The sequence below is a fragment of the Adelges cooleyi genome, unplaced genomic scaffold (assembly GCF_023614345.1).
Source record: "Adelges cooleyi isolate 19-005CV unplaced genomic scaffold, UGA_ACOO_1.1 ACOO_flye_CR_arks_rails_tigmint_CR_PRNA_574, whole genome shotgun sequence".
NCBI classification, from domain to species: domain Eukaryota; kingdom Metazoa; phylum Arthropoda; class Insecta; order Hemiptera; family Adelgidae; genus Adelges; species Adelges cooleyi.
This window is the reverse complement of record NW_026096268.1, coordinates 33,935-103,588: the sequence shown is the minus strand read 5'-3', so window position 1 is coordinate 103,588 and position 69,654 is coordinate 33,935. Positions and strand designations below refer to the sequence as shown.

The 69,654-nt window shown below is 32.3% G+C and overlaps 9 protein-coding genes and 2 non-coding genes across 26 annotated transcripts; 3 read left to right on the top strand and 8 right to left on the bottom strand.

Annotated features, from left to right (window-relative positions):
* Positions 1-19,551: 19,551 nt before the first annotated feature.
* Positions 19,552-27,293, bottom strand: LOC126843482 (NFX1-type zinc finger-containing protein 1-like). The gene is made up of 13 exons (XM_050581039.1): positions 26,941-27,293; positions 26,756-26,873; positions 23,834-25,772; positions 23,683-23,766; positions 23,342-23,613; positions 23,128-23,271; positions 22,787-23,060; positions 22,534-22,729; positions 22,076-22,220; positions 21,549-21,896; positions 21,245-21,368; positions 20,925-21,054; positions 19,552-19,821 (listed from the first exon to the last, which is right to left on the bottom strand). Exons 3-13 carry the CDS (start codon positions 25,752-25,754, stop codon positions 19,710-19,712), a joined length of 3,750 nt encoding a protein of 1,249 aa, XP_050436996.1. The 5' UTR covers positions 25,755-25,772; positions 26,756-26,873; positions 26,941-27,293; the 3' UTR covers positions 19,552-19,709.
* Positions 27,294-30,399: 3,106 nt separating this feature from the next.
* Positions 30,400-37,920, top strand: LOC126843234 (slowpoke-binding protein-like). Of its 5 annotated transcripts, none has more exons than XM_050580616.1 (13): positions 30,400-30,627; positions 30,782-31,011; positions 32,209-32,282; positions 35,378-35,545; positions 35,630-35,900; positions 35,981-36,162; positions 36,256-36,368; positions 36,430-36,521; positions 36,607-36,732; positions 37,094-37,173; positions 37,231-37,299; positions 37,371-37,446; positions 37,511-37,918. In XM_050580616.1, exons 2-13 carry the CDS (start codon positions 30,934-30,936, stop codon positions 37,571-37,573), a joined length of 1,392 nt encoding a protein of 463 aa, XP_050436573.1. In that variant the 5' UTR covers positions 30,400-30,627; positions 30,782-30,933; the 3' UTR covers positions 37,574-37,918. The 5 variants fall into 5 exon arrangements, with proteins under 5 accessions (XP_050436573.1, XP_050436574.1, XP_050436575.1 ...); XM_050580617.1 differs by lacking the exons at positions 30,400-30,627; positions 30,782-31,011 and adding exons at positions 31,684-31,798; positions 31,853-32,023; XM_050580618.1 differs by lacking the exons at positions 30,400-30,627; positions 30,782-31,011 and adding an exon at positions 31,761-32,023.
* LOC126843235 (sodium channel modifier 1-like) lies at positions 36,164-40,389 on the bottom strand. 3 transcript variants are annotated; one of them, XM_050580621.1, is made up of 10 exons: positions 40,221-40,388; positions 39,580-39,704; positions 39,387-39,506; positions 39,241-39,328; positions 38,993-39,171; positions 38,677-38,836; positions 38,245-38,391; positions 37,957-38,161; positions 37,693-37,767; positions 36,164-36,404 (listed from the first exon to the last, which is right to left on the bottom strand). In XM_050580621.1, coding segments are annotated over exons 5-10 (645 nt in total). In that variant the 5' UTR covers positions 39,050-39,171; positions 39,241-39,328; positions 39,387-39,506; positions 39,580-39,704; positions 40,221-40,388; the 3' UTR covers positions 36,164-36,403. The 3 variants fall into 3 exon arrangements, with proteins under 3 accessions (XP_050436578.1, XP_050436576.1, XP_050436577.1); XM_050580619.1 differs by lacking the exon at positions 36,164-36,404 and having other exon boundaries at positions 37,689-37,767; positions 40,221-40,389; XM_050580620.1 differs by lacking the exon at positions 36,164-36,404 and having other exon boundaries at positions 37,689-37,767; positions 39,387-39,502; positions 40,221-40,389.
* A 659-nt stretch (positions 40,390-41,048) lies between these two features.
* On the bottom strand, positions 41,049-43,011 carry LOC126842708 (LIM and senescent cell antigen-like-containing domain protein 1). The gene is made up of 7 exons (XM_050579819.1): positions 42,786-43,011; positions 42,670-42,703; positions 42,493-42,603; positions 42,115-42,420; positions 41,900-42,041; positions 41,560-41,818; positions 41,049-41,485 (listed from the first exon to the last, which is right to left on the bottom strand). The coding sequence occupies exons 2-7, from the start codon at positions 42,675-42,677 to the stop codon at positions 41,283-41,285; spliced, it is 1,029 nt and encodes a 342-aa protein (XP_050435776.1). The 5' UTR covers positions 42,678-42,703; positions 42,786-43,011; the 3' UTR covers positions 41,049-41,282.
* Positions 43,012-43,330: 319 nt separating this feature from the next.
* LOC126842709 (nucleoporin NUP35-like) lies at positions 43,331-46,875 on the top strand. The gene is made up of 5 exons (XM_050579820.1): positions 43,331-43,849; positions 43,919-44,020; positions 44,116-44,404; positions 44,480-44,659; positions 44,730-46,875. The coding sequence occupies exons 1-5, from the start codon at positions 43,638-43,640 to the stop codon at positions 44,796-44,798; spliced, it is 852 nt and encodes a 283-aa protein (XP_050435777.1). The 5' UTR covers positions 43,331-43,637; the 3' UTR covers positions 44,799-46,875.
* LOC126842707 (aminoacylase-1-like) lies at positions 44,848-47,199 on the bottom strand. Of its 6 annotated transcripts, none has more exons than XM_050579818.1 (8): positions 47,104-47,199; positions 46,539-46,641; positions 46,287-46,456; positions 46,041-46,212; positions 45,751-45,897; positions 45,260-45,674; positions 45,142-45,202; positions 44,848-45,076 (listed from the first exon to the last, which is right to left on the bottom strand). In XM_050579818.1, the coding sequence occupies exons 2-8, from the start codon at positions 46,624-46,626 to the stop codon at positions 44,933-44,935; spliced, it is 1,197 nt and encodes a 398-aa protein (XP_050435775.1). In that variant the 5' UTR covers positions 46,627-46,641; positions 47,104-47,199; the 3' UTR covers positions 44,848-44,932. The 6 variants fall into 6 exon arrangements, with proteins under 6 accessions (XP_050435775.1, XP_050435771.1, XP_050435774.1 ...); XM_050579814.1 differs by having other exon boundaries at positions 47,017-47,145; XM_050579817.1 differs by lacking the exon at positions 47,104-47,199 and adding an exon at positions 46,826-46,942.
* A 1,324-nt stretch (positions 47,200-48,523) lies between these two features.
* LOC126843825 (aminoacylase-1-like) lies at positions 48,524-52,269 on the bottom strand. Of its 2 annotated transcripts, none has more exons than XM_050581634.1 (9): positions 51,852-52,269; positions 50,801-50,898; positions 50,549-50,666; positions 50,301-50,470; positions 50,064-50,235; positions 49,844-49,990; positions 49,355-49,769; positions 49,219-49,279; positions 48,524-48,826 (listed from the first exon to the last, which is right to left on the bottom strand). In XM_050581634.1, exons 3-9 carry the CDS (start codon positions 50,640-50,642, stop codon positions 48,683-48,685), a joined length of 1,203 nt encoding a protein of 400 aa, XP_050437591.1. In that variant the 5' UTR covers positions 50,643-50,666; positions 50,801-50,898; positions 51,852-52,269; the 3' UTR covers positions 48,524-48,682. The 2 variants fall into 2 exon arrangements, with proteins under 2 accessions (XP_050437591.1, XP_050437592.1); XM_050581635.1 differs by having other exon boundaries at positions 48,690-48,822; positions 51,852-52,268.
* A 1,187-nt stretch (positions 52,270-53,456) lies between these two features.
* Positions 53,457-57,928, bottom strand: LOC126843826 (aminoacylase-1A-like). Its single transcript, XM_050581636.1, has 7 exons — positions 57,712-57,928; positions 56,713-56,882; positions 56,298-56,469; positions 55,903-56,049; positions 55,051-55,462; positions 53,909-53,969; positions 53,457-53,807 (listed from the first exon to the last, which is right to left on the bottom strand). The coding sequence occupies exons 1-7, from the start codon at positions 57,797-57,799 to the stop codon at positions 53,664-53,666; spliced, it is 1,194 nt and encodes a 397-aa protein (XP_050437593.1). The 5' UTR covers positions 57,800-57,928; the 3' UTR covers positions 53,457-53,663.
* Positions 57,929-59,275: 1,347 nt separating this feature from the next.
* Positions 59,276-65,682, top strand: LOC126843824 (transcription factor RFX3-like). Of its 4 annotated transcripts, XM_050581629.1 has the most exons (14): positions 59,284-59,637; positions 59,872-59,966; positions 61,820-61,986; positions 62,200-62,359; positions 62,568-62,618; positions 63,348-63,450; positions 63,594-63,687; positions 63,843-63,983; positions 64,148-64,285; positions 64,354-64,535; positions 64,595-64,961; positions 65,026-65,266; positions 65,341-65,438; positions 65,503-65,682. In XM_050581629.1, exons 3-14 carry the CDS (start codon positions 61,828-61,830, stop codon positions 65,665-65,667), a joined length of 1,899 nt encoding a protein of 632 aa, XP_050437586.1. In that variant the 5' UTR covers positions 59,284-59,637; positions 59,872-59,966; positions 61,820-61,827; the 3' UTR covers positions 65,668-65,682. The 4 variants fall into 4 exon arrangements, with proteins under 4 accessions (XP_050437588.1, XP_050437589.1, XP_050437586.1 ...); XM_050581631.1 differs by lacking the exon at positions 63,843-63,983 and having other exon boundaries at positions 59,276-59,637; XM_050581630.1 differs by lacking the exon at positions 62,568-62,618 and having other exon boundaries at positions 59,288-59,637.
* Positions 65,683-67,621: 1,939 nt separating this feature from the next.
* Trnak-uuu (transfer RNA lysine (anticodon UUU)) lies at positions 67,622-67,694 on the bottom strand. Its single transcript has one exon. It is a non-coding gene; the product is annotated as a tRNA-Lys (tRNA).
* A 1,391-nt stretch (positions 67,695-69,085) lies between these two features.
* On the bottom strand, positions 69,086-69,158 carry Trnak-uuu (transfer RNA lysine (anticodon UUU)). The gene has a single exon. It is a non-coding gene; the product is annotated as a tRNA-Lys (tRNA).
* Positions 69,159-69,654: the final 496 nt, after the last annotated feature.

Below are 69,654 nucleotides of genomic sequence, written 5' to 3'. Positions count from 1 at the left end.
ACTTTGAACTCATTTATGAACTTATCCTTGGTTGTGGTAACCTAGGTTACCGTGGTTGTGGTTACCTAGGTTACCGTGGTTGTGGTTACCAAGGTTACCGTGGTTGTGGTTACATAGGTTACTATGGTTGTGGTTACCTAGGTTACCATGGTTGTGGTTATCTAGGTTACCATGGTTGGGTTAACCTAGGTAACCATGCTTGTGGTTATCTAGGTTACCATGGTTGATATTACCTAGGTTACCATGGTTGTAGTAACCTAGGTTACCGTGGTTGTGGTTATTTAGGTTACCATGGTTGTGGTTATCTAGGTTACCATGAATTTTGTCAGCTTTCAGAATATATGGTCAAATTGCCGATTTGAGTGATTTAAATGGTCGAAATGATGAAAAAACCAAAATTTCGACCTAGGTCAAAATTTTCAAAAAACTGAATTTTTTTCCAAAAATACATATCCAATATGGCTCTACTGTGGCTTAAAAGATTCACAAATGACTCAGCTTGCCTTTTAACCTATACATATGTGTTGATTGTACATATATTTGTGTATAGGAAGAAAAACCTAGGTTTACCCAAGGTATGAACAACACAAAAACACACTAAAACCTACATAAATTCTACAATTCTTCACCAAATTCGATCAAACCTAGTCTAAACTCAAGAGAATTTTGTCAGCTTTCAGAATATATGGTCAAATTGCCGATTTGAGTGATTAAAATGGTCGAAATGATGAAAAAACCAAAATTTCGACCTAGGTCAAAATTTTCAAAAAACTGAATTTTTTTCCAAAAATACATATCCAATATGGGTCTACTGTGGCTTAAAAGATTCACAAATGACTCAGCTTGCCTTTTAACCTATACATATGTGTTGATTGTACATATATTTGTGTATAGGAAGAAAAACCTAGGTTTACCCAAGGTATGAACAACACAAAAACACACTAAAACCTACATAAATTCTACAATTCTTCACCAAATTCGATCAAACCTAGACTAAACTCAAGAGAATTTTGTCAGCTTTCAGAATATATGGTCAAATTGCCGATTTGAGTGATTAAAATGGTCGAAATGATGAAAAAACCAAAATTTCGACCTAGGTCAAAATTTTCAAAAAACTGAATTTTTTTCCAAAAATACATATCCAAAATGGGTCTACTGTGGCTTAAAAGATTCACAAATGACTCAGCTTGCCTTTTAACCTATACATATGTGTTAATTGTACATATATTTGTGTATAGGAAGAAAAACCTAGGTTTACCCAAGGTATGAACAACACAAAAACACACTAAAACCTACATAAATTCTACAATTCTTCACCAAATTCGATCAAACCTAGACTAAACTCAAGAGAATTTTGTCAGCTTTCAGAATATATGGTCAAATTGCCGATTTGAGTGATTAAAATGGTCGAAATGATGAAAAAACCAAAATTTCGACCTAGGTCAAAATTTTCAAAAAACTGAATTTTTTTCCAAAAATACATATCCAAAATGGGTCTACTGTGGCTTAAAAGATTCACAAATGACTCAGCTTGCCTTTTAACCTATACATATGTGTTAATTGTACATATATTTGTGTATAGGAAGAAAAACCTAGGTTTACCCAAGGTATGAACAACTTTGACCTCTATCCCGACTTTGACCTCTAACATGACCTTGGCTTTGACCTCTGACCCGACTTTGACCTCGTTCTTGACCTTGACCTCTAACTTGACCTTGACTTTGACCTCTACCCCAACATTCACCTCTATCTTGACTTTGACCTCTAATTCGACCTTGACTTTGACCTCTATCCCGACTTTGACCTCATTCATGACCTTGACCTCTAACTTGACCTTGACTTTGACCTCTACCCGACTTTGACCTCTTCATGACCTTGACCTCTAACTTGACCTTGACTTTGACCTCTAACTTGACCTTGACTTTGACCTCTACCCCGACTTTGACCTCATTCTTGACCTTGACCTCTAATTCGACCTTTACTTTGACCTCTATCACGACTTTGACCTCTAACATGACCTTGGCTTTGACCTCTGACCCGACTTTGACCTCTAATTGACCTTGACTTTGCTTACCGACATTGACCTCTAACATGACCTTGGCTTTGACCTCTGACCCGACTTTGACCTCTAACTTGACCTTGACTTTGACCTCTACCCCGACATTGACCTCATTCTTGACCTTGACCTCTAACTTGACCTTGACTTTGACCTCTATCCCGACTTTGACCTCATTCTGACCTTGACCACTAACTCGACCTTACTTGACCTCTAACATGACCTTGGCTTTGACCTCTGACCCGACTTTGACCTCATTCTTGACCTTGACCTCTAACTTGACCTTGACTTTGACCTCTATCCCGACTTTGACCTCTTCTTGACCTTGACACCTAACTTGACCTTGACTTTGACCTCTATCTCGACTTTGGCCTCCTTCTGACCTTGACCTCTAACTTGACCTTGACTTTGACCTCTGACCCGACTTTGACCTCATTCTTGACCTTGACCTCTAACTCGACCTTGACTTTGACCTCTATCCCGACTTTGACCTCTAACTTGACCTTGACTTTGACCTCTGACCCGACTTTGACCTCATTCTTGACCTTGACCTCTAACTTGACCTTGACTTTGACCTCTATCCCGACTTTGACCTCATTCTGACCTTGACCTCTAACTGACCTTGACTTTGACCTCTATCCCGACTTTGACCTCTTCATGACCTTGACCTCTAACTTGACCTTGACTTTGACCTCTATCCGACTTTGACCTCATTCTTGACCTTGACCTCTAACTTGACCTTGACTTTGACCTCTATCCCGACTTTGACCTCATTCTTGACCTTGACCTCTAACTCGACCTTTACTTTGACCTCTATCACGACTTTGACCTCTAACATGACCTTGGCTTTGACCTCTGACCCGACTTTGACCTCATTCTTGACCTTGACCTCTAACTTGACCTTGACTTTGACCTCTATCCCGACTTTGACCTCATTCTTGACCTTGACCTCTAACTTGACCTTGACTTTGACCTCTATCCCGACTTTGACCTCATTCATGACCTTGACCTCTAACTGACCTTGACTTTGACCTCTGACCCGACTTTGACCTCTTACTGACCTTGACCTCTAACTTGACCTTGACTTTGACCTCTAACTTGACCTTGACTTTGACCTCTACCCGACTTTGACCTCATTCTTGACCTTGACCTCTAACTTGACCTCTACTGACCTTGGCTTTGACCTCTACCCGACTTTGACCTCTATGACTTTGACCTCTACTTGACCTTGACTTTGACCTCGAACTTCACCTTGACTTTGACCTCTATCTCGACTTTGGCCTCCTTCTAGACCTTGACCTCTAACTTGACCTTGACTTTGACCTCTACCCCGACTTTGACCTCATTCTTGACCTTGACCTCTAACTCGACCTTGACTTTGACCTCTATCCCGACTTTGACCTCTAACATGACCTTGGCTTTGACCTCTGACCCGACTTTGACCTTAACTTGACCTTGACTTTGACCTCTACCCCGACTTTGACCTCATTCTTGACCTTGACCTCTAACTTGACCTTGACTTTGACCTCTATCCCGACTTTGACCTCATTCTTGACCTTGACCTCTAACTCGACCTTTACTTTGACCTCTATCACGACTTTGACCTCTAACATGACCTTGGCTTTGACCTCTGACCCGACTTTGACCTCATTCTTGACCTTGACCTCTAACTTGACCTTGACTTTGACCTCTATCCCGACTTTGACCTCTACTTGACCTTGACTTTGACCTCTACCCGACTTTGACCTCTTCTTGACCTTGACCTTTGACCTCGACCATTCTTGACTTTGACCTCTATCTCGACTTTGACCTCCTTCTTGACCTTGACCTCTAACTTGACCTTGACTTTGACCTCTACCCCGACTTTGACCTCATTCTTGACCTTGACCTCTAACTTCGACCTTGACTTTGACCTCTATCCCGACTTTGACCTCTTCATGACCTTGGCTTTGACCTCTGACCCTACTTTGACCTTACTTGACCTTGACTTTGACCTCTACCCCGACTTTGACCTCATTCTTGACCTTGACCTCTAACTTGACCTTGACTTTGACCTCTATCCCGACTTTGACCTCATTCTTGACCTTGACCTCTAACTCGACCTTTACTTTGACCTCTATCACGACTTTGACCTCTAACATGACCTTGGCTTTGACCTCTGACCCGACTTTGACCTCATTCTTGACCTTGACCTCTAACTTGACCTTGGCTTTGACCTCTATCTCGAACTTTGACCTCTTACTTGACCTTGACTTTGACCTCTACCCTGACTTTGACCTCATTCTTGACCTTGACCTCTTACTTGACCTTGACTTTGACCTCTATCCCGACTTTGACCTCATTCTTGACCTTGACCTCTAACTTGACCTTGACTTTGACCTCTATCCCGACTTTGACCTCATTCTTGACCTTGACCTCTAACTCGACCTTTACTTTGACCTCTATCACGACTTTGACCTCTAACATGACCTTGGCTTTGACCTCTGACCCGACTTTGACCTCATTCTTGACCTTGACCTCTAACTTGACCTTGACTTTGACCTCTACCCCGACATTGACCTCATTCTTGACCTTGACCTCTAACCTCTACCTCGACTTTGACCTCTTACTTGACCTTGACTTTGACCTCGACCCACCTTCACCTTGACTTTGACCTCTATCTCGACTTTGGCCTCCTTCTAGACCTTGACCTCTAACTTGACCTTGACTTTGACCTCTACCCCGACTTTGACCTCATTCTTGACCTTGACCTCTAACTCGACCTTGACTTTGACCTCTATCCCGACTTTGACCTCTAACATGACCTTGGCTTTGACCTCTGACCCGACTTTGACCTTAACTTGACCTTGACTTTGACCTCTACCCGACTTTGACCTCATTCTTGACCTTGACCTCTAACTTGACCTTGACTTTGACCTCTATCCCGACTTTGACCTCATTCTTGACCTTGACCTCTAACTCGACCTTTACTTTGACCTCTATCACGACTTTGACCTCTAACATGACCTTGGCTTTGACCTCTGACCCGACTTTGACCTCATTCTTGACCTTGACCTCTAACTTGACCTTGACTTTGACCTCTATCCGACTTTGACCTCATTCTTGACCTTGACCTCTAACTTGACCTTGACTTTGACCTCTACCCCGACTTTGACCTCATTCTTGACCTTGACCTCTAACTTGACCTTGACTTTGACCTCTATCCCGACTTTGACCTCATTCTTGACCTTGACCTCTAACTCGACCTTGACTTTGACCTCTATCCCGACTTTGACCTCTAACATGACCTTGGCTTTGACCTCTGACCCGACTTTGACCTCTATTCTTGACCTTGACCTCTAACTCGACCTTTACTTTGACCTCTATCCCGACTTTGACCTCTAACTTGACCTTGACTTTGACCTCTACCCCGACTTTGACCTCATTCTTGACCTTGACCTCTAACTTGACCTTGACTTTGACCTCTATCTCGACTTTGACCTCATTCTAGACCTTGACCTCTAACTTGACCTTGACTTTGACCTCTACCCCGACATTGACCTCATTCTTGACCTTGACCTCTAACTCGACCTTGACTTTGACCTCTATCCCGACTTTGACCTCTAACATGACCTTGGCTTTGACCTCTGACCCGACTTTGACCTCTAACTTGACCTTGACTTTGACCTTGACCCGACTTTGACCTCATTCTTGACCTTGACCTCTAACTTGACCTTGACTTTGACCTCTATCACGACTTTGACCTCTAACATGACCTTGGCTTTGACCTCTGACCCGACTTTGACCTCATTCTTGACCTTGACCTCTATTGACCTTGACTTTGACCTCTACCCCGACTTTGACCTCATTCTTGACCTTGACCTCTAACTCGACCTTGACTTTGACCTCTATCTCGACTTTGACCTCTAACTTGACCTTGACTTTGACCTCTACCCCGACTTTGACCTCATTCTTGACCTTGACCTCTAACTCGACCTTGACTTTGACCTCTATCACGACTTTGACCTCTAACATGACCTTGGCTTTGACCTCTGACCCGACTTTGACCTTAACTTGACCTTGACTTTGACCTCTACCCCGACTTTGACCTCATTCTTGACCTTGACCTCTAACTTGACCTTGACTTTGACCTCTATCCCGACTTTGACCTCATTCTTGACCTTGACCTCTAACTCGACCTTTACTTTGACCTCTATCACGACTTTGACCTCTAACATGACCTTGGCTTTGACCTCTACCCGACTTTGACCTCATTCTTGACCTTGACCTCTAACTTGACCTTGACTTTGACCTCTATCCCGACTTTGACCTCATCTTACCTTGACCTTGACTTTGACCTCTATCCCGACTTTGACCTCATTCTTGACCTTGACCTCTAACTTGACCTTGACTTTGACCTCTATCCCGACTTTGACCTCTAACTTGACCTTGACTTTGACCTCTACCCGACTTTGACCTCATTCTTGACCTTGACCTCTAACTTGACCTTGACTTTGACCTCTATCCCGACTTGACCTCTAACTTGACCTTGACTTTGACCTCTACCCGACTTTGACCTCATTCTTGACCTTGACCTCTAACTTGACCTTGACTTTGACCTCTACCCGACTTTGACCTCATTCTTGACCTTGACCTCTTACTTGACCTTGACCTTGACCTCTAACTTGACCTTGACTTTGACCTCTACCCCGACTTTGACCTCATTCTTGACCTTGACCTCTAACTCGACCTTGACTTTGACCTCTATCCCGACTTTGACCTCTAACTTGACCTTGACTTTGACCTCTATCCCGACTTTGACCTCATTCTTGACCTTGACCTCTAACTTGACCTTGACTTTGACCTCTATCCCGACTTTGACCTCATTCTTGACCTTGACCTCTAACTTGACCTTGACTTTGACCTCTATCACGACTTTGACCTCTACTGACTCTTGACCTCTCGACTTTGACCTCTAACTTGACCTTTGACCTCTATCTCGACTTTGGCCTCCTTCTAGACCTTGACCTCTAACTTGACCTTGACTTTGACCTCTACCCGACATTGACCTCATTCTTGACCTTGACCTCTAACTCGACCTTGACTTTGACCTCTATCCCGACTTTGACCTCTAACATGACCTTGGCTTTGACCTCTGACCCGACTTTGACCTCTAACTTGACCTTGACTTTGACCTCTACCCGACTTTGACCTCTTCTTGACCTTGACCTCTAACTTGACCTTGACTTTGACCTCTACCCGACTTTGACCTCATTCTTGACCTTGACCTCTAACTTGACCTTGACTTTGACCTCTATCCCGACTTTGACCTCTTGACCTTGACTTTGACCTCTGACCTTGACTTTGACCTCGACCCACCTTCACCTTGACTTTGACCTCTATCTCGACTTTGGCCTCCTTCTAGACCTTGACCTCTAACTTGACCTTGACTTTGACCTCTACCCCGACTTTGACCTCATTCTTGACCTTGACCTCTAACTTCGACCTTGACTTTGACCTCTATCACGACTTTGACCTCTAACATGACCTTGGCTTTGACCTCTGACCCGACTTTGACCTCTAACTTGACCTTGACTTTGACCTCTACCCCGACTTTGACCTCATTCTTGACCTTGACCTCTAACTTCGACCTTGACTTTGACCTCTACCCCGACATTGACCTCATTCTTGACCTTGACCTCTAACTCGACCTTGACTTTGACCTCTATCACGACTTTGACCTCTAACTTGACCTTGGCTTTGACCTCTGACCCGACTTTGACCTCATTCTTGACCTTGACCTCTAACTTGACCTTGACTTTGACCTCTATCTCGACTTTGACCTCTTCTTGACCTTGACCTCTAACTTGACCTTGACTTTGACCTCTATCCCGACTTTGACCTCATTCTTGACCTTGACCTCTAACTTGACCTTGACTTTGACCTCTATCCCGACTTTGACCTCTTACTTGACCTTGACTTTGACCTCGAACCCAGCCTTCACCTTGACTTTGACCTCTGTCTCGACTTTGGCCTCCTTCTAGACCTTGACCTCTAACTTGACCTTGACTTTGACCTCTACCCCGACATTGACCTCATTCTTGACCTTGACCTCGACTTTGACCTCTACGACTTTGACCTCTAACTTGACCTTGACTTTGACCTCTACCCCGACTTTGACCTCATTCTTGACCTTGACCTCTAACTCGACCTTTACTTTGACCTCTATCACGACTTTGACCTCTAACATGACCTTGGCTTTGACCTCTACCCCGACATTGACCTCATTCTTGACCTTGACCTCTAATTCGACCTTGACTTTGACCTCTATCACGACCTTGACCTCTAACATGACCTTGGCTTTGACCTCTGACCCGACTTTGACCTCTTATGACCTTGACTCTCTGACTTTGACCTCTTCTGACTTTGACCTCTAACTTGACCTTGACTTTGACCTCTACCCCGACATTGACCTCATTCTTGACCTTGACCTCTTACTTCGACCTTGACTTTGACCTCGAACCCAGCCTTCACCTTGACTTTGACCTCTATCTCGACTTTGGCCTCCTTCTAGACCTTGACCTCTAACTTGACCTTGACTTTGACCTCTACCCCGACATTGACCTCATTCTTGACCTTGACCTCTAACTCGACCTTTACTTTGACCTCTATCACGACTTTGACCTCTAACATGACCTTGGCTTTGACCTCTGACCCGACTTTGACCTCTAACTTGACCTTGACTTTGACCTCTATCCCGACTTTGACCTCATTCTTGACCTTGACCTCTAACTTGACCTTGACTTTGACCTCTATCCCGACTTTGACCTCATTCTTGACCTTGACCTCTAACTTGACCTTGACTTTGACCTCTAACTTGACCTTGACTTTGACCTCTACCCGACTTTGACCTCTAACTTGACCTTGACTTTGACCTCTAACCCAGTTCACCTTGACTTTGACCTCTATCTCGACTTTGGCCTCCTTCTAGACCTTGACCTCTAACTTGACCTTGACTTTGACCTCTACCCCGACATTGACCTCATTCTTGACCTTGACCTCTAATTCGACCTTGACTTTGACCTCTATCACGACTTTGACCTCTAACATGACCTTGGCTTTGACCTCTGACCCGACTTTGACCTCTAACTTGACCTTGACTTTGACCTCTACCCCGACATTGACCTCATTCTTGACCTTGACCTCTAATTCGACCTTGACTTTGACCTCTATCCCGACTTTGACCTCATTCTTGACCTTGACCTCTAACTCGACCTTGACTTTGACCTCTATCCCGACTTTGACCTCTAACTTGACCTTGACTTTGACCTCTACCTCGACTTTGACCTCTTCTGACCTTGACCTCTAACTTGACCTTGACTTTGACCTCTACCCCGACTTTGACCTCATTCTTGACCTTGACCTCTAACTCGACCTTGACTTTGACCTCTATCACGACTTTGACCTCTAACATGACCTTGGCTTTGACCTCTGACCCGACTTTGACCTCATTCTTGACCTTGACCTCTAACTCGACCTTGACTTTGACCTCTATCCGACCTTGACCTCTAACTTGACCTTGACTTTGACCTCTACCCGACTTTGACCTCATTCTTGACCTTGACCTCTTACCCGACTTTGACCTCTTACTTGACCTTGACTTTGACCTCGAACCCAGCCTTCACCTTGACTTTGACCTCTATCTCGACTTTGGCCTCCTTCTAGACCTTGACCTCTAACTTGACCTTGACTTTGACCTCTACCCCGACATTGACCTCATTCTTGACCTTGACCTCTAACTTGACCTTGACTTTGACCTCGAACCCAGCCTTCACCTTGACTTTGACCTCTATCTCGACTTTGACCTCATTCTTGACCTTGACCTCTAACTTGACCTTGACTTTGACCTCTATCCCGACTTTGACCTCATTCTTGACCTTGACCTCTAACTCGACCTTTACTTTGACCTCTATCACGACTTTGACCTCTAACATGACCTTGGCTTTGACCTCTGACCCGACTTTGACCTCTAACTTGACCTTGACTTTGACCTCTATCTCGACTTTGGCCTCCTTCTAGACCTTGACCTCTAACTTGACCTTGACTTTGACCTCTACCCCGACATTGACCTCATTCTTGACCTTGACCTCTAACTTGACCTTGACTTTGACCTCTAACATGACCTTGACTTTGACCTCTACCCGACTTTGACCTCTAACTTGACCTTGACTTTGACCTCGAACCCAGCCTTCACCTTGACTTTGACCTCTATCTCGACTTTGGCCTCCTTCTAGACCTTGACCTCTAACTTGACCTTGACTTTGACCTCTACCCCGACATTGACCTCATTCTTGACCTTGACCTCTAATTCGACCTTGACTTTGACCTCTATCACGACTTTGACCTCTAACATGACCTTGGCTTTGACCTCTGACCGACTTTGACCTATTCTTGACTTTGACCTCTACCCCGACATTGACCTCATTCTTGACCTTGACCTCTAATTCGACCTTGACTTTGACCTCTACCCCGACATTGACCTCATTCTTGACCTTGACCTCTAACTCGACCTTGACTTTGACCTCTAACTGACTCTTGACCTCTACCCGACTTTGACCTCTAACTTGACCTTGACTTTGACCTCGAACCTCTACCTTGACCTTGACTTTGACCTCTATCCCGACTTTGACCTCATTCTTGACCTTGACCTCTAACTTGACCTTGACTTTGACCTCTACCCCGACATTGACCTCATTCTTGACCTTGACCTCTAATTCGACCTTGACTTTGACCTCTATCACGACTTTGACCTCTAACATGACCTTGGCTTTGACCTCTGACCCGACTTTGACCTCTAACTTGACCTTGACTTTGACCTCTACCCCGACTTTGACCTCATTCTTGACCTTGACCTCTAACTTGACCTTGACTTTGACCTCTACCCCGACATTGACCTCATTCTTGACCTTGACCTCTAACTCGACCTTGACTTTGACCTCTATCTACTTTGACCTCTATCCCGACTTTGACCTCTAACTTGACCTTGACTTTGACCTCTATCTCGACTTTGGCCTCCTTCTAGACCTTGACCTCTAACTCGACTTTGACTTTGACCTCATTTATCCCCTTGACTTCATCTTTAATATTGACCTCGACCTTGTTTTTGACCTATTTGCATCGAAGCGTTTTTTCGAAAGTGATTTTATCACTTTCAGATTTAAAAATTCCTGTAAACCTGTGACCTCCCCGTCACCACTATGCCCCGACCCAACTATGCTCCGTCCCCACTATGCACCATCCCCACTGTACTGGTTTTTTTTTTTTTTGCAAAAACTTAGTGGACCAAATAACACATATACAATGTCTTGTTATATTTTGTTGGAATGGTCGACGATTCATGTTTCAATCGTTTGTACTCCATAGTTTAAATTATAATCGCTTATTCTCAATAAAATTAATATTTATGTATTATATACTTCCATTAAAGCAATCTCACACAAACTATTTATACTTCACAGATTATATTATTTCAAAGCTATATTATACTTCTATTTTACTAGATTGACAATGTACAAAATTAAATGCAACTAAAAAAACCTTTTCATAGATCCTTAAAATGTAAAGGGTGGGATAGTGAAACGGGTTTTACCATTTAAATACATTAGAAAATCGCCGTTTTACTGCCTCATCCTGTATATTAATTTCTTGTTATTTTCTAAAGAAAAATCGATTTTCTTACATTTAAATTAAAATAAATCGTATACGGGTACTGTGATGGAGAAAACAACAAATTTTACCTACATATATTACTTATTAGTTAAATATTACTAACGTGTATAACCACTAGCAATCGGCTGTTGCCTGTTATTTGACAATAACCTTTTATGGAGATTTTAAAAATTGTGTTTTTTTAATAATAGCATAGGAGCAGTATCATGATGTTAAATGTTCACGAGATTTGATCTAGTCATAAAATAAAGTATTATCATTTATGACTTAATTATTATTAAAATTTATCTTAATAGTAATAGTACATAGTAATAAAATAATGAAATATTTTATACAAAATTAGAGCTACAAGTTGATAAACTAAAAAATTAAAATTAGCACGAAGCAGATTATCTAATATTAAACAATTTTAACAATCAAGCGTGAATCTCTTTAAATGAATAACAGTATAACAATATACAAAACATTAGTTTTCCTTTAAAAAAATTGTATAATAAACAAAACATTTTGAGGCGGTATACTGCATAAAAACCAACACTTAATCTGAATCCAAAAAACAACAGTCCTCTTCATTATTTGCAGGTAGTTGGATATTATATACTCATAGTTACACTTCAGTAAGGTTATATAACGCAGGCTATAAAATAACGAGATAACGACAGTGGTTTTGTCGTATCAGAATCATTAAGTGTCTTAATAAGTACACGGATAGGTTTTTTTCCCAATAAATCGAGTTTCTACTAAAATCAGTTACACGATTTAGTCGCCTGTGATATCATGTAATAAACACAATATTATGATACCGATCATTGGGCCCTAAACTAATCTAACACGGATAGACGTTACCAACTGATAAATTTTAGTGTCTGTTCGTTTCTCACATCTGGTACACCGGGTTTTGAGTTCAAAAAAAAAAAAAAAAAATTGAATTTGTGTAAACTATAAGTCAAAAGTGGTACTTGAGCACAAAACCTAATAGTATCATTCTGCATAGATATAAATAAAATTGTTTTAATGATTTGATCAATTTTTTTTAAAGATTTTAGGTGTTTTTGTTAAAATATACGAAATCTGCGAAAACACAGTTTCCCGGCAATTAAAAAAAAACTGTAGTGCCGAATTTTTTTCCCGTTTAATATGTTATGGGAACATATGAGTTCCAACTACTGGCAAATTTTCAACCCAAAAGTTTTAAAATTACGGCTAAAAACCCCGAAAAACAAAAAAACTTGTACCCCCCCTAGGGGGGCGGGAAATGGGTATATTTTGAATTTGACTAAACTGACGTGCGCGGGCATACCAAATAAATATTTCTTATACATTTCAACTCGATCCGACTCTTTTTCTCGATACTATAGCCAGTAAAATTTCTAACTTAAAAACTCGTACGGTTTTTTTTTTGTTTTTTCAACTTTCGTCTGTGAAGACTTAAACTTTTTCAACTTTTACCCCCCCCCAAAGTACAAACTAGACAAAATTTGTGATTTATAGAGTTGCTATTCGAAGAAATTGGTCTAGTATTAAAAAAGTTACAGTGTATACAGCGAAAAAAAAAGCCCACATCAGAGTAAAACCAATACCTTCTCGCTTTGCATCGAAGCTAAAAATTAACACAAGTCACAACATTAAACAATACCCAATTATAAAGCAAGACGAATTTGTAAAGTAAAACCTTTTTTTACTCTCGCACAAACATTACTCCCAATAAGTTGTTCCTATTTATTTTTTTAATTAGCGTTTTAAATTTTATTTAGATCTCCAAAAATAAGTTCAATTAAACTTTTGGATAATTTTCTAAATAATTCACGCTAATCAATTTCCACGCAATAGAAGTTTCGAGAAAAAACATTGGCTTATTTTCATTTGCAGCTATTGTAATTAATTATAACAATGAATATAATATTATATAATGTTCATTAATCTTAGTTAATATTTGTATATTGAAAACTAAGAAATTAAAAAAAACTGGTACTATTCCGCTATCTTGTTTTTTTCAAATACCAATAAAAGTATTTTTGGTATAGGCGTTTTTATAATATTTTTAAAGTTTAAACTTAATACTTAAATTTTTATATTTTAGAATACAAAACTTTGTAACAGCCAATATTTTTATATGATTTATTTGAACATAAATAGTGTTTAGTATGGTAATTGTAAATGAATAGTGCTAGTTTTATTTGCTCCTAAAATAACTAAATCGCTTCATGCAAAAAGAGCCTAAGTCACCATTTTATTAAAAACGTGATTATTACAGATTCGTTATCACTTTCCTTAGACGCATCGATTCATGTAAAAAAAAAATTAGTCCAATTACCAGAAATTACTAAGAAAATTATTGATTTTTGTAAAAAGGGTCTAAGTCCACTCTACTTAAGTGCTAATAATATAGATTGAATTTGAAAATAATAATATTGTTTTACAGAATGTAATTTTACTGTTTAATATCTATTAACTTTGATAAAGCCCTTATATGTTTATTGTATTTTGAAACATATCAAAGGTTTTTTTCATTTTTCCAAAAGTTTAAAGTTAAGGACTAAGGCCCTTTTTGTGTAAAGCGATTCAACTATCATACTATCTATTTACGACTCAAAACATTAAAACCAAGTTTTTTTAGAGAATTTTTTTTTTCATGTATCTTATGACATTTTAACAAATAATTATAGTTTCTAGAACTATAATATGCGAGCCTTAGTCACGATACTTGACAAATTGAAACTACCTATTCGTTTTACCAGTGTAACCGCGTTAAACAATTTCTATTTTAGCACACATGATTAATTTGTGGCGTGGAAACTATCTGTCAAGAAATAACACGTCATACGCCAACTCTATTATATATTATAATACTGTGTACTCACGGTCGCCACCTTGTAATTGCTGTACTGGATAATATTGTAGGTACAAAGTGTTTACGCAAATGAATTGACACGAGATCCTGCACGAACAAAAGGTCATTAATTATGTTTGCTGACGACACGTTTATAAATTTCTACAGACAGTGTGGGAGATATGTTTTGCTCGGGATGAGTATACAGTGACTAGATATAGTGACTTAAGTAATAACTAAATATAGTTAAGGGCACACTCGAGACGAGTCGAGTAATAAAAAAAGTTTCTCGCGTTACTGTACAATTAATGTTTCATACGCAGACATCTTAGGTTCAAAAACAATGACCCACACGTTTTCGGTTTTTGAGTGAATGCAAAACTGCAAGTTCATTGCTTACTTCTGCATTTGTTCCACATTGTTAGTAAACACGTAAAATCCCTAGCTATTGCCTAGTAAAACCAACAGATTTAATGCAATATAAGCGCAGTTGGAAAGGTCCAACTTGTTTTAATTTCAATATATTTTAGAACCGAGCTTGTTGTACTTTGAAATTTATATTACCTTACCCTGGTGATGGTCGTTTGACAAAATAAAAATCATCTTTAATCGATTTTCAGACATGCGATGATTAATTGAAGACTTACTGTAAAAACCCACTTTAAACGTTAAACTTTCGGAAAACACTATATCGCATCTCCTTTATTTTATTTGTTTACCACCGACTATCGCACGGCCATAAAGCCCCCGTCTGAACGTTACCTGAGGCTAAACGAAATCCGTTGCTGCTGGAGACGTTAAACCACCCTCATTCACCCGGTGTATTCAATGTACCGTAACACGAGGTAATACGGGGACTAGCGGGAAAAAAAAATAAGAAAAAAATCCGTTGACAACTGAACGCTCTAATTGGTTAAAGTTTCCAGGGAAATCCGTAAGCATATTATACACCCGGTGGCCCGTGAAACTCTTCGCCGTGTCAAATGAAGCGACTAGGCTCCCAGATGTCTACTTAGTATTTTCTACTACTCATGTCTTTTACTATATACCTGATGTACGCCGAGATTTTAATAAAGATCATTGATATCTGTACTACTGCATCTATATTGTTTCAAGAAAATTAAAAAAAGTACCAAGTATGCGACCTACCAAGAAAATAATGACAAAAATGGTTCAAACGTTTTGTCCGTTTAAAAATAAAATAATTTCTTTCACAGGCGTTATCTAGGGGTACCAAGAAGGTGCACTATATACACTATATAGTATACTGACATTTTATGACTCCTAAAAATTGACCATAACATTATAGTGTGTAGAGTTTAATCTCTAATCTAATCATTGGAGAACACTACAGTAAACCACTTTTGGAGCGAAATGGTACCTATTAGGGCTCTTACCCAAACGTGGGTATTATTTATATATATTTTGTATAAAATAAAAAATGTAAAAACTAAAATAATAAGTATAATTTTGTTTTTATTAAAACAAATACCCGAATAATAATTTCAAATACATTTTTTGTTTAAATTAATGTATAACAATAATATACATGCATAAATAAAAGTTTACTTGATAAAAATCGAAAAATATTTTTAAATCCTTGTGTTATTTAAATAAATAAACGCCTAAGTTTGATCATAAGGATAAAATAATTTGATTCCTACTTCGTGCAATGGTTAGAACATTTCACAAATAGTCACTGAGGTCGGCGTGGCATTAAAAAAATTATTTAAAATTAAATTCAAAATAGAAAATTAAATAAATATTTATTTAAACAATTATTCAAAATACAGGTTATTTAAAACAGTCAAATAAAAATATATTTACATAAGATAATATTTAAAACAGTAAAATATAAATTTATTTTAAATAAAAAATGTTTATTGAAAAATATGTTACCAAATGTTGTTGAATGGACTTACTTTTAAAGTTATATCAAAATTAATTAACTTTTTTATGTTTTTCTTGATTTTGATGGGAAAGGGGTGATTTATAAAATTATAGACCCAATAGAATTACTTTCATATACGATTTCTGATCTATAAGCTTGTTACATGAAAAAATCAGTTTAATGATGTAAGTAGAATATCATAAAATATATTTTGTAAAACATTGTGCATACCGGTGAGAAGCCATTTAAATGTATGCTCTATATTATTTACTACATTTATATGGTTTTTCACCAGTAAGCACAAGTTCTTGTTTCTTGAGGTAAGGCTTTTGTTAAATTAATTTTTCGCAGTTATTGCAGTTGTATAGTTTCTCATCAGTATGTACGCGCTCATGCTTCTTGAGGTTTTCGTTGTGGGATATAGATTTTTCGCAGATATTGTACTTGTATGGTTTCTTGTCAGTATACAAAAGTTCACGATTCTTCAGGTGAGAGACTTAGTTAAAAGATTATTCTCATACACTGCAAATTGTATTCAAACCAACACACACAAAGACTATTATATCAACAACTGAATCTATACTAAACGGTACGGAGTTTGGTAGCTCTTATGTTTTTTCTTTCTAAAATTCTTAAAATGTTGATAAAATATTGCACTTACAGGTGAAAAGCCATACAAATATATGCTCTAATATACACTATATTTGGATGATTTCTGACCAGTAAGTACAAGCTCATGCTTCTTGAGGTGAGATCTTTGGTTAACATTTTTTTTCGCAAACAGCAACTGTATACAAAGCAAAGCATGCAGAGACAGAAGACTATTATAACAACAACTGACTTTATACTAAACATTAAGAAGTTTGGTAGCTCTTATGTTTTTTCTTTCTAAAACTCTAAAAATGTCAATAAAATATTGTACTTACAGGTGAAAAGCTATTCAAATGTATGCTCTAATATATACTACATTTATATGGTTTCTCACCAGTAAGCACAAATCCGTGCTTCTTGAGTGTTCATTTCAAGTAAGATTTTTACGTCGAATTTTACCATCATAAATAATAAATAAAATTGAATTCTAAGTAATAGAAATATACCAAACTTCCAGTTTAACTGAAATAATAAATTAACTGTATCCACTCTAAACTAAATCCACTCTAATACATACGTAAATATTATATAAGTGTATATATAAACATAGGTACTTTATGAAGCCGTAGGTAGGTTTGTTGGCGAAACAAACAGCTTGAGAATTATCGATTACAAGTAGAAACCGTGTGTGATTATATACTTCAGTTGTCGTTTATTTAGAATCCTTTTTGTCCCGCCGAAGAAATACGTACATCTATGCTAACTTGAAAGAAAAAAAAAATTACTGTCGTTTTAAAAACAACTTGTTGGTGGATTGATTGCTTAGACTAGACGGTGACAGCGACGGCGGGTCGTGTGTGTATATTTTGTAATTTGCATGCGCAAAATGGAAGTAACACGTAGGTCTACAAATATATATATATATTATACACAGTTTGACATATAAAAATTCTCTTTCCTATTCTTTTCTACCGCTACGCATTATTTTCCCGAACTTAGCCAATAGCCATCTTCTCTCTCCCTCCCTCCCTTTTTTTACACTTTTTCTATCCGCTTGGCTCGTTTAATGTGATTCGTGTTTGTATTTCTCTTACGGGGCTGCGCTCTCGTCCTACCCCTCTCTCTCTAACCCTGATCACGAGTGTCACCCTCTCCTGATCATCCGCCGACATGACGTCGAATCAAATATTTGCATGGTCTAACGAAGCGTGTAGGTACGACAAACCGTTGGCCGTGCGCGTTGACGTTTCATATGCGTTTTCCCCAATACCGCAGAGACCATTTTACACGCGACCTAAGCAAATGCCCACAGACAAATCGACAACGGACCCATTGAAAACGATTCTTTACAACTAAGGCCAATACCCAATATAAGGTCCAGATTTCTTACAACCGAGGGCGGAATGGCCGGCGTTAAAATAAAAATGATTCAAATCATCTGGACTGTATTCAGAGTTGGGCATTATTCGAATACGACTTCATAATTAATTGAAAAAAAGGTTACCGTATATTTATTAGGTATTCATATTTTCTCTATAAGAATTTTACTATTAATTATGGCTTAACTCAAAACCAAATAGCTGTCGGAAAGCATTTTTAATATGAATAAAATTAGAAATAAATTTGTTATTAATTGTCGAGTACAAATTTATTCGAACAATTTTATTTAAAGATGTGTAATATGACCTTTTACAACACGTAAAAGGCCATATTAGAAGATAAAGACTAAAGTTGGAGTACATGAAAAAAAAAACTATAAAAGGCACGAGATAATAGTCTAAAAATTAAATTAATGATATAAAAAAAACGTATTATTTTAGAACTAGGGAGAACAATTTTTTTTTTCTTTTAGATTAAGTTATTAAATTATTTGTACTTAAATAAATTAAACTAAATCACACAGATAGCACACAAAGTGTTAAATGTTGTTGTAAATTTTAAGACTGTACTGAGACAAAAACTCTACACTACAATCTAAATGAATTTGAAAATTACTCCAGAATTTACTTAAATTTATACAGTGCATTATCATAAAGCAAACTGTTACTTTTGACGTTTCTTAATAATTTATCGGTTTTGTTTTTCTGAAGAGACGTGTGTTTAAAATGAGGATGACGATTAAAGGTTGATTTTAATTTTTCACTATATGAACAAAAATACGTATGGTAGTGCACTGGATTAGTAAAATATTCTTGACTTATAATTTTGTGAATTTTACGCTAATAACCCCAAACCTGTGGTTGCGTCATCCATTTTCTCATGCACATACTATGAATATGGGCAGAATGGTTTTGTTAATTAATAATTGCCATGTAATGTAAAAGGTTTAAAATTCTAAGCTTATAACCCCAACCAACATTTAGAATAACTTAAAATCAATGTTTATTTCAACAAAACACTAATCAAACAAAAATGATAATAACTTCTCAACTATATTCTACTGAGATACAAAACATAAATTATATTATTAATTATTATAAGGAAACTTTCAATCGAAAAACATTAGTATATAATTTAGTAGTCAACAAAAAAATAATAAGGTAATAACATAAAATAATAACTTAAATAAAATTGTATTCCATCACTCGTTATCACATCAAAAATAGAGCAACATAATATACTCATACTAATACTTAGTAATTACTCACTTCATCGACAATCATCTTCTTAGACTGTTTTTTGTCTTTAACATGAAACTTTATAGAGGAAACAGTATTTAAACTAAAAACTTTTTTCCTTTTGCAACTAAAAGTATAAAAAAAACACATTTATTAATACGAGTATTATACATTGTAATTTATGCATAATGTAACACTGAAAGACGTAATATTAATACACAAACTAACACGAAATAGCGGAACTGAAAGTGTTTTTTGTTACTTAGAGCGTGTTAAAATTTAAATTTAAAAACTCGATTGTTTTACTGACATTAAAGAGTGAAAAATGTGCTCTTTCATCGATCAACAAAATGCTGATCAAAGATTTTGGTGCAGCAGTTTACTAAGTTAACTCTAATCCAATGTGTAAAAAAAAACCTATTGTAAAAATATCAACAGTTTCATTTTATTCCGCGAAAAAATGTCTTAAGATAAAAAAAAAATGATTAACAAACAAAAAAAGTCAGTACAGTGGGGTCGGGGCGTAATGGGAGCGGGATGGTCACAGGTCTACAGGAATTTTATAACAAAAAGTGATTAAACCACTTTTAAACAAATACTTCGATGCATATCTATAGTAGGTTCTAACCTGTACAGTTCAAACCAAGCACAGTACAAACCAGCACAGTAAAAAATATAATATGCAAGTGAGTAGTAGTAGTAAAAGTAAATGAGTAAGCGTTTCCGTATAAAAATATAAATACCGATAAAAGCATTGTTTGTACCTATTGACAATCATGTGCTTAAAAACTAATTTTTAGTATTATGGTAGGCATGATTAGGGTTGATCTTCTGTCTATAAAAATGTATTGCCATACGTAGTCCATATATCATAGTTCACAATCCGATGAAAATATTTTCTTTACCTGTTACTGTCCATTCACTCACACATATCAATATGGAAATTGAATACGGTCAATGTGTAATTTAAATATTTTGTATGGCAATTCACCAAACAAATTTATAAATTTTAAGTGCAATAACATCCTAGCCCTAGACTAACCATATTGAAACAGATATGGTTTTCATACAAAAAAAAAACTCTTTTGATTTTGTTATAGTTATTTTGCTCTAAGCCTAATTTATTAGTTAAGGTATTGTTAAAGAAAAATTACTTCACCTTATTTACATTTTTTTTTTTACATCTGATAAACAAATTGATAATATACGTGGTATAATTATTGATCTTACCTATGACAAGCGTTATGCTGTTTTTTTGAAGGACAATCTTTACACATAGCTTTGCAGTAATGTCCACATTCTCGTTTCTTAGAACATATTTTGTCACAATATTTAGCCAATATTTCTGGATTGGAATTTTCTGTACATGAAAAATAAAAATAAATACATAGAATTTGTACAAATGATAATAAAACAGGGTTGCAAAGGGAAACTTAAATAAGAAGCCAAAATATTTGTTTTTAAAGTATTTGAAAATTATAAGAAATAGATTGAACATATTTAGACCACACTCTATTTACTTTATTGACTTCATGCTCATACATACTTACCATTAATACTTGAACCGTTGGGAACATTCAAATGGCCTTTATGTCCACATGGAAAAATAATTTTGTTTTTTACAATCTCTTCAGTTTGTACGTTTGTACGGTCCACCAGAACAACAGCTTTAGGCTGTAATAGTAAAAATTAATAATTTAAATTTCAAAGCTATCGCCACCATTATATTGTTTTTTTTTTTTAATTAATTAAACCTTAACTCCGAGGTGAGCTAAACAAAATATTATATTAAATTAATATTATTCAGCCTTGTATTTATTTAGTTAATACATATATGTATTGTTATTTCCTCACTGTTTTCATAACATTATCATTTTTATGGCTTTTATCTTGACATTTTAAATTCAATACGTCTTCAGTGCAAGAAACCATCGTTTGGTGTCCACACGGCAGTTGACGTCTCACTTGCGTCTTGCATACAGCAGAATTTGTTTCTTGCGAGCACAAAATTTGTGAAGTGTGCCCGCAGTACATTATTATCGGAATAGGAGCTGTACATGGACCACAAACTTGGCCACATTTGTTTTTACACGCATGTCGGAACAAACAACCGGGAGCCAGGTTCTCGCAGGCTTTGTCACAAACTGAAGGCTTATGACACAATTTTTCAATTTCGTGACCACACTCCAACATTACCTTGACCTATTTGAAAAAATGTCTTTAATAAAAAGTATAATCAGGGCCGGCTTGAAGACTGTAAAAGCTGTGCCTTAACCATGTACTCTATCGATGCGACTATGATTTCTCTAATTATAGAAAAAGGCTCATCGTACTAGCTGGCCCTGCATATATTATTTACTTGTAAAATAAATTAAATATACTTTGACGTTGCACTTGATTTGATTGAAAATATGGCATTGACCTTCAATTAAGTGCCCACACTCTCCAAGTTCTCTTGTGAACACTGTACAGTTGTTACATTCCACATAGCACATATGTTTGCACTTGTGATTTCTTGAACACCTCCTTAAAATAGTATTGAAACAAATTTGATATAGAAATATTAAACATGCCTGAGCTTTCTTTAAATAAGAATTCAAATAATAAATACAATTTTGTTTTTATTTGAACAAATACCCAAATAATAAATTCAAATACATTTTGTATTGAAAAGAATATAAAAACAATAAAGAAATTAATTTAAACACATAGAATTTTAACTCGTGAATAAGTTTTTATTAAAATAAATATGCAACTATATTTTCAAATTATTTATTGTTATTAAAATAAAGAAACGTCAAGTTTTGTTAGCAAGGATAATATAATAATATATAATTACCTCGTGCAAGGGTGTGGACATTTCACTTGCAAATGGTCACTATCGTCGGCATGGCATTTTTTTGTACATCTGTGACCACAAGATAGGACGACGTTACAAATTGATTTACAACTACCAACTTTCATAAAATTAGCAGCACTAGACACTTCTCCCAACACTTTGTTATGACTTGTACATCTTAACTTTAATTTTGAGCCTGATACAAAAAAAATTGAATTAAATTTCACATATTAACACAAACACAAGTGCTTACCGATAGCTTGTGTTTTGCATAAATATTTCTTAATGCTTTCCCATAATTTACTGGCCCTAGAAAGTAGATCTAGATTTCCTGCAATATAAAAGCCTAACCTGGCTCTTGACAGTGCTACGCATACCCTGTTATTTGTTTTCAGGAACCCGACGCTATTATAACTATTACTGCGCACTAATGATAGCAAAACGATTTCATTCTCTTCGCCTTGATATCCGTCTACAGATGAAACTCTAATTTCTTTTAAATGTTCATAAGGTGGATTATTTATTAACTAAAAAACATTAACAACATACATAATAATCATTTGACATAAAAAATGTTACACGTTATATTAATACCTTGGTTATATATACAACTTGAGCGTTATACATGGCCATTATGGTGATGTCTTCAGGATAATATCCTTGTTTTAATAAATAATCTGCTAAAGCGACTAAAAAGTCACCTTCAAGACTATTTTTAAAACTGGATAGTTCTACATCCTAAATAAAATGAAATAACATTTATAATCAAATACAAGTTTGTTAGTACAAATAATACAAGTTCAATCACTTTTTCTTCAAATGCTTTGTGTGTTATACAAAATACGTCAGAGGCAACACCACGAACGTGAGGTCGGTTTAATACAGACGGGTGATTTCTTAAATGTGGATATATAGCCGGTGCTACCAAACCGGCGATTTCAGGTCTCATACGATGTTGTTCTGCTAATATGTATGAAGGAATATCATTATGAACCATTCGTTCAAAAAGTGAGACATCCAATTTGTACTTTTGACCCATAATATGATTAGCTGTTTGGGGACGTAACTGTTTGTGATCACCTAATTTTAAAAAAATAATACATTTAAAAATATATTTTTCAAAATTACTTCTAGTTTGTATTATCTTACCAATCAGAATTAGTTGTTTACAATGTTCAGACAATGAAGCTACTATGTGAGGTTCAAGGACCTCTGCTGCTTCTTCAATGATAACTGTAAATAATATAATATAATAAATAATAGTTATCTCACTTTTAAAACCATTTCAAAATAATTTTACCAATTGGACACTTGAGATTCTTTAATAAGTATCTATTTCTTGCGGCTGCAGTTGTTGTCATGCCGATAACAAATTTATTTTTCACAGGCTTCAAAAAGCCAATCGACTTAAATTTATTTACTTCTCGTCTCATTTGACGTGCATCATCTTTGATATTCGCTATATGATTGTTTTCCAACATCAAATAAAGATGAACCCAATTATAGTACAGCAACCAGCGATGTCGCCCATCAATTGCATTACAGTTGATATTTTGAGTATACTCAACAATAGTGTCGGATTGCACTAATTTCAAGTGTTTATTCATATGTTTTTCAATAGTCTTTATGGTATTTAAAGTATATTCCAAATCACGTTTTCTCAAAACGTGTTCGTTGTTATCAGGATTGAATATACGATGCAAACCGTCCAATTTACACTGTGTTTGTGAATAGTATTCTTTAATATTTGTTAATGTCATGCAATACAACTGATCTCCGGCATGGTCACTTTTTGACTTAACCAACCAAGAAGATAACAATTTATTTTTTTTCATAAAATCTACTGGATTAATACCGTTATCATCGGTGACATTATAGAACAACCAAGACAATAGGTCATAGGAATCATTAAACCAAGAATCGAAGCCTCTTGTTATTAGTACTTCCATGAGTGTGGACAAACTAAGAATACCAATATTACGAGTTACTTGTTTGATATTTTTTTGATACACATTTTCTTGCTGTAATGTTGTAGCAACACTTCGTTTAGCACCTACATATATGTCTGCACACGTATCATTGCGAGCAATGCTCATGCGAGGTACGTAGTTGACCAAAATGTCGCTCTTGGTACCACAACCGAATCTAGCAATATTCTTGGTCGTTCTCCATATGCCTTCAAGGAACTGATCCAAAGCGTGATTTGTCATACACACTACCAAGATGGGACTGGTCAGTTTTTTAGTTTTATACATGTTCTCAATTATAATTTTAACAATTTCCAAACCAATGTAGGTTTTGCCTGTTCCTGGGGGCCCTTGAATCATAGTGAACTCTTTAGTCAATGCACCTTTTAGAGCTTCGTATTGATTTATATCCATTTGTAAAGAATTAGCAGAAGGCCATTTGTTGTTATCTAGAATATCAAACACAATGCCATTTATATTATATGTTGAATTGTTGACCAAATATGTAGGGGGTGAGATTTGTTTCCATCCATATATAATATAGTTTTTCATTGGGAAATTAATTTCGGACATATCTTGAAAGACTGCCAGCACATATCTATAAGGTTCATAGAAAGCCGATGGTTCTAAAATGTCAATGCGAGTCCATTTATTGACTTCCTTAAAGTCAACGACATCAACACCCACTATACCTCTATTTAAATTAAAAGTGTCTGTTATTATTCCTAAACTAAATGTTTCATAGTTGTCTTTAGTTAGTACAAGCAAAGCGCCATTTTTAAAACGTTTACTACTTTCATAATCAAATTGCAATGCTCTAGTGGCAGTTTCAAAACGAAAAATCATAGTTTTTAACGAAGTAGCATTAGTTTTTTGTATTTGAACATTTTCATAATGCCACAGCCTTTGCATTTCGAAACGTTCGTGTTCACTTTTGTTAGGTTTTTTCAAAAAACATATTGCATCTCTGACGGACGATGTGAAATCTTCACGCATTAAACGAAAAAATCTGTCTAGATATTCTTCACAATTTGCGTAAGGCCGTTTTACCTTGTTTGCAAATAACGTTGGTGGTTTGCTTTTTATATCTTCAAACGTAGGATACAACGGAATATCTCTAAAATTGATTAAACTGTTTACAGGTGTAGTTAATGTCATTGATTGAGACAAGTCATTTTCTAACCAACTTTGGTTAGTCCATTCAGACTTCTGAACTCGTTTAGGATAATTGGCTACCTTCTTTTTTCTAGTCATTGTGCACTATTAAAAAGACTGAAAAATATAAATTTATTAACTGTGTAAAATTAAAAAAATAAATTATCAACTAACACTGACAAGAAATGGTCAAATTATCTATTTTTAAAATGAAAGATTATTTAAATAGTCAATAAATTAAGTTAGATAATAACCAACTTAACCAGATTTGAGAACTATCAAATACTTAATTAACAAGTGAGAAACCAAAATCTCAAAATTTAAAGCAACACAAATTACATTATTAAAATATTTTGTATATTTGAAAGTTATTTTCAGTGGGGTCATTGTACTTAAAAAATACAAGTTTTTTTCAAATAATGCATTACTAATGTTTTTCAACTCAATCTTAATGGATATTTTGAGAAAACGTAATACTCAGGTTTAAACTATCTGGGCCAAATTTTAAAATTTCTAATGTTTGAAGGGACCCAACGAAAAATAAAATAAATTAAATTTTATTGATTTGGGCATGGCTGTTTTCCGCCAAAACTATACCTTTCCTTTTTCCGTTAAATTAGATAACACTTGATTCCCTCTTCTACCAGACTTTACCTTTTTCAGCAAAAATAAAATCTAATTCAAATTAGTCGACGGATTAAATATAAGTAGCCCATTTCCAAAACTAATTAACAAAACTTTTTGAAGTTTTGGAAAAATAAGAAAAAAATGTTTAAACATTTCTTAAACACCTACAGGTATAACACAAAAAAAATTAAATTGTACACTTTTATACTTAAATGTTATTAATTCCACTTGGCCTAGTTCTTAAATTTTGGTCATAAGACTTTTTGGGCAAAAAAGTAAATCGACAGAAAAGGGAAAGGTACAGTTTTGTTGGAAGGCAACTCGTGTTTAGAATAACTCAATGTTATTTGTCATATCTTTATATGTTTATTGTGTTTCCTATTTATTTATTTTTTACTTTTTCACTTTTTTTTAAGTCGTTATTTTGTTTAATTATCATAAGTCATAATATGCAAGATAAAAAATTTAATTACCTCTCTGTATTATTATTTTACGTTGAAAATATGTACTGACTTCTTTAAAAAATATTATATTCTAACAGCAACAACGGTCCGCTAGTGAATTTGCAATCAATAAGTTTTCACCGTATTCCTGTAATATAATAATCTCGAAATAAATATATTTTCAAAAGATAATATTAGCAACAAGACCAACGTACCGATTGTAAACTATATAATTGAGATAATTACAAAATTGGGCTTTACAAAAAAGAAAATAATGAAACAATAAAGATAAACGTTATAATAATATGTGCAAACTGGCATATTCTAAACTCCAAAAGAGACATTAATATGAAATTATAAATGCCGGTGACGGTTTCAAGAGGGGATAACTGAATTTACTACCATTGTTAACAGTCAACCACTGAAAATGCCATGTGAGCAGCTACTTAACACCAGCTGTTTGATAACTGATAACACTATCAACAGTTGTTCATGGGCCGGCACCCCGCACCGGGCTGCGGGCACAGATATATCTATATATGCCCGGCGTCGGTGTGTACCTATTACCTTCATTATAATTATTTGTATTGGGCATGGCACTTTTTTATTATTTCTATTCCAATATCCAACAATTTAAAAAAAACCTACTGATTTACATAGGTAATCAAGTAAAGTATAATAACGTAATACATTAGTGATATCTATCACTGGTTTATTATGCATTTTTATAATTTAAAATTTATATTTTAAACATCCAATGGGGACATAGGCGCAAATACGGGGGGGCTAGGGTGGGCTTAGCCCCCCCAATGCTAGACATAGCACCACCAAAAAAAATTGGTTATGCATACAATTTTAAAATACAAAAATATATTTACTTATATATATTTTTTTTAAAAATGTCCAGCTCCCCCAAGTTAAAAATTGAAATTACGCCTATGAATGGGGATTTCTATAGGAAAATGTGTGTGAATCATAGGCATAACTTGAGTAGGGCCAGGAGAAGAGGCTAGCACATCAAAAATGTAATTTTAACCCCTTAGTTTGCAAAAAACGGGATAAAGTTACTTTTACTAGTAAAGTAAACAAAATTAAAACGATTTAAAAAAATTACTTAACTTAAAATTTATAGAAAAAAAATAAGTTAAGTTTATTCTAATTGTTTGTGCTAATCTTCATGTACATATAAAAAAGAAGTCCTGACTGACTGATTCATAATCAATGCACAGCTTAAACTATGATAGCTAGCGACTTAAAATTTTCAGGTTATGTTTGTATTAGGGTCTAGGTGTGCAATAAGAAAGTATTTTGAATTATTTTAATTTGAAGAGTTTGAAATTGGCAAAAAACAAAATTTAGTAAAAGTAAAAGTAGCTAATTTTTTCAGCTTTTTTTTTCTCTAGCGGCTTTATTATGTCGTGTGACGTGTGGGCTGTGGCTATATAGCTTTGTAGTTAATTACTATTATTTTTAATTTCATGTTGTTACATTTAAAGAAACACAACAGACCTCTAAGGGCTCGAAGAAAAAAATTGAATATAAATATAGATATTTTTTTTATTTTCAAGGGTATTATATTATGTTAGACAACGCTTTATTTTAAACGTTATTTTGGGTGATTTACACTTAAAAAGATATTGCTTCCACAGCGAGTTACACCCAAAAGGAGTTGAACAATCACAATTTATTTTCTGGGCAACGCCGGGTAATTCAGCTAGTTACATATATATTTATTAGACTGGGCCAAAAAAACGAACAATTTTTTTTTTTTGAACGGTACTATGAAAATATTGTTTATGAATCATGGTGATAAAAAAAAGTTATGGTGAAAGTTAGAGCACTTAATATTAAAATTAAAATACCTATCATGACGACTGACGGTTTTTTTACACTAATGGCATTTTTTATCCAAAACTCGTAAATTATTGGCCTGAAATTCTTTTGATACATATTCTTGAAGAAAATTGAATTCCCTACAAAAAAGCTCTCTTTGTAAATTTTTGTCAAACAAGCCGTTTAAAAATTAAATATTGATACTTGTGGTAGTTACAAAAATCCAAACTCAAAAAACAAAATTGAAAAAACAGTTAAATGTTCAAAGTACGATTTCCATAAAAACGGCTTGTTTGACGAAAATTAAACGCTTATTTGACGCTTATTAACTTTCACCATAATTTTTTTTATGATCATGATTCATGAACAATATTTTCATAGTACCGTTCAAAAAAAAATTGTTTGTTTTTTTGGCCCAGTCTAATATTTATTATGTCTTGGGTACATTTTATTAATTTATAAAAGACTTAGGTATTATAATTGTATCTAAAAGCCTAATTTGCACATTAAAACGCTGGTTATTATCTAAGAAACATTCGATTTTCATAGATTAAACCTGTATAAATAAATAATAATAGTTCCACGATTATCGCTAAATTATTACAAAAATACTATTGTATCAAAAGCTGTCTCTATTCAATACATTAAGAAGTTTAGTAGGTCTTATATTTATTCTTACTAAAATTCTTAAAATATCTGTAAAATATTGTACTTACGTCTTACAGGTGAAAAGCCATACAAATATATGCTTAAATATATACTATATTTGTATAATTTTTCACTAGTATGCACAATGCACATGCTCATTCTTCTTTTTTTTATTAATTGTTGAGCTAAGTTTAATCTACTGAACATTTATACTAGATATAATATGGGAAATTGATAATCCATGTAAAAATTACTTGACATCATACAAATTTGGTTGAATATGTATTGGGTTGATTGTCTACCATTGTCTACCGACTACCTTTCCTAATAAGTCGTCGCCACTGTTACCAATAATCAAATGTCGACTAATTTTAAGACGAAAAAAAATGTGGTTTTTCTATTTATAATACTAATAAAAAGTTATTTGTCTCCGAGTTATGGCGAAATTTTGGTAAACAATGACTTTCATCGGAAGTTATTTTCTGGCGTATCTATAGGACGGATTTAATTTTTTTTTTTATGTGAAGCTTACTATTTTTTCTATGGAGACTAAAAGGCCGATTTTTGATTCAACAACTAGAAATTAGTTTGATTTTAAAACAAAAATAAAAACCTCGACTTTAAGCTCTCATAGAGTAAGATTTCACTCTTTGTAAATAATAATAATCAATTTTGTTCACCATCTGAAAATTCGTATCACAGCGTTTTTTTTTAAAGTGCTTATACTTTTATCACATTCATCTATAAATTATAATAATTTCCGAAGACTTTTGGTCATGATTTTAACTTTACAGGTATAGAATCAATTATATACTTTTACAAAAATCTCTTTTATCAGATATGCCACCTTCAACCGACAACGCCCCATAACTACTCCGCTGGCCGAGGCCTTAATAAAACCGTAATAATTACGACTTACAGAACTTTGTTTTTCTCCGATATGCCAATTGGTTATGACTAATGATATTCGTATATTATGATAAGTGTATAAATATATATCACCATGTTGGCGTGCGTTTTGACTTTTTTTTAGTTTAAATTATGCAAACCAGCCTAGGGGATGAAAAACGCCAGTACATGGGTAACAGCTGTGGGAGCCAAACAATCGTTTATAGGGCACGGGACTGGCGCAGTGCTGGTGCCGACGGTCTTGCGCCCTGGCACAGCGCAGCACGCGCGGTTCGTTTCTCCAAAACGGCTCGCGCCCGTTCGATAACAATATTTACACGATAATAATATATGTATGCAACGTCAAAACGTATCGTTCGTACCCAAATCAGTGTTATAGAATAACAATAATACCTAAGCCGACCCTATACGGCGGGCCGCATCTCAAAAACCAAAGAAACCAGCGTCCTCTTGAAATATTTCATGATAAGTGCCAGACGCGTAGTAGTCACAGACGATGACGACCGCTAAGGGTGAGTTTATCGACTGCTTACGGTAATAATACAATACTGGCCGGAAAACTATAATTAATTTAGTATCTCGCGTATATACCTCTATATCTGAATGTCTCCATTGATCCCGTGAGCACGATCGTCTCTTTTGTAATAATAGTGTCTACTTGTACAGGAAGTGTTGACGGCTTACGGTACTGCTGTTCTTGTTCCCGACGATCGCGGCCGGCGTCGCGAGGACTTCCGGTTTGGACGAGTGACGACAACGGACACCGAGGAAAGTAATACCGGAAGAGCAGACGACGGTGTGGCGGACGTCGCTGTAGAATGACGGTCCATGTGGCTGTGCCTGGAAAAAGAGTCGACCAGTCTTTTGGAATCGATTTGGCAGTTTCTTATTACTTGGTACGATCTCTATCGAAATCTTATTCTGCTCTTACCTATGTAGAAATAGCAAAAAGTAAAACTGCGTCGCATTTATTATTTAATAAAATCTCTAAATACATTATGGACCCGAATACCATTCTGCCCCTTCCCCTACTCACTTATTAAAAATGTCTTTACCCCCATAAACCGGCATTAAGCTTAAGGAACATTTTGGCAAAATCACACACGCGAGTGTGGCTATTAAAAGGTTGTTGTTTAAATCCGTTAGTTATGTTTATTATCCGTAATAATGAAACGGGGGTTGCGTGATGAATTTGATGTCGGGAAAATTTACTTCCGGTACACAAAAATAAATCATGGAAAGCGGTCACGCGAAAATAATAATAATAATTAATGTCAAGGTCAACTCGAGCAAATGTACGTGTACGTCATACACATACATAAATTATAATATAGTCTCTAGATGTTAACAGTTCAACCGACACATTTGAACTGTAAAAGTACTTACCTTATCGTAGCCCGCTCATTAGTTTTGAACAAAAAAAAACCACTACATATTAATCAACATATTACACTACAATTTCACCACGCATAATAATTACATAATATATCCATACATGCTTGCAATTTTTATTTTAGTCTACAAACACAGAAGTAATTTTATAGGTAACGTTTTTGGTAATGTTTAATATACTTATATATTATTTTCTACCATTTTTAGTACTATAGTCTATAACGCATGAACAAATGAACGGTCTCTTATACATCAAAACTTATAATCCCCAAAATCATTACAAAACTGGTTGTGAGTACAGCAGTAAAAAATATTTTAAACATCAATACTTTAAACAAACTTTAGATTATAGACCAAATTTGGACTCGGCAAGGAAAAGACATTTTGGTTTTCGTTACAAAACAAAAAAATAATAATGTACATGAAATATAATAAACATGCGTTTGATTCTGGTTGTTTTTATGTTTAAATAAAATAAAATTCGATGTGGCAAGAAATAAGAAGCAACTTACCTCGGTAATTACAATTACAGACATTGGTATAAGTACCGAACATAATAAAACAAGTTTCTAAATAAGTGGAGACTCGACTCTCACATAGCGTATCTAAGTTGCCTATGCTTAATGAATACGATTCATGTGATTTAATGAAAACAACCAATATTGCATATAAAACGTTTTGTTGATTGTTTTTTTTTATAGGTGATGACTGTGGCACTCGTCAGTGGTTTTGGCCTTCTGGGTTTCCTAGCCTATTGGATCAGAAAAGCATGCTCGTAAGTACTTGTGCAAGCTCGCTAAGGTACATAAAAAATACTTTCCTAAGTAATTAAGGCGGATGTTTATACACTTATAGGCAATTTTGAAACAAGTTCCAAAGGAATGTTATTGCATAATTAATCCCTTCATTAAGAAACGAAATCTAATTTGTTTTTCAGAACATTAATAGCAATTTTCCCAGAATGTGTTACTTGATGTAGTAAAAACTATTAAAAATATTAATTTTTGATTATTTTATTTTACGTCGTTTTGTAATGAAATCGTATCACCTTAATGTTGGGCGTCATTCCAACAGTTATAAATTACTAATAATAATAAATATTAGAGTTAGAATTTTGATTTGTACATAAATTATATGTACCTGTAATAAATCTTAATTACTATATTTAATTTACTGATAAAAAAAATTAGTAGATAGGTAAACTTCCAGTTGAATGACAAATTTACAACATACATAAAGTACTGTCGTGTATACGATTATTGCATTTATAGCATTCGACAGGCTTATATTTACACTAATAAAAAATCGAACTACTTGTGTGATTGGACTTGATAAGATAATAAACACTGCTGAACATTACATATTATACATTGCTGAACTGGGTAACATTTGGATTTTCAGGAGTTCGCAAACACAAAAATCGATATTTTATTTTTACAATAAGTCGTTGAAAATTTACCGTTTTTTTTAACTTTAAAATTATAGTTTTTTACATTGTAAAAATGTCTAAATATAATCTTCTTACAACTAAACATGATGTTGGCATTAATAGAAATATCAAGACTTAAACTATGACCCCACCTGCCAAAGATTTTTTTTTTTATTTCTTGATTATTTTTTGGTTATACTAGGTTAAAAAAAACTATTTTTTAAATCTAAAATAATTACTTCATTTTTTAAATAATTATGAAAATTCTTTTAGAGGCGTTAAAGAGAATAGAGTAAAGAAAGGGAATAAAAAGAAAATATTTCAGTTGTATGGTCTCTTATCAGTATGCACGTGTTCGAGGTTGTATGTTAAGAAAAATTCGAAGACAGTAATAAATTGTATCCCAAATCAAGACACGTAGATAGAAAATTATTATAAAAAGACTATTATAACAAAAGATGTCTCTATTCAATACATTAAGAAGTTTAGTAGGTCTTATATTTATTCTTGATAAAATTCTTAAAATATCGGTAAAAAATTGTACTTACAGGTGAAAAGCCATACAAATATATGCTCTAATATATACTACATTTGTATGATTTTTCACCAGTACGCACAATCTCGTGCTTCTTGAGGTGAGATCTTCGGTTAACTTTTTTTTCACAAACAGCAACTGTATACAAAACAAACCAATTAAGTAATTTATCAACAACTGACTTTATACTAAACATTAAGAATTTGGGTAGCTCTTATATTTATTCTTGTTAAAAATTCTTAAAATATTGTGCTTACTGGTGAAAAACCATACAAATATATGCTCTAATATATACTACATTTGTATGATTTTTCACCAGTACGCACAATCTCGTGCTTCTTGAGGTGAGATCTTCGGTTAACTTTTTTTTCACAAACAGCAACTGTATACAAAACAAACCAATTAAGTAATTTATCAACAACTGACTTTATACTAAACATTAAGAATTTGGGTAGCTCTTATATTTATTCTTGTTAAAAATTCTTAAAATATTGTGCTTACTGGTGAAAAACCATACAAATATATGATCTAATATACACTATATTTGTATAGTTTCTCACTAGTACGCACAACCTCGTGTTTTTTGAGGTGAACAATTGGGTGAAGATTTCTTGCAGACATTTCATTTGCAGTTAGCACGCGTTCGTGCTTCTTGATGGTTTCGTTGAGGGCTAAATGTTTTTCGCACACAGATTAATGTGTTTTATTAGAAAATATAACACGGTTGTTGGGTACTCACACAACTGAATAACTGGTAGTGAGGGGAATACGGCTTAAGCCGTCTAATTAGTGCAAAAACCCTAAGTCTGCTAATTCTTTTCGATCTTTCTTATTTAAACAGTAAATTATTAACACATTAAAAAAAAATTAACAATAATATTCTGTCAAGGGTTGCATCAAATATATTTAAAAAAAAATAATTTTAGTAAATCAATTTCTTGCAAAAGATCGCCTGTATCGAAGGTTTTTAATAAGGCGTCTTCTTAAAGCATTGAAACTTTGTTCAGTTCTGATTATGATAATCGTATAAAATGGAAATATGGTAAACTGGAGGATTCCATTAAAAAAAAAAATAATAATGATAACAAAATTAATAGCGAGTAGGTTACAACGTTACGGTTTGGTAATAACGACTACATATTGTAATACCAATTAGGCAGTAATACACGGTTTCACCCTAAATAAAAATAGCTTTATTTAAATGATAACTAATAATGATGTATGTGTGTGGTCCAAAGTCGAGCATTAAGCGTTCATTTCACGGAGCTTGTGAAATTATGTGATATTTTTGGGTTATTGTTCACATAAGCACAGTTAAAAACCATGGTTAATTCTCACAGTACAAAGTGGTACAAACGCTCCTGTTAATTTATTTGTATAAAATAAACGTACAGTACTGTTTTGCCAGTGATATTTAAAAAAAAACACTAAAGTTAAGAGCAGAAGCAAGTGTGACAAGTGTTACCGTATCTTCGCAGCCATCCATAGTGTCTACAAGAAGAAAAAATGGCTTTTTCAAAATCTAGCACATATAATACGCGCACAATTATATCCGTGGTATCGTCTTCACATCGGACCGAAAACTACAATGTATCGTCATCGGATACGCAAATCAACAGACCCGTGTATCGAGTGAACGGTCGTTTAATGACACGTAAACCCGACCGTAGTGCTAGGCCGAGGCAGTCCATATGTCCGTTCAAGTTCCGCCTTGCTTGGTGGTTCGGCAATGGACCCCAAGAAAATTATTTTGAGATGTGCGACTACTGTACTTTGAAACACGCAAAAAAGTTAGAATACCCACAACAGAGTCTTAATTAACCAAACTTTACCGTTAGATATATTAAAACGCCGCTAGTGTTTATATTAATTTATTGGATAAAATTTGTTTGTTTTTTTTTCACAGAAGAAGTAGCCGGTACCAGTATACAGCACTGGAACCTGATTCAATAGGACAAGAGCGAATGGAGCTGGAACGCAAAGCTCGACAACACGCTCAAAATGCATGTCAACATTACTTAAGGTTTTGCCCTCGCTATGTTCTTCTACAACACCTCAATGATATTGGTTCTAGGTATAAGTTGGAATTTTATTATAATTATAATAACATTATTGCTACCGCACTGAACTCGATTAATTGTACTATTTTTTTATTTAGAGTCGACAAACATTGGTTTGTTGTACGTGATGGATCAGTTAAGACGGAACGCCTGTTAACGCTTGTGCCTAAAAATCCCAAGAGTGTTTTAGAGTGTACACCTGACACTAGACAAACAATATTGGACCTATTTTTAACTTTACAACACCCGTACATTTATCCAGTGTTGGACGTTGAGTTTGTCCAGGGTGCCACAGACCAAGAAACTACGTTTATTACGCTAGTGCTACCGTTCAACAGTAAAGGAAGTCTAAAAGATCTTATTTATAAGGTAGCCATGACTTATAATATTTAAACACTAAATAACAAAATAATTACCCGCCAATGTATTGACCGACTATTATTGAATAGAGCTGTTGGCACGATGACTGGAACGATAAATATGGACAGCGCAGCGAGGGCTTGCCATTATCACAAATACAAAGACTCGGTCGACAAATTCTAGAGGCACTTCTGTTTCTAAAGAAAAAAAAGTTTCCGCACGATTGCAATTTACATTCGGGAAATGTTATTCTTCAAAATGGAGTCGCCAGGTATTATTATTATTACGAGCTTTATTATTAAAATAGCAATACAAATTAAATTATACAAGTCATATTATTAAATTGTTTACTACTCTCACAAAGGATATCCGGTCTAGAAAACTCTCTGCTAGGTTTCACGTCCAGAATACAGCCAATTATCATGAGTGGCAACTTCGAGTTGGACGATTTTTCGGCAATTGATGTTGTTTGTTTTGGTATGAAATTTTCTATAGTGTATCTTGATTGAAAATCTACAACAAATATCACCGATTTTAGGTCACGTATTATTCGAAATGGCAGCCGGATACGAATTGCTCACTCCTGAACCAAATGTAATCAATTTACGAGACATTGCTCACTACCCCCAAGTATGTATAGGCAAAGGATTGATAAACACATAATCTACCTACAATATTATCATAATTTATTAAAATTATGAATATAATTTCATAGGTTGTTGAGATAATGGAATTTATATTTAAAAATTCTTCCGGTCGAGTGCCTACTATAGAACAACTTGTAATGAGCGAGTTTTTCAGAAACATAGATCTCAGAGAGATGAGAGCAACGTCATGGCCGGTTAGTGTAATTTATAACTATGAAAATTATAACTGTAAGCTACAGTATTGATAACAAGAGATTTGTTTGACTTTTTTTGAGTTTTTACGTAGTATACTAATTAACCCCAACAGCAAACAAATTTAAATCTTTATTATAATATATTGTCAAACTTGTTTTCAATATATTTTTAATCTGTTATTAATAATAATGCACAAAATTAAATGTTTTAATAATATATAAATATTTACAATATTTTTGAAATATTACATTTTGTGCCAAAACATCATTATAAAAAATAATAACAATAATAATGAAAACATATTTGAAAATACTAAAATTGTTATGCTGTTTGTGTAAATTTACTTTTAATCTTTTTTAGTTACTTCAAGCCAAGATGACTGCTTCGTCGTCTCAACTGTTAGAAACTGTGAGAAACAGAAATAGCAGCAAAAGTGAACTGTAATATATTTAATTTTTAGAATTATAACTTATTCTATAACCAATAAATATTTTTAGAATCCCTGAAGACCAGGACGTATCGGAAATAAGTAGTACGGACAACTTACAAATTAGAAAACTCTCAATGTAAGTACAAATTTTTTTGCTTATTAGAATTGGCAAAATGTGTTATTTATTGGTCGAACAAACAATTACAGGAGAAGCAAGAGCTGTGATGATGAAAAATGTTCTCATGCGACAGAAAGGAAATCAAATTTTGTAAGCGACAAAGAAGTAATAGCGAAGAATAAATAATTATTGAGTCTTAATTCTTAAATAATCGTGTATATATTTTTAGGAACACCGCGGTTTATCACTTTATCATCGTCAGCAGTCATTAGATTTCCAATTCATGGGATAAGCAATAAATTAACATGTTTAACCCCACCACACTTTAGACTGAAATGCTTCTTTGCGACATCATGCAATATTTAACTATTATAACTGTACCAATATCAATAAATCACATCTGAAGCTTACCAATCATCGTCGGAATCAAATTCTGCACTTGGATCTTTGGACCACGATCCATCATTATTTTTTATCCAACCAATTCTGTAAAAAAGAAAAAAAGAAGTAAAACTCAGACTGTAGCAATAATAAACGTAACATAATTAAAGCAATTTAAAAATGTCTTATTTCAATGTTATTATATTATTATTATTATATTATATCTTATATTTTATAAGTTCCCTCATTATAAATATATAAACATAAAAAAATAAAATTATTATTTAAATTTACTCAGTTGGTTTATTTTTAGGGCCAATGAAGTTAGACTCTAGTCCAGAACTGCTCGTAGAAGCAATAGACACTGAAGTTAGGCATTGGTAAGGATGCTTTTTTGCACGATTAAGAACACTTTTAAGGGACGGCTTTTTTGTCATTGAGGCTACATAGCGTGAAACAATTGCAGATTCTACAGAAGAAGCAGACTTATCCAATATATCTGAAAAAAATTAAAAATAACATTAACCTTCATTTCATTGCCTTTAACAGTTAATTATTAAAATAAAAACACTGTCATTTCACCTCTTTCCGGTAAATCTAGCATCTTCTTTCTTTCGCCACGGCCTGCATGTTCTACCGTAACACCTAATGATTTAGTGTACTCTTTTTGTTGCCTTTTTGTTTTTATCAAATCTAGTTCTTCTTTTCTTTGCAGATATTTACCGAGTTCTTTAATATACAAATGAATTATTATTAAAATTATAATATATTTCTACAGCCTAATCCCAATTATTATAATTCCAAACGAAATCTATGTTAAGTAAAGACAAAAAACTTTTAATGTTATCACTTATCAGTTAAACATTTAACAGCTGATTTCATGGTTTTATTCAATGCGTTAATTTATTATTAAAAAAAAGTAAAAAGCCTAAAATAACATTTTTCGTAATGGAACATCTGTGAATTAGACTCACAATTTAAAATAGTAAATAGTAAGTAAAAAATAACACATACCTAACAAATGTTTTTTCCCCTTTCTATGAATTGATAGTACGTTGATTGTATCAAAAATTGGTCTATTAATACAAATCATACAAGTCAATCTGCCATTGGATAATAATTTTGCTTCGCCTTCAGGTATTTGAATTCCTAACAGCTCTTTAATCCTTTGAGACTAAATATATAATAGGTGTCAGTTTTATAATTCAATGACAATTTACGTAGTACAAATTGTATAATCTGACAGAATGATAATTAAAAACCTATTTCAGTTTATGTTTATTAGATCAGCAAGATTATACAGATTAATACAAAATATTTAAATTGTTACCCCGAGAGTTTTGAGCAGATCACTATCGGAGCCATTACATTCACGCTTGAATGACATTTTTAATTAATTTAAAACTTAACTAATAAATATATATATAAATTGTTTAGGTTAATTTTTTTTTATTAATACGTTATAACTTGAGACTTGAATTGTTTAAAAAGTAGATTACAAAAAATGTCCTAAAAAATATATAAATATAAACACATTAATAATAGTTAAGTAGTAATAGTAAGTGTGAGTTAACTTACGATGAGAAAATATAGTGTTTTTATTTTTCAACACTGTGTTTACAATGCTTTCAAACTCTTCTACAGTTTCACTCAAATTGAATAAAGTCTGAAAATAAAAAATTAAACATAATATATTTTACTACGTATGAATAATAATTACAAACTTTATCTGAAGAGTCAACTGTAGATTCAATGGTATCAATTTTTTTGCGTATATTTTGGACGTCGTCCAAAATATTTTTTATGCTTAAATCAATATTATTTTCATTATAATTCACTTCTAGCTAAAACAAATGTTAATAAAAAAAAAGGAAGGTCATTTAAATGAATATGTAAATAAAAATATAGTAATCTTACTTGATTCTTTAGACTCAGTTCAACCTTGCTACTCGTTAACTGTTTCAGTTTTCGAGATGCGCTACGGCAATGCCTTAATACCGAACCCAGTTCCTCTTCAAAGTTATTAATTAGGGACAGGTCCACTAGAACATAATTAACAGAACAATGTTTATTTGTGCAATCATAATAGAGTATTAAATATGGTTAAGAAAAAAATTTAATTACTTAACAACATAAGCTAACGATATATATATATATATATATATATATATATAATACATATAATATAATATATGGATTAAGAATATATCTTTTAACGAAAATCTACATATTTAAACAAGTAAAATTTATAAATTAAGATGTATTTCAAAATTTACTAATTATTTATGTTTTAAGTTTTATCGTTTTTGGTTTCAATAACAATCCGAGAAATCAATAAATACCGTAAATGTTTGATACCTTTAAACAAATCTATCGATTCTTTAGGAAAATTCTGTTAAGTTGCCAAAATCGTACAAAATGTTTTAGTTTCTACATTATACAACTAAATGTACTCGTGCTTAATAATGCTATCCTAACATGTGATTTCCATGTAACGTGAGATGACGTTTTTTTGTTGTATAATCATTTATTATGTCCAATATATTATATCTACTTACAGTCGTCAGCCATGTAAATTGATTTCTTTAACAGCAACACAACTAATTATTATATTTTACAATGTAATTTAGAAACTTTGCACTTAAGGATTAAGAAAGATTCTTATTCCGTAATCCGTATTAGTTGAGTGTATATTGTTTACACTTTACAGTATAATGTACCGATAGGCGAAAATAACGGATCGTATTGTTGTCTGTTGATAAGATATCACAAGTCCCAACACAACTAGTACACAAATCAACGTTTAGGATAAAATTGTTTTGGCAACCTTGGTTATATTATATGTAAATTGTAATTTCAAAGAGGTTAAAAATGTTTATTATGAATAAACTTGAATTTTCGGCGACGATTTGTCGTAGGCAGTAAAATGTAAACAGACAATAGACATACACGAAATGTAACACAATTGTATAATTATGACATTACCTCTTTCTTAAAAACCAACACACACGTTTGATCTAAATTGACCTAACCACATAAGCTTTTAGAAGTAGTAACCCTGAACCTGAAGGGTTATACAATATGGCCAATAATTGTACACTTAATTAATGGTTTTGGTTTTAAATGTATCTTTGTCAAGTAATAAAACTTAACAAAGTATAAAATAAAATTTAACACATTTTTTTATCTAAAATAAACTTTTATTATAAGAAATTTAACGGCATTGATCGTCCATATTAATAATTTAGTAATAATAAAAAAAAATAAATCTAAATATTAACAATAATCCATTAATAATTCTCTAAGTATATATCCTATAATAATATTTTAATAATTCCATAAAAAAAATATAGTGATATGTATGTAAAAAATTAACTACAAACACGTTAATGAAGCGTAAAACTATATTGTGTAATTATGTGCATATTAAGCATTGTGCGATGGCACAAATTTTATATTAATACTTTGGTCGATGACATAATTATAATTATTGTTATTACCAGTATAATAAATATGGCTAATATACTGAATTTAATGATTGTCGTTGGACGTGTTAATAATAATAATTTATAAAAACTTTGATTGATAGTTAAAATATTAATATTTTAAAAATTAAAAATTTAAGCCGAAGTGCCTTTTTTTGGTGTATTGTCATATGCTTTGCGTAACCTGCGTCTAAATTCAGATGGAAATTTGTCATAGCATCTTTTACAAGCCGGTTTCAAGTCGCATTCATAGAATTTGGTTTTTTGAGTCATTTTTTGATCGCAAAATGAGCACGCAAAGTGATGCACACACCATGCCTTATTAAGAGCAGTAAATACTGTAAAAATAATTCAAAAATAAGCAATTTGAGAAAGAAATTATTTTTAGAAATATGTCCAAATATAATCTTACCATCACCAGCAATTACTTGATTACACACAAAACATAAATTGCCGAATAACTGATGATAGTGGGTTTCACAATACGCCAATCCTTTGCGTTCATAATGCCTATGACCCAAAAATGGTTTTTCACATTTTGCACAGACAAAATGTTCAACATGCCAATGTTTTCCTAATGCAGTCACTACTCGCTCTTCAATCGGACGACGACAAGCTCCACATATTGGTACGCCCATCTTGTCGTGACATCGAAGACAATAGAGTTCATTCTAAAAAGCAATAAGATCAATTAACATAAAACAACATTTTGAATAACAAAAATGCTAGACTGACATATAAAATTGTATTACCATCTCGTTAGCCGTATAACCTGATCTATGTTTTAACTCTCTAGCATCGGAGTTTAATTCGACCCCGCATGCTGTACAATTGAAATGGTATCCGTGATAGACTTCCCCTCTGAACCTCAATGGCTTATCATCAATTACTCCGCTAAAAGTATAAAATAAAAAACCCGTTAATAAATTTAAAAAACGTGTACAATTAAAAAAAAATGTTTGCATACTGGCACTTGAAGCAAATGTGCCTGCCTGACAGAACGGCTTTATCTGCTGCGTTACATTCGTGGCACAGGGCTCGATTACGATTACGCACGAATCCACGATCAGCCAGCTGTTTATTACAAACAGCGCAGCAAAAACAAGCCGGGTGCCAGGCGGCCGACATGGCTTTAATGACACGACCAATAACGAATTCACCACATTTGCCGCAGCACGGAGCAAATAACACTTGGAAGTCGTGTTCGCAGTACTTGCGACCTTCAAATTCATAAAACAATCCATCGGGGAACGGACGGAAACACTGAGAACATCTACAAAAATCAGCAACAATAAGAATTATTTAAAATATCGAACTGTACCTAAATATATACTGTGCTACTCACACAAAACATTGAGGATGCCACAGCTCTCCTTGGGAATTGACGATTTTATCGTGGGGATCGAAGCCGTCTCCGCAACGGGAGCACGACATGTTGCTGAACGACATTGTCACACTGAAACGGTACTTAAGCTTTCAGTCAATCCAAACGGTAGTATTGTAGAATCTAACTCCGACTTACCCAGGCATTTGAGTTATTTGTAAGTCAAGTCGACCTAAAAAAATTGGAGAAAAAAAACTATAATGTTTATCTATTGCAACGTCCAGATGGCTGTGTTGGTTATTTAGTCTACTCACATATTATGTAGGCGTTACTGGATACTCCCACATGCTGAATTTAGATTGCTCGTTTGTATAAGAGCCAAGAGGTGCGGCGGGCCTGTTGAAGGCGTACACACACAGAAGGACCGACGAAAATCACCAATAGTGAATCAGATTCAGTAATCACTATATAACACGACTGCACATTTCTATTTATGGTAAATGGGCATATGGATATAACATGTCAAGGATGCAGGTACGAACTACAAAACGGATCAAAGCCCTAAACGTCGACGACTTTATAGCGATCAGGTTGGCCACTCCTTTAGGTTTCTTCCATGATCCGGATGTATAGTCGCTGTTTCTACCATGAACCCACCATCGATATCGTTAGAGTCGTCATCAAATAGACACAGGTACGCCTACGATGTGCAAAATGGCGCCTTCGTTCTAGGGTGGGCGTGTATCCTAACAGGTGAAAATCGACCACCATTTTGCAAAACTCGATAACAAACGTTGCTAGCGTACCTATTAGTTTTTTCGTCATAAACCATGACTATAATATTTGAATTATTATTATTATCAACTATATCAATACAGAACGGCGAACACCAAATATCCGTTGAGACTTGTGAGAGTTGTGGACTTATGGCTAAGGTTCGGTCTCCGGCTAACAACTGACAAGTAACAACACTCTATAGTCAATTCGAAAAAATTTAAACAATAATTAAATGGCATGCGGTCAATAATAACTAAATTCAATTAAAACGTTTAAACATTTTCAATTTTTTTTTTTTACGAAAAACAAAATTTTGACTGTTTTTGGCAAGTAGTATTTGTTCCCAGTTTTAAAAATATTAATTGTTTTAAATAAATCATCTATCTAACATGGAGCCAATGGCGTTGGGTTCTCCGTCGCACGATAGTCCACAAAAACCATCTTATTTGCCCGGATTCTTGATGGGCGAACGAGCACAAACTCCAGTCAACAACATATCCATAAGTGCTATGTCTCCAATGCATTCAAACCGCAGCCATGCTTCTGATGTACATTCGACGTTTTTAATGAGAAATTTTCATAACGAGCTCAGTGACAAACCGTAAGAACACACACCATGTATTTTCATGTTGGTTATTGAGTACTACCTTTTTATTTCTTCAAATTTTAGGTCTTCAACACCGATTTTAAACAGAGTCAATGAAGAACCATCAAAAGCTCCCACAATCGATCTGTTTGATATGCTCAATGCATCTGATTATAAAGAAGAACAGTAAGGGCCAATTTTAAAAATAATTTCTAAATTTAAAAAAAAGAACAGAACAAATGCATTTTAACTTTAATGCTGTTTTTTTAACCCCACTTCAGATGCAATAACAAAGAAAATAAAGAATTTTATTCAGAACGCAACGACTTAGTACTACCAAAAAAATCATCAGTAAATTGGATTACTATATTTGGTTTTTCATTGGCTAACAAAGAAGAAATATTGTCAAAGTTCACACACATGTCATCATGCTGTGATGTTAGAGAAGCAGGACCAAATTGGGCTCACATATGTTTTAGTGATTCCACCGACTATCATCGTGCTCTATTATTTAATGGTCATGTAACTAGTAATGGTGCAATGATTGGAGTTATTCAGTGCAACGATAAGGTATTGATTGTTATTAACTATAAAAAATGTATTATCTGATCAGAATTTGTTATTCAACTTATTAATATTTTTCAGACCATTTTGAATGAAAGTGCCATTCCAAACGCATGTACTGGTGCACATGCCGAAGTGTTAGCAAAACCTATCCGGTCACCAATTTTAGGTCAACAATGTACAAGTCCCAACAATTCTATTATTCGGAGAAATAATATAAGACCAATGGTCGGTAAGCCTTTGCCAGTTCAACAAAACGATGTGAGTATACCTACTTGTTTTAAGATAACTAGAATGATTTTATTTTAACTAAAATGTTTTTGATCAATAGAATGCACCATCTGCGACAACTTCAAACGGAATCGTTACGAAAACTTTGGAATACTTATTTGGATGGTAGATAAATGGTGAAATAGTATGACTAAACTGGTTGGTTGTAATTCATAAAACTACGTGTATTTTTGCATGGATTTTTTTTTTTAAATTAATACATATAATTTTATACAATTATTATTGCTGTGAGTTAGTATAATATCAAACTGATGCCAACGCTTTGATTATATTATAATAAATGTCCAAACCTTTTATGAATATATTCTCATTGAGAAATTCATTATGATCGTGAGCTAATGGTGTAGTATGATTCATAGGGGAAAAGCCCAGAGCTGGTATTCCCACCTAAAAACAAATAATTAATAAGTAAAATATAAACATTATTTAAAAACTATGACTCTCAAGTTTACGTTTCTTATAAATCTGCTATCTGTTGCTCCAGTAAATATGCAAGGATTGATTTTTAACTTCCTGAAATAATTACACTACCATGTTATTATTTTCAAATTTAATGGGATTACTACTTACATATTGTTGCATTCCCTTTTAAATGCGGCCCACCAAAGATTGTTGTCGCATATTTTGGTTGGGGGAACGCGTATCGGATCTTTTTTAAACTCAACGCTAACGCCTTCACCAGCTTCAATACACCAACTTTTAACAACTTCCTCCATTTCTTTTGGGTCTTCTTCGACCGCTAAACGAATATCAAATGAGACAGATATTTCCGGAGGAAGTACATTGAACTGACATCCTCCGTTAATTTTAGTTAGGTTAACAGACGTCACGTCTCCTGGCTCTAAGTTTGTATTTCTTAGTCTAGTCTTTTCACGTTCTCTCCAATTCATAAATTTATTGATGATGTACTGTAGTTTTTCACCAGCTGTACTCTCGTATAATATTGATCCATGACCAGTTGTTCCAGTACAAGTGATAGTTAAACCTATAAACCATACAATTTATTCATGTTGTAATTTAAATTAGCTGTTAATTATAACTTAATAACCTAAACTCTTTACCCCAAATAGTCCTTTCTCCATAAAACACATTGAATACTTCATTAGGTGTAGCTTTTCCTTCGTCCAAAACAAAGCCAATATTCATTTCAGCAAACTCGGAAGTTTTGATAAATTTACGAATTCCAAAAAGACTTCCCGTTTCTTCATCTGAAATTTAAATTTTAAATATTATAATTACTTTACTGTGGTGTTTGAATTAGGCAATGCTTTATTTAATACTTTTTTTTTTTACTTGATCTTGATGTTAGAATGTTTTTTTTTACAAATTACAGAATTATACATAATGTTACCTGGCGTAAAACACAAGTGTATGGTTCTTTTAAAATTCAATTTCTCTTGCAAATATTTCTTAATTGTCTCTATATATTGAATGCTCACACATTTCATATCTTGTGCACCTCTAGCATATATGTTTCCAGTTTCGTCTTTGTATGCTGAAAAAGGGTCGTGTTTCCAACATTTCTTAAAAAAAAAATAAGAAAAATACATTATTACAAATAAATGTTTACGATCGTTTAAGCACTATAAGTATTAACCGGATACACTGGAACTACATCCATGTGAGAACTAAGCAGTACTGATGGTAGTTCCGGTTGTTTTCCGGATAACGTAATAACTACAATTGGTGTGTTTGGACTCATGTAGTGGACTTTAATCGGAAGACCCAATTTTTCAGCTTGGCCCTTAAAAAACTTAACACTATCGCCTGTAATCATTAACATATTGTTAATAAACTCAACCAAATAATAATTTTTTTTGTATAGAAACTATTTTTAAATTACTCTTACTGTAATTGACGTTTGGCTGAACAGATGGTATACGTAAATACTCCCTGAAGAGTGTGACGGATTCATTTTCAGTTGTATTCTCGGCCATTTTATCGTATGGACTCTGTAAAGCAAAACTAAAATATAGTATTTTATTTCTAATAAACAATAGTATATGATTATGATAAGCCAAAATAATTTTTTTGTTGATTTAATGATAAACTAACAAATTTTTAATCTTTTCAATTTTCCTATTACATTTAAACTATTATTAAAGCTCTTATACTTTTTTGTAATTGTTACTCAACAATAATTGAATGGTTTAGTCACAATAATTTTACTTGACAACTAAGTGTGTGTTGACAATTGGGTATTTAATAAAATACATAATTTATGCCTTTTTATATATTATAATTAATATATAATCTTTTAAGTGCTTAAAAAACTAATAAAAATAGTAATAACGATTAAAGTACATAAATAAAAAAAGATAAATTACAGTTATCAATGTAATTAAACACTTCTAAAAAGTAATTAGTGTCTTAATATTTATATTCTTGCGACAACAATTATGTTTAAATTCTACTTCTAATAAGTTCAATCCACAAATGAAGGGTACAGAGAAAAAACCAGCAGTCACTTTTTTCTAATCTAAGAAAAATATGTTTTTAAATGTTGAAGAAATACTTAAAACTTTTAAAATATTGTAAATTTTTGTTAATAATCGTGCTTAAAAGTAAAGAACAGATTCGTTTTGTTTCAAAACGAATTTTATAACAAAAAATTGCCATTTTTAAAAAGTGACTGCTGGTTTTTTCCCTGTAACCCTTCAAATATGCATTTTATTTAATTGCCTGAGTACATTAACTTCTCATAATTAACTATTTTACAATCAGCCATAAAATCATAATCAATCCTAGATTACGAGTTTATCATAATCATGTCGTTGAGTACTAATACTTAAAATAAACAATAGCGTATGAGGTATTTTATGGTAATCAGTATCATAAGGTTATCAGTATTCATGTATCAGTTTTCTTATAATTGTATGCATTGTGGTAAATGTGTGTAACAAAAAAAAAAACATTTTAAACATAAAATAAAGTGTACACAGTTTTATATTGGCAATATAATATATGGGTACCTAAATTATTGTTAAAAATTTCAATGTATTGATTACATGAAAGACATTTAGCTTTTTCTTTCTATTTTTGCCAACTCGGCTGCTTGATGTATTAACAAACCACAATATTCTTAATAAAAAAAATGAAACAACATAATTTTTTTGTCATAACTCCAAAGAAATAATGTTTTTATCTTCAAACTATTAAATTTTACATAAAAGATAAATTCATCTGACATGTCTTCTAGAATTAATTGTACTTGATAGCGATAAAACCACATTCAAGTATATGACTCGATGCAAATCTGTAAATTGTAAAAACTGATAATATAAAATATTATTTAATTTTTCAAGATAATATTATAATGTAGCTAAGAAAATTATAATAATTGCATGCAGCACAAAATAGTCTTGTATTAATACATTTTGTGAGTGTTACAATTATTAATATAATCATTTCCCAAAACTGTAGGGTTTGAGCTGAATTTACAATATTCTAAGACTAATATTTTAGAATAGGTAATTTATTATTTCCATTTCCCTCTGAGACAAATTTACAATTATAAGATACTAAAAGTATTAACATGGCTTTTAAATAGTAGGAAAGCATTTATAATGTTTAATATTTAAATGCTGTGATTTTAATTATACTTGTTTTTTAAAAATTAGATTTTTTTTAAATTTGTTTTTTATTTTTAATTAAATAAGAGTTTTAAATTGACCTGTTCTTTTTACAAAATAAGTTTTTTTAGGTGTGAGGGAAGTGTTAATTGAGGTGTCAAATAACTTAACTATGCATTAAATTTTTTAAATTAATGTGTTTTTATTTTAACAATATTACAGCACGACAATTACTAATCAATATACAATAAAAACAAATTTAACAATTAATAAAACATGCGAAAAGAACAATCAAATAAGAAATCCAGCCTTGGAAAGAAAGGAAATTAGGAGGACGATAACGTTAATTAACTTTTAATATATTAAATACAGTAGTATAATTATAATAGTAAATTTAATAAATTAAATGCGTTTACAATAATCACACTAAAGCAAGACTTTTAATTAGATTATAGTAAATGTCTAAGCCTTTAAGAAACGTCACCTCGTTCAAAAATTCGTTATGATCATGTAAACGGATAGGTGTGTTATTAATTGGTGAAAATCCTATTGCTGGAATGCCTAACTACAAAAAAAAAAAATTAATACATCTGTCAAGTATAAATAAATAATAACGAGAAAGATAAGCAAAGAATAAATATTACTACACTGGCCACTAAATATTGTGTTTTACTTTTCCTCAACCTTGTACTTGTTTAAATTAATTTTGATGTGCTTAGTTATTAAATAGATAATTAAATAAGTAACGATATTGCAACAAAAAACTAATAAATAAAATTACTTGTATAATTTTTACTATCAATTTTAAAGAATTATGAACGTATGTATGTATGTATTATCTATGTATAAAAAAAAATTATTTTCCTCTTCATCAAAGCTAAAATATGATGAATAGTCTTGAAGTATAACATTTTGGTGGCTAGTGTTATAAACAGTAAATTAAATTTAAAATATTACCTCTCTGATAAATATACTGTCGGTCGATCCAGGAAATATACTTTTCTTAAATTTTAAATTCCTAAGTAACATAATATTTTATGTCAAAAAATAAAAAAACATAATTTATTTTAAGAGTAATTTCTCAATTACTTACATTTTATCAAATTGATTCTTTAACGCAACCCAATAAAGGTTTTCATCGTTCAGTTTAGTTGGTTCAACATGACATCCTTTCTCCGTGAACTCTAATATTACTCCTTCGCCGGCTTCTTTACACCATTGTTTTATTACATTTTCCATTATGTCACAATTGACTTCGACAGCCAACCGTACATCAAAGTAGACGGTAAATTCTGGTGGCACAACATTTATTTGACAACCACCTTCTATAATTGTCAAATTGACCGATGTAACATCGCCTGGTCCCAAATCACTATTTTTTAATCTTAGTTTTTCACAATCTCGCCAATCCATAAATTTGTCGATGATATAACGTAACTTTTCACCAGCTGTATTATCGTGGAGCAATGATCCGTGTCCGGGCGTACCCATACATTTGATAAAAAGATCTGTTCATATAAAATATAAAAATTGTCTTACTTATTAGCTTATGAACAATTTAGACAACAGTGGTCTAACATACGCCAACATGTTCGTTCTCCATAGAACAAAGTAAAACTATTATCAGTACTGGGCATGCCTTCGTCTAATGCAAATCCAACATTTAAAGCTAAAAATTCAGGTGATTTCACAAATATCCGCATACCAAAAAATCCACCGATCTCCTCATCTAAAATTACAATACAATTTTATTTAAAAATAATTATTATTATTGTTTAGCGCTTTGAAAAGAAGTTGTTGACCTGGAACAAAAGAAACATGAATAGTTCTATTAAAAACTAATTTTTCTCTACGGTATTTTCGAATTGCTTCCAAGTACTGAATTCCAATGCACTTCATGTCCTGTGCTCCTCTTGCATAAATATCACCGTTTATGTCTTTGTGTGCTGAAAATGGTTTGTAAGTCCACTTGTCCTTCGACACCGATAAACAATAAATGTATAAATAAAATGTAGTTAAATACCATATATTATACTAACTGGATAAACAGGAACTACATCCATATGTGAATTGAGAAGAATTGATGGTAATTCAGGTTTCTGCCCTGTCCAAGTTATAATAACAATAGGCTTGCCTGGTGCCATATAATAAACATTGGATGGCAAACTGAGGCTTTGAGCTTGTCGCAAAATAAATTCCACACATTTACCTGTATCAGCGATGGCAACAAATTTAAATAAATTCAATACATTTTATGTTTTAGTCTAATAAAATTTAATTAACATACTATAATCAATATTCGGATGAACTGAAGGTATACGAAGATATTCCCTAAAGTTGGTAACTGCTTCATGTTCAATGCAATTATTTGATGAAATCATTTTTCTGTTTTCTAAATATTCATCCTAAAAAAATAATAACATTATTGTCTTTTGAGAAAAGACAGTAAAGGAAGGCAGTCAATTTCATAATCCCAATTTTATGCATTAATTAAATATTACGGCGAGTCTTAAATATATAGTTAAATACAAAACCTTACCAAAATATTTCATCAAAACTATTAAATAAATATTTCGAGGATTAGTTTGTTGTTCATTCTAGTTTCTATAACAAGTCAGCATTATTGAACATCAATATCTACAACATAAAAAAAAAACAATATTTTGGTTTTAATCTAATTATTGTTTTGCAAAATAATAATTTTAACTATGTTTATATACAATTAGAAACATTTTTCAGTACCCAAATCAAATTTAAATATTTGTTCAATAATGTTTTAACGAAAATATTTTATTAAAATATAAATCATGTTTAAATTAAAGAAAATTAAAACAAATAGTACAAATAGTATTCACAATAACATTTAGGCCCTAAACATGTGTAGGCATTACCTATATCCATTAGGCAAGGTGAATATACATCTTTTATTGGCTTCAACTTAGTTATTGGCTATTGCATTGATTAACCATTATATTATCAATGGTTATAGATAATACATTTTTAATAGGCTAACAAAAATTAATAACATAAAAAATAAACACATTATAATTACTAAATAAACATATGATTTTATAAGTACTTTTATTAAGGCTTTAAAATAGAAGCTATCGTACTCAACAGGTCAATGAGTATAATTAAACCATGCTAAAAAAAGTAGTATGATCTTAATTATTATTAGCATGGTTATCACAATTATTAGGTCACGTACAACTAACAAAGGCCTTGGCCACACAATAAGAACCGTTTGAGTTCGTATAATTTCAAAAGATGTAAAAACGCCATTAATAGTAATTGATTTTATTCTGAAATTAGATTCATATTTTAGCTATGCTTACAAGTAAGCACTTCACAAATGCATAAGATGCATTTTCCAGTTATCAAAATTCAAAAGTTGTTGACACGACTTACCTGCGTTTTTTTTTAAAGTGGTTACTGGATACGACTCAAAAAGCCTAATCATGTTATAACATATATTCCTTATAGACCCTTAGCATAATATTTTATTAATTATATTATATTATTATAAGCATTAACACAGCACAGTGTATACCTACACAATATTAATAAACAAAAAATAAATAAATACTTACTATTGATCATTTTCAAAAAAAGTTGTTTTACTTTCAGCATTGTACATAACAATGTAGGTAATTTCTTGAAAAAGTATACTATTAAAAGGACGTCCTTAAGTTCAACGTAGGCAATTTTTCGAAAAGTACAAACTCAGACTATTGCGTATACAGTGTATACTGTATACTATTTACCTATTCATTTTAATTCATTTTTTATTAGAAGCAAGCAGCGTCTATTTATAGTGTTTTTATTATTCAATTACTGTTGAATGTTGAGTGGAGTGGAATGTGGATCCAGAAAAAACGAGAATTAACACAAGTTGTATACAGGTATAGTAATACTGATAAAGTAATATTTCACTACGACTAATTTAATAAAGTAATAATAATTATAGATAGTATTGTTAAACATAGTTAGTTTACATGAAAATTGTGTGAAAGAGACGTAACTAAGATAGCCTCCAATAGCTTTTTATATAAGACCAAAGAATATTCTAAATACAATATATACAATATATTACACTATTGACGTCAATTAACACTCGATTAACTTTAAACATTTTTTATTGGGTAAGTAGTATAGATTACGTCATAATATTATGCTTACTAAGAAAACAAGTTTTTCTTCTTTTTACAATGAAAATGCGTGCAAATCTTAAGACTAATATAACACAAATTATTTATTGCTATTTCAACAATTACTATTCACACCCATTGACATGACGTCTTATCCATTTTTCAATAGATATTATTTAGGTTAATAATAAATGTTAAATAAGATATTTTGTATTTGTAAATGATATTCCCAACAAAACGACATCCTCTTTTGCTTTCACGTTAGTTGTTTTTGCTCTTATTCATCACAGATCAATTAAAACACATACTGCGTATTTAGTTCTTACGATAGAAAATTGTGTATGTACTCTTTAAGAGGATTGAAAGCAGGCGGGTTTTAAGGGGTTTCATATAGACAATATTATTTTTAAAAAAGACGTTTTATTAAATTTTGATCGTAGGTATCAATTTATTTGTATAAGATTCATGGCAATTTTTTCTACAAGTCAAAGTCAAGTTCTAAAGCCATTTTGTTCTTATTTGGAAACTAATTTAGGCCTAAAAGACTGACAAAATTACGCCTACTTAGAGTGATCGGATTTAAATTGTCTAAAAATAATTTATCTGATTGACTTTTTTTCAGGTTATTGTGGAAGTCTATTTTTGAATAACTGCGTTTCATTTATTTAAACCAATGAAATGAATACTAAAAAAAATAAGAAATTTAAATATGGTTTAAACACAATTTTATTTGAAATATCAAAAATCGATTCCCACAAAAACTTAGCAAAGAGGCCGTTAAACTCAAATATTTTTACAGAATTTAAATCGGACCATTTAAATAGGGATAATTTTGTCAGGCTTTTAGGGCTAAAACATCCAAAAAACTGACTGCTTTCAATTACCTTAAGCCAATACGTAAATTATATTAGTAAAATTTAATTTCGACTTGACATATAGCGAACAGTATACCTACTATAATTTATTTTTATCCAACATGTAAGTAAGTAGTCTATAAAATGCCGATTCTGGACATCAAAGGAAGTCTTAAAAATATACGTTGGTTAATGATGTCCAATGTATTAATTACTTTTTTATTGTCTAATTTAATGTTAATAACATATAGGTACTTAAAAGCTAAAATATATTTGTCAACAAAAAAACCTTTCGTCGTATGGTGTTTGTTGTTGCATTTTACAAGTTCTCATCTATATTGTAATTAGTACTTATTCGTGATGCGTATGTTTAATAATATATATATATATATACACAATTTCAGACACTAGCAAGACTTTTGATTATATTATAATATATTTGTATTCCTTTTAAAAAAATATTCTCGTTTAAGTATTCGTTGTGGTCGTGTAAAAGTACTGGCGTGTTAGCCATCGGAGAAAACCCGAGTGCCGGTATGCCGATCTGTGAAAAATTAAAATACCATATTATGTTTTATTACCTTAATATTGTATTATAATTCAATAAATTAAAATAGTCGTATTACACCTATAATAAATACTCACTTGTCTAATATACCTGCTATCGCCGGCTCCGGGCGCAATTGATGTCTTCAATTTTAAGTCCCTAAATTATAGTTTAGTAGGTAAAAATAATAATAATATATTATGTTTATTTATTATTAACAATTTTATTACCATTCAGTTTGGGGTTTGGAGAATTGTATTCAAGATGCTCCCTCCCCCAAATGGTATCAGCTCCTTATACTAAGACTATGAAGACAACCGAAAAGTAGGTATCTACTATTTTTCTAATTCTGGCTTAAAGGGTATTTTACTATGTTGTCGGACTTATTCACAAAAATTGGCAACCTCAAAACCTCTATTTAATGAGCTAAAGGGTCGTATAATACATTATTTAAATTTGAGCCCTTTACATTTCTTTATAGCCCATAACCACACAAATTCATGCTACACTTCAAAATAAGGGTTTTTAAGAAGTCACTATAAATTATTGGTTGTTAACTGTTTTCAGTTTTTAATTAAATACTATATTATATCCAATTGTTTTATACTTCCTACTTTCATCGCCGGGTAAAAATTATACGTAACCGACAGAACTTTTTACATAAAAATTAAGATCTGAATTTTTTAAAGATTATATTTTATTTTTGTACAGATTTTCAAGTCAACTTATAGGGGGCGGCCCGATAAAAATCTCTTAACCCAATTTTAAGGACCACCCCAATAGTCGTATGTGTAATGCCAGAGCGAAATTAAGAGGGCTAAGCTTTTCCGAGGATTTGAAGTTCTTTCAAGGTCTTTGAAATAATTATAACTTATAAGGGTTTTTAAATAATATCAACAGAGTAATAAATATTACTATTTAAGTAAGTCTTAGGTGTCGCTCATCTATATTATAGATGAGTAGTAACTGAGGTGAAGTGGTAGTCATTGAGAGGAAAGCGAAAGCCGCTGACCCTCAATAATTTCTGATGGCCCCTTAAATAAGTATAAAATGTAAACTCGGGTCAACCGTTCCGCAGTATTTGAATTGGGATAAGAAATGACATGGCCGGCGGGACACTGATATTAAGTTTAAAATTCAGCGTTCCTTAGGGCAAAAAATAGTAGTAACGTCCACCATTTCAAGCATTGGAATGCCAATAACAGTGGTAGTGGTCGTAGTTTTCGATAATACTACTCACATTTTATCGAACTCCGTTTTGAATTTCACCCACCACGGATTCGAATCGTCGAGTTTGGTGGGCTTGGCCTGAACATTTTTTTCTATAAACTCCACGCGAACGCCATCGCCGGCTTCTCTACACCATCTGTGTAATGTGTCCAGTACGGCACGTTCGTCTAATTCTGGGGATATTCGGATATCAAAGCCGGCCGAAAGCTCTGATGGCACTACGTTGAACTGACACCCGCCATCCAGCATAGTCATGTTAATAGATGTGACACGCCCAACGTCTACACCAGCCGAAACTTTAGCTTTTTCTCCGGCCCTCCAGTCCATCATCTTGTTTACCACGTACATTAACTTCTCGGCTGCCGTATTATCGTGAAACAACGAAGCGTGCCCTGGGCTACCACGACTTCTTATATAAAAATCTGTTGTAAAAACGTGTAAAGTTAATTGTCATACAATTATTATTATTCTAAGTATCATCGTACTTGGAACATTAGGTAGCCTAACATAGTATGGAAATCAAAATGAAACCCACAAGGTATGTATATTTTAATTTTAAACAGACGATGCTAAATTTGTATTATTCCTTATGACCTGTGTAGAATCATCATTATTCTTTTAAGTCTAATTTTGGTTGTTGATTTAAACATAACAAATATTATCGAGTAAAACAAGTCTATCCCTGTTTATTTGATAATCTTGCTTTTTTTTAAACATTTATTTCATTTTATTTGTGATATTTCTAATGTTAAATAGGTATTGCTATTTTTTTAAATTTTAATCCAATCCTATACCTCAAAATTTAGATTTTAATTTCAAAAATAATTGTTTAAAGTTGAAATTACAATATTTCACTACTTACGCCAAAGCGTTTTCTCTCCGTTAAACACAGGAAATACATCGTCAGGGCTTGCCATTCCTTCGTCAAGTGTAAACCCAACATTTAGTGCTTTAAATTCATCTGTTTCGACAAAATGTTTCATGCCCAACTTGCCACCAATTTCTTCGTCTACGAAATCGTATGTATGTTTTATCCATAAAATTGCGAGACAAAAATAAACCATATTACTATAAGAAAATGTTTAAAAAAACCTTAATAGTTGAACTATTGGTTGTTCCATTGATGGGTGATTGAGGTGGATAAATAAGTGAATGAAAATCAGGTTGACAGGAAGAGGATACAATCACATTTTCTATATGAAGTAGTGGGTAGTAGGTACCTAATTAATAACTTTAGTGGAAATAATATAAATTTACCCGGAGAGAACGATATGTGTATAGTTCTGTCAAAAGTCAAATTTTCTTTTAAATACAATCTAATTGTCTCCAAGTATTGTATACCGACACATTTCATGTCTTGGGCTCCTCTTGCATAAATGTTCCCTACTTCGTCTTTGTGAGCTGAAAACGGTTCATAATTCCATTGTTCCTGAAATTATTATTATACAATATTATAAACATAAATTATATATATATATATATATGAAGTGGCAACGAAAGAGAGAGTTGGAGGCTACCTATATGTCTGAGTTCTGACTGTTTTAATTAGGTAGTCTATGCCTTAATACCTACTACAACGACTAGAACAGTAATTTTACTAATAGTGGGCCTATTACTCACCTCCACCCTAAATAGCCCTTCAAAGGTACACAGTTGTTAAAGCAATACCTACCGCGTAAACCGGCACAACGTCCATGTGGGAGTGTAATAATAATGACTGTAGTTGAGGATTTTGACCTATCCAAGTAATTATAACTAAAGGTTTATTTGACGCCGCAAAATATACTGTCGATGGTAAATTTAGTTCTTGAGCTTGTACTTGAAGGAATTGAACACATTTTTCTGTAACACAATTGGTAATAGTTTTACAGTAACGCACGTTTTAGATTTGGATATTTTATACTTAGTAGTAAATTATTCGTCGATACAACATAATCGTATTTTATATCAACTTAAATGAATTTATTAACTATTCTAAAAATGTTTTAAGTTTTTTTTGAAAAAATAAATCTTTTTCTTTACAATATATTATGCCTTATTTTTGGCATTTATGAAGTTTATAAAAAAACGTTTTTTTCAAAATATTGGTAGATATGTTTTTTTATGCTTAACATTGAAATGTTTTCAGATTTTATTAAGCCGTGCTTCGTCGTTAAATTGTACTAAAAAAAGCTACAAATTCATTTCAAAATTGAAGTGAATATTTGAGAAGAGAATAGGTTTTTTTTTCAAAGTATGTATATTTTTTACGCTACAGATTACCTAGCTAGCATACGCTATTAATTTAATAAAAAGAAAAATTGACCGAAATATATAAAAATGATAACTTTATTTTTAATCTTAAGATAATCCAATAAATAATAATAAATATCCAGTTATTATTTAGTAGGTATTTTAAAATATATTAGTAAATAATTTAGAATTTTATTTATTTATTAATATAAATTTAACTAACAATTTTTTGGTGATTTTAAAGGCTTAAAAATGAAACAGGATTTGTACCTACGTTCTTACAATGTAACGATACTTGGCAATGAGGGGAGCGTGGAGGCGTAGGCAAAGATAATCTAGTGAGAACAGTAGCTTATATATTGGACACGTCAGGGGTTATTTATGTTTGTACCTGATTATAAGGATTAACAAATTAATAAACAATGCAAAGTATACAAACCGTAGTCGATATTAGGGTGAACAGTAGGTATCTGTAGATACTTCCTGAAATTGTCCACAGCCTTACTTTCTATATTTTTTAAGGCCATTTAAACGCAGTGCACAGTTATATAAAATAAAAATAGTATTAGGTACACTAATACAGTACGTATAATACTGCGATAAAATTAAGGTTTTAAAACTGTTCTACAAAACATAGATTTGCTTATAATCTATGTATTAGGTAAGTATGAAGTGATTTAACGTTCATATCTTTAGAGTTTAGGCCATTTAGTCATCAGATAAGAACAATAAATAAGTACATAAATCATCTACTTGTTTTTGCAATTGGACATAGTTGAACATTATATCTATACAATTACAATAATAGATGGTATATTTTAATCAGTTAGATAATATAAGTAAAATTAATCTTATTGACATGGATGATTAATTTTAAAGTATATGTGTATTTGTTATCTTTTTTTATAAGAAAAAACTTCCTATTAAGGTTTACAAACAAGATATATATATATATATATATATATAAGTTTAGTTTGTATGTTTTGTTAATTTATTGTATTTTCATAGTAACACCTACAAAAAGCTCTAAAAAAAGTTACTATATAGTAGTTATTATTTTAAAAATGTTTAAAATTTAATATGGCAATTATTTAATGATTATCAATGTAAATAAATAAAACGTTTAAAAATTAGGTGTCATTTGCTCACTTTACCAACAAAAACACTTTGTTTTGTATGTATACAAAAGTATAATATAAAAGTCTATCACTCAGAATAAATACTTAAAAGTAAATAATTCGACGGCCACAGCAAAGCAAGTCGTATCTTGATTTTTGCAATTTTTTTAAGAGAGCAAAAACGAAATTTCAATTTCGATTGCTTATTCTAATTTTTTATGTTTTCTTGTAAAATTTGTTTGATAAATTTAGGAAAATATATTTTTTTCCCCGTAGGTTAAGTAAAGAAAGGGTTATTCGTATGTTATTAACTCTAAATAAATAAACATCAAGTTACGACCATCTCGGCAGCAGTCGAATTACGAAATGACAACAAATTTTATTTAATATTGCGATATAATAATGTTGTTAGGAATTAACTATTAAAGAATAATAATACAATAATATTCCGAATGAAAAAATAATTAAAAGTATGTTTTAAAGTTTTATATTATTGTAAATAAACACGTTGTTAGTCCTTATTTTTGTTTAAATAACATTAAAAATATATATTTTAAGTAAACAATTTTTTTGGTTCGCACTTCGCTGGCACTGTGCGTCCGGTGTATCTGATGTAGAAAAATAAAAAAAATGAAAGTTACGCGCATAATATTTTTTAATAGAAAAAATAACACTAACAAAATTAATGATGCCCGACAATGTTGCCGCCGCGCCGTCGACGTAGTGGCGGCAATTTTTTTGAAACAATCGTAACCGCGTTTTCAACGTCTTTGGTATAATTTTTTCCAAGTTGTGTCGGCGAATCAACTTTTCTCCCCCGACCACCGCCGACGACGACAGCCGACGATAAAATCCCTTTTGAGAATAATTTCACTGGCCACACTAGTCGGCATTGACAAATTATTATAATATATTTTGTTTTTTTTTTTTATTGCTTCATAGTTTATTACTCGTGTTGGTTATTATTTTTCAAAATACATTTTTTCCACCGTTCACCCGGCTGTTCATTGACCGAGAACGCCTCGTTAAACGGCAGCTGTTGGTATATTATTATTGTACAGTTAACCCGGACGTTGGCGATGGTTTGTCTTGCAAAATGATCGGCGACAGGAACGGACGGCCCCTTTCCTAATCTTGTTATTGATCGTTTATTGTTGCGCGTTTGTTGTGACCACCACCGCTCCTAGCAACGGGACAGAAGCCGTAGCCATAGTCACCATGAACGCCTTTTTGCGTCAACAATTCAGGTAATAATATAATATACATAATATATTATTGTTATACCGTGTAACAACAACAATAACAACAATACAAAATAATATACCTACCAAATCTTAAACAATAATTATCATACTGTACACATACACAAGACAAAAATAAACCCATCATTTTTTGATATACCTAAGTCATACGATTTTCCGTCGTTTTAATTGTTTTATGATCTCCATTTAACAACAACCGACTGTATGTGTTTGATATAGACGAGCTACGCACTGTTCGGGTGATCGTCCAATCGGAAGCATATGAATTGCCGACCATCCTCTTGTACACGACCGTCATTCACATATTCATCTCAGTAAGTGTTTTCTTTTTAATACTTCCGTTGTAATGATGAACAATCAATTAGACTACAACGCATGTGAGTTTTCGCCCAATGGCGTTTTCATTGCCGCCGCTCTGGGTAATAGCTTGCTTATCAAAAGAACACCATTTGTCGGCGTACACGTTGTTGCAAAAGCATCGCACAAGTTAGAAAACATACAGTGGAATGACCGATCGGATCATGTGCTCTGTTGTCAGTTTAAAAATGATACATTACAAGTGTACAATTTGCGTGCCAACAAATGGTCACATACAATAACGAGCGGTTACTTTAAATTCATCGCAGCCGTTTGGATGGGACGTAGAAAAATTTTACTTACTCTTGAATTTCATATGGCTTTGGCGGTGTTTGACATGTCGACAAAAAACTTATTTTACATTGAAGTACCTAAACCTATTCGACCATGTATAGTTTTTAATAGTGATGGTGATCGTATGTGTGTCGTATCTAAAATAAATGGTTATGAAAAATTATTGATAATAAATTCAAAGTCTTTAGATAAAATTATTTATCTACAAGATCTCATAGGACCCTGCGATGGTCTAAGAATATCTCCTGATTGCCAATTTCTATGTGTTTTTAATCGACAAAAAATAGCCATTCTTCATTTCCAATCTGGTGACATAATTGGTAAAATTCAATATTTGTCGTCCATCAACATTGTGAGTTGGGCACCGAATGGTGAATATTTAGCGTTAGGATGTTCCAATGGAATCGTAGTAGTTTTAGATAAGGCCTATGACTTCAATGTTTCATTTAAATTGAATCATGGTCCAATTAATAATTGTTTTGATTTTTATAAAGAGTTAAATGGAGTACTGATAAAGAAAACTCCGACTTATAATTTTATCAATGCAACTTTAAAGAATATCGCTTCTATAGCTTGGAGTTTTTGTTGTAACTATATGAGTACTTATGAAGAAGAATCAAATTGTCTGTATATTTGGCAAAAAAAACAATTAATATGTGTAGTAGAATTTTCTTCTGCTGTTGAGAATATGTGTTGGTGTTATACAGAAATAAAACTTTCTGCTGTTTTCGGAACAGACTCTGTATTTATATGGACCGATCAACAATGTCCACAATTGGAACAATTGCCAAAACTTTCCAATGGAAATCGGTTTACGGCCTTGACTTTATCTTGGTCGTGTAACAATAAAGATATGATTTTAAGCAATCGAGAAAAGTGTTTGATATTTTCTGTTTAATTATAGTAGTGTGTCGAGTAGGTAAGTAGGTTTTACCTATGTGTAATTGTGTGTTTATTTGTTTGAATTCAATTTCTTTGCATTTGGTTGTAGGGTAATTTTTACATTTATGTACTTTTTTTTACTGCAATGAATAATTGTATTTTATTATTATTATTATTATTATTATTATTATTTATTAGAAAATTTACATTATTATTGATTTTTTTTTTTAATACTAAATGTTATAGTAATTTGAAATATAATTTTTAAATAAATGTATAATTTTTAAGTATAAAATAAAATATCTTGTTTTTATAAATTCAAAGTTATTTTGTATATTTTTCAATTTCTTATATAAAATGTTATAGAAGTAGTCAATTGTATGTGTAATAAAAAAAATATAGAAAATAGTTTCGAAAATATATTTGCCTATTTCACTGTTTTTTTATCTTTTTCAACTCTTATTTCCTTTTTGTTTATTAACAAATATGCTTTCAAAAAATATATATTCTACCCAAAAATGGAATTTTCATGTAAAATATAAAGAAACACTTATTCAAGACATTTTACAATATCAGTCTTCATAATAATTTGTGTCGTTGGTAATATTAACGAAGACATTCTATTTATGTTTAGATAATTCTATGGCGACTTCTGTGAGAAGTGGAATCAAAATAGATGGGTCAGCTGGCCCAGGCTCGCAAATCAGTACGATAACAGTAGTTACAGCTGGAGGTGTCAATCAAACACTAGTCGTACAACCAGTACAACAAGCTTCTGTAGTTCGAGCTTCAATTGAACAAGTACTGTTAAATACTATTATTTATATATTTACCCGTTATAATTCAAGATTATCTATATTTTAAATAATTGCGGTACAAACAGTCGACATAATTTTTTTACTATAAATAAGAGTTAAAATAATACGAGTATTGTTGATTTAATTCTAGTGTAAACAATTAACATACATTGTTTAATCTACATAATGAAATCTTGATTATTTGAAATTTGTTTAGAATGTTTCTAACGGTAGACAATTGGACACTGCCATGTTATGCGGTAGTCCGGTTCACGACGACGGGTCTGATAAATCACTGGACGACGATGACCTAGACCATAAAGATCAAGTAGCTACTGTAACCGTTGAGAATGGCCATTATATTGTTGCAGCATCAGGTAAGCCAAATAAATTGATAAAAATACTTCACGGACTAGTGGTTTCGAGTATTTACTCGAAATGTATTTCATATTATAAACTAACCATATGCATTAAATAGAACTGCCTTAATAATAAATTGTATACTGTTAAAAATATGATACTTCGTTTTAAGAAGACCATATCCTATTCTATAAATTATTAAATTGCACGCTAACAATTATTAAGAAGGAAATCAAGGACGATCTTACGCTTCTTTAACACCAGTACCGACATTAGGTAAGGCTACAGTTAACCTGTTTACATTGTTTTGCTTTAAATCAGTAAAAAATTATCTTATTTCACTTGCCTTATTAGTTGGTATTTAGTATTATTATTATTTTTATCTTACAACTATCCTTTGAAATAATTTCCGATGTTTTTATGTAAAATATATGATTGAAAATACAATATTTGTAATTTAGCTTGCAACAGACTTAAAATATTACGTAGTCAATGATAGTTGATGAAAAACTAACTTGGGCATTTTTGATTAATTTTTTATTTATATAAAAACGCAATTCATTATTACAAATAAATACTCAAATAATAAATCAAATTTTATTTTTATTTAAAAAAATATGGAAATAATAGTATAAAAAAAGAAATTTATTTAAATAACAAACAAACTGATTGTTTAACCTTCAAGTAAGTGCTTGCATACACAGTTTTAATACCCCGACATTACTTTTTAAATACAGAAAATAAATGGCGTTGTAATTAAAGTATTTATTTGTTATTTAAATAAAGTGACCAGTCTGTTAAAAAAAATGATGAGCAACTAATTATAAGGTTAATTAACATTATTCTTTGTATATTTTTGTAAGTAAAATAGAAAATATAAATATTTTATTCTGTTATTCTTAGTATTTTTCACAAAAAAGAGCCAGATTACAAAATTGTATGCAACTTTGTTTTTATCCTACTTGCCACAACAACTTTATAATAAGACAATTTTGCTGTTTTTAGTTCCTGAAACAGAAACTGTCGGCTCCGACGATGTCGGTCATTCTACTTATGTGCAGTATGTGGAAGGAACGACTGACCAAGCGATTTTTACAAACGGTCAAATGTAAGAATTTTTTAGTTATTTTATTGTTTGATGTATTATGTATTAGGCTTTATGTATCGATGGTTTTATAATTTTAAGGATTAAACAGTTATTAGTAATTGGCTTAACATTTCAAGAATAAAAATATATTACATTTATTTTAGGGCATATCCTGTCTATACAGTTGGAGAAAGCGGTACTATGTACCAAACGGGCCAAACTCATTATTATACACCAAGCACTAACTCATATTCTCAGGTAAATGCTATTGTAATACCAACTCATTATAAACATATATTTAACTGTAGAGGTGGTTGTCTATATCTATGCTTCCAACCGTCTTCCTCATTTTCCTGGTCGCTTCCTTACTAATTTTTAACGGGCTTCATGATTGCAATATGACAAAATTGTAGGTTACAAATACGTTAGGCCAGCCTACGTGTCAAGCACAAATTATAGGAAATGGAACTTACATCATACAACAAAATGTCGACAACGATCATACAATTATCGCAACAGCTCAAAGAGATAGTCCTAATTCTGCCTTGTCATCGGTACAGTGGTTTGACTAAAACTTAGCTTAAGCTCTATGTTGTGCTTTTTATGGCCAGTAAAAAAAATGCATGCAATTATTTACCCATTTTTTCAATTCAATGTATTCTGCAATTGTGTATTTTTTAAATATACATTTGTTAAATTAATACTTTTAATCCCACAGGACGTTTCTTATCTTACGGTGAACCCCACCGATTCCAACACGACAAATGGCAATATCGATCAGATAAACGGTGTCGAAACGGACGGAGGAATGCAAAATAGTGGTCTTATGCATGCCAATAGAATATCACCAGCAACTGTAAGTTAAATTGTTAAGACTGTTATATTGTTAATTTTAAATTGTATAATATAAAACATTTGTCGTAGGTAAATTGGTTAATGGAAAACTATGAAATGGCCGAAGGCGTTTCACTGCCACGGTCAACATTATACAATCATTATTTAACACATTGTTCTGAAACCAAAATTGATCCTGTAAATGCAGCGTCGTTTGGTAAACTGATCCGATCGGTTTTCATGGGTTTACGCACAAGACGCTTAGGAACTAGGTATTTATTTAAAACATTTTTGCATGTTTGATAATAATAATAATTTTTTTTTTCTGCAGAGGAAATTCTAAGTATCATTATTACGGTATAAGAATCAAAGCTAGTTCTTTGTTGAATGATTTTTCAACTGACGAGAACGTACCTGGCCGACCAAACCAAAGTGGAGGAAACTCAAAAAAAATAAAATTTATCAAATCTGAAGAACAAAACTGTAATCAATACGCTAGCAATAGTTCAGACTCGGCCAACTGCTCTCAAAATAGTATACCGTCTTCTCCGCAAGCTCAAAACCTAAAATATTTGGGAGATGGAACCAACGCAGTGCCTGAATTTCCAGATATCATATTAGATGAATTACAGTTAGATGACAATTGTACTCTTGAAGATGTGGATACATTTAAAAATCTATACAGAGAACATTATGAAGTATATTATTTAATTTTAAATGCACTATCAATAGAAAGTTAAATTTAAAATTATGTTTCCGTAGGCTTTCTTAGACGCTATAATGACGTTAGAGTTTGGTACTATCGAATCGCTCTGGCGTGAATTTTGGCGTAGTCAAGACAATAACAATGATGAATGCGAAGAAGAAAAGTACTTGTCCAAAGAAAAATTGTATTCCTTGTCCAAATGTAAAACGTTGCAATTATTTGTAAAAACAGTCGATTTTCTGTTTTATCAGAATTTAGTAAAAGTTTTAATCCCAGATGTTCTGAGACCTGTTCCGGGTTAGTACATGTTTACTTGTTCACAAAAGCCATACATTTTAAAAGTACTTTAAATTACTATTATTATATTTTAGGAACATTAACTCAAGCTATCAGAAATTTTTCTAAAGGTTTGGAGTCATGGTTAACATCAGCAATGCAAGGGTGTCCAGAAGAAATGATCTCAATCAAAGTCAGTACAATATTGTTGCACAATTTAAAGTACATGTGTTTTTTTAATAGATTACCTTTTCTAGGTGACTGCTGTTAGCGCATTTGCACAAACTTTACGTAGGTACACATCTCTAAATCATCTCGCTCAAGCTGCAAGAGCTGTGTTACAGAACTATACCCAAATAAATCAAATGCTTACTCCGGTATTAAACGCTTTTTTTTTTTATACAGAGTGGTCGATAAAATAGTTTATATTTATTAAATAATCATAAACTAAAAGTCCCAATTTTACTTTTAAAAAAATCCTCAGGCTAAATTAAAATATAAAATACATTTTTTTTAAATTAAATCAACCCATTAAATGGTAAAGAATTGGGCAAAAATATAAAATTTTTGTTAAAAAAATAGTTTTTTATATTCCAATAAGCGCCTCAATTGCAGTTTTGTAGTTTTACCAGTGTCACATTAAAATGTATTGCCGCCTATGGGCAAATGAAATTTGCCACCCCTGAAAATTGATTGTTTTTTTTAATTTAGACGTGATTGTTTTTTTTCAACATTGGAGTTTTGGGGGGAAAATATATTTATCGGCTTATTGTTAGTTCATAAGACACACTTATGAGTTAACTAATTGTTATTGTAAATAACAATAGATTATCGAAATACATTAATAATAATATAATAATAAAGTTAAAAAAAAAAATTATGGTGTTATAAGTTAATATTTTAAATGCTCTTTTTCTTTGATTTTATAACGGCAAATGTTTTAATACTATCTGACCAAATAATGGATTTGAGTATGAATTCGTCCTTAATAGTTAAATTAAATGTCAGTTTTTCGTTAGCTAAACCTTAAATAATTTGTCTGGTTCATTTGCACTCAGCACTTTTCAGACCATTTGTCCTTTATTTATTATTCAATTTTAGTAGTACATATTTTCATGGGTTAATGTTTGAAATATAAACTGGTATAATATACTCAATTACATTCTCATAAATATATGGACAATAATATAATAGTTATTACAAATATTATCAAACGTTTTAAATTATATCAGTTAAATAGTTAATACTACCTATTACAATATAAAGTTGCAATTTTCGAATACATAATCTTTGCCTAAGTAATGTCATTAAGAAGAATGTCTTAAAAATTGTTCTTTCGACGTTTTAAATGATAAAAAGACAACAATAACATTTCTATGATGAATTATTAATAGCTAATTTAATTAGGTGGTTCTAAAATGGTTTATAACGTATTATTATTGTATTATGTTATAATTAATACTTAAAAAAAAAAATGAATTTTATCATAGAGATAATTAACTATTTTATTTGATCTCTTTTAGGTAAATTTCAATATTGCAACAATTAGTACTCAAATAAGACTAATATATCCAAACTTTGAAGGTTATTTAAAAAACAAACTGTGGCGTGCTAGGAAAATTTAAATTTCCATACTTGGATTTAAAAACAATAACATTTTATTCTTCGGTTCAGAACCTATCTATACCTATTTTATTAACACTACAGTAAACAAACTACGTTACAACAATACAAAAAATACCACCAAGAATATTATTACTTATTTAGATAAAGTTTTAGTTAATTAGCTTTGCTGATAACTCTTTAATATAAGTTAAAGGCGAATACCTATGTGAGTAACAAACTGTTGGACAAACAGAAATCATTCTGAAAGTATCTAATTAAAAACTAGTATGATAATAGTATCATGCAATGAAAGCAAATACAAGTACCTAAGTCAAAACATTGTCAGTGATTTGTTCAAATTAATAAAATTTGAGTCAATAGTCGATACTTTATCCTAAAAACTCAAATAAATACTTTGGTGGTATAATGAAAACGTGGATAATATCAAATATTATGTAATATACTATCTTTAACACTAGTTGCAGATGGGAGTTTTATGTAAATTAAAAATAGTGATTAAAATTAGTACACAATTTCTATACATAATAAACCATTTAATAAGTACTATCTATTTAATTATTGACGGTCTGCGTGTGGTTAATCCGCCTTAAGGGCAATATTTTATTAAATATGCTAGAAACGCCACTATAGGGAGACTTTTATCGTCGATTAATGGGAAATACTATAAAATTAATCGTTTCGAGTATGTAATAAAAAACACATATTAAAAATGTAAAAAAGAAATGCAAAAAAGAAATGCAAAAAAATCACCGCCCGGACAGGGACTTGAACCCTGGACCCTTAGGTTAAAAGCCTAATGCTCTACCGACTGAGCTATCCGGGCTCATGTTTAACACAGTCAAAACAAGTATTTTTCAACAAATTTTAATTTTTTTACGATTTTACGAGGAGATAATATGTTATGTAACAAAAAAAAAATATATATATTATTAGTATAATATAATAATCATCTAATATTATTGCCACATAGCATGTATTATACCATGCTTAACACAAATATTGTGTTACAGACTATAATTTAAATATTTAGATACCTTATTACATAGCAGTAGTATAATATGCATACAAATAAGTAGGTTTTCTTTGTCTTTATTTTTCTTCCATGTATATTTTTAAGTTATTTGAGCATGGCAAGCTATAGGTACTAGCTTAGTAGAAACGGGTCTAAAACTAAGTAGGTACCTAATTTAAAATTGGTTCGATAACAATGCGATGAAATCAAATACAAGTAAATCCCATTGTAAGTAATATCTTTGGATTAAAAAAACTTTAAAAAAGCCAATAGTTACATTACCCATTTAATAGTCCATTGTAAATGTGATATTATACATAGTGATTACAATTAGTTATTTCTATAAATTTAAGTCGATCATGCTTGTACTGCCTGTTTAAATAGTACCTACCCATTTAAATATTGGGTCTGCGTATGGTTCGATACAATCTTTAATACAGTTACATACTTAACTGGTAAAATGCTAATGATTAAAATGGTTTGTCCATTTTTTCTCAGATTATGAACACCTTATCGCACTGGTCAACAAAAATTCACTTTTTGTTTTAACATGAAAACTTTTGACTGATTATGTTAGGAACAAGGTTTAGTATAATAGAGTTGATATTGAAATAATATGGATATTTTTTAATGTAATAAATGTTGGTTTCCATCTAAACCATTGAAATTCCGAAACGTTCATTCTATAATTTTTTTACTAATGGTGTAAAATTTCTCTGTCGAGTATTAAAATTAATTTCGCCACAAATATAAAAAAAAACTTGTCAAGGTCATTTTTACACTTTCTTGACATTATTCAAGAGTCACTTAACTAGACAAACAGAAAACACAACCACTTTACCGGAAAACAAAACACCTTGAATGAAAAAAGTAAGTCAAAACGATAAATACTCAATTTTATTGATAGTAGCTGGAACACACAAAAACTAGACCTGATCCAATAAAAATAAAAATGGTTGTATAATAAGGGTAGATAGGTGTAGCATCTTACTTGTTACAACATTCTGTTGATCAGTGATATTAATGGCAAATTTAAAGAATATAAATGATACCTACCACGTTTTTAAAGTTTTTTTTTTTTTGTAATATGAAAGCCGATTAAAATGAACGATTTAATTGATTTAATAGATTTTGAAACGATTTAAATCGTTTCAAGCATAAAAAAATGTAGAAAACTATTAAAAAAAAAGTAAAAAAGTCACCGCCCGGACAGGGACTTGAACCCTGGACCCTTAGGTTAAAAGCCTAATGCTCTACCGACTGAGCTATCCGGGCACATGGCTGAAATCGTGCAATACAACCATATGTCACTAGAACACTTAATTTTTTCCCACACTCATTGTCGACCTACCGAATCGACTGTTGTATTCCATACAAAATTTCCATATTTTGTGTTATTTTACAGTTTTCTATAAAAAAAAATTGTCTAAATAAAATAGTATAAGCGATATAATTTTCTGATTTCTTTAAATGTATAGGTAGTAGGTGACTTATACTGAAACTACAATAATTGTTGGAAACCTTCTGCGTTCAAACAAAATTGTTCACCATTTACTGTACTTATTTGTTTTTTTTAATATGATAATAATGTTTAACTTCTAAGCTCATACGATTTATTACAATTAAAATTCAACATACAAATTAATGTTCTGTAAACGTAGGTAGAGTATAGATATTATAACAACCTAGGTTAGATTATAATTATGTACCTAATAATTTGTAATCAGGTTGATATTTGATTTCTGCTTAAATTTGACGGAGGTATCTGTCA

Coding starts and splice junctions, on each gene's coding strand:
- LOC126843482 (XM_050581039.1), bottom strand. CDS start 25,754: ATGACTAGAAAAAAGAAGGTAGCCAATTATCCTAAACGAGTTCAGAAG. Junction 23,272..23,341: donor ACAAAGCATTTGAAGAAAAA/GTGATTGAACTT, acceptor CATTTTATTTAG/GATGTAGAACTATCCAGTTT. Junction 21,897..22,075: donor AAATCAAGTGCAACGTCAAA/GTATATTTAATT, acceptor TTTTTCAAATAG/GTCAAGGTAATGTTGGAGTG.
- LOC126843234 (XM_050580614.1), top strand. CDS start 34,978: ATGGCTTTTTCAAAATCTAGCACATATAATACGCGCACAATTATATCC. Junction 36,522..36,606: donor ACATTGCTCACTACCCCCAA/GTATGTATAGGC, acceptor ATAATTTCATAG/GTTGTTGAGATAATGGAATT. Junction 36,733..37,093: donor TGAGAGCAACGTCATGGCCG/GTTAGTGTAATT, acceptor AATCTTTTTTAG/TTACTTCAAGCCAAGATGAC.
- LOC126843235 (XM_050580619.1), bottom strand. CDS start 39,049: ATGTCATTCAAGCGTGAATGTAATGGCTCCGATAGTGATCTGCTCAAA. Junction 38,392..38,676: donor GGGGAAAAAACATTTGTTAG/GTATGTGTTATT, acceptor TGTATATTAAAG/AACTCGGTAAATATCTGCAA. Junction 37,768..37,956: donor CCTAAAAATAAACCAACTGA/GTAAATTTAAAT, acceptor TCTTTTTTACAG/AATTGGTTGGATAAAAAATA.
- LOC126842708 (XM_050579819.1), bottom strand. Junction 42,042..42,114: donor CACATTTGCTTCAAGTGCCA/GTATGCAAACAT, acceptor TTATACTTTTAG/CGGAGTAATTGATGATAAGC. Junction 41,486..41,559: donor TCAAGTAATTGCTGGTGATG/GTAAGATTATAT, acceptor TTATTTTTACAG/TATTTACTGCTCTTAATAAG.
- LOC126842709 (XM_050579820.1), top strand. CDS start 43,638: ATGGAGCCAATGGCGTTGGGTTCTCCGTCGCACGATAGTCCACAAAAA. Junction 43,850..43,918: donor AACGAGCTCAGTGACAAACC/GTAAGAACACAC, acceptor TTCAAATTTTAG/GTCTTCAACACCGATTTTAA. Junction 44,021..44,115: donor TCTGATTATAAAGAAGAACA/GTAAGGGCCAAT, acceptor ACCCCACTTCAG/ATGCAATAACAAAGAAAATA.
- LOC126842707 (XM_050579818.1), bottom strand. CDS start 46,626: ATGGCCGAGAATACAACTGAAAATGAATCCGTCACACTCTTCAGGGAG. Junction 46,457..46,538: donor TCAGCCAAACGTCAATTACA/GTAAGAGTAATT, acceptor TAATGATTACAG/GCGATAGTGTTAAGTTTTTT. Junction 45,203..45,259: donor AAAAGGGAATGCAACAATAT/GTAAGTAGTAAT, acceptor TAATTATTTCAG/GAAGTTAAAAATCAATCCTT.
- LOC126843825 (XM_050581634.1), bottom strand. CDS start 50,642: ATGATTTCATCAAATAATTGCATTGAACATGAAGCAGTTACCAACTTT. Junction 50,236..50,300: donor ATGTAGTTCCTGTTTATCCA/GTTAGTATAATA, acceptor TCGGTGTCGAAG/GACAAGTGGACTTACAAACC. Junction 49,280..49,354: donor AAGAATCAATTTGATAAAAT/GTAAGTAATTGA, acceptor TATGTTACTTAG/GAATTTAAAATTTAAGAAAA.
- LOC126843826 (XM_050581636.1), bottom strand. CDS start 57,799: ATGGCCTTAAAAAATATAGAAAGTAAGGCTGTGGACAATTTCAGGAAG. Junction 56,883..57,711: donor TCACCCTAATATCGACTACG/GTTTGTATACTT, acceptor ATTGTGTTACAG/AAAAATGTGTTCAATTCCTT. Junction 53,970..55,050: donor AAAACGGAGTTCGATAAAAT/GTGAGTAGTATT, acceptor ACTATAATTTAG/GGACTTAAAATTGAAGACAT.
- LOC126843824 (XM_050581629.1), top strand. CDS start 61,828: ATGGCGACTTCTGTGAGAAGTGGAATCAAAATAGATGGGTCAGCTGGC. Junction 62,619..63,347: donor AACACCAGTACCGACATTAG/GTAAGGCTACAG, acceptor TGCTGTTTTTAG/TTCCTGAAACAGAAACTGTC. Junction 63,984..64,147: donor CTAATTCTGCCTTGTCATCG/GTACAGTGGTTT, acceptor TTAATCCCACAG/GACGTTTCTTATCTTACGGT.